This window comes from Solanum dulcamara, chromosome 4, assembly GCF_947179165.1.
Source record: "Solanum dulcamara chromosome 4, daSolDulc1.2, whole genome shotgun sequence".
In the NCBI taxonomy this organism is placed as follows: Eukaryota; Viridiplantae; Streptophyta; class Magnoliopsida; order Solanales; family Solanaceae; genus Solanum; species Solanum dulcamara.
The window spans coordinates 17,705,761-17,777,849 of NC_077240.1; the positions used below are offsets into that span (position 1 = coordinate 17,705,761).

At 33.7% G+C, this 72,089-nt stretch overlaps 2 protein-coding genes and 1 pseudogene across 3 annotated transcripts; 1 reads left to right on the plus strand and 2 right to left on the minus strand.

Annotated features, from left to right (window-relative positions):
* Nucleotides 1-8,335: 8,335 nt before the first annotated feature.
* Nucleotides 8,336-15,156, plus strand: LOC129884056 (RGS1-HXK1-interacting protein 1-like; annotated as a pseudogene).
* A 2,352-nt stretch (nt 15,157-17,508) lies between these two features.
* On the minus strand, nt 17,509-18,854 carry LOC129884783 (GATA transcription factor 4-like). Its single transcript, XM_055959067.1, has 2 exons — nt 18,441-18,854; nt 17,509-18,286 (listed from the first exon to the last, which is right to left on the minus strand). The coding sequence occupies exons 1-2, from the start codon at nt 18,657-18,659 to the stop codon at nt 17,726-17,728; spliced, it is 780 nt and encodes a 259-aa protein (XP_055815042.1). The 5' UTR covers nt 18,660-18,854; the 3' UTR covers nt 17,509-17,725.
* A 9,978-nt stretch (nt 18,855-28,832) lies between these two features.
* Nucleotides 28,833-38,974, minus strand: LOC129886721 (T-complex protein 1 subunit alpha). 2 transcript variants are annotated; one of them, XM_055961535.1, is made up of 18 exons: nt 38,700-38,974; nt 38,533-38,597; nt 37,144-37,233; nt 36,964-37,050; nt 36,800-36,859; nt 36,635-36,685; nt 35,789-35,884; nt 34,521-34,586; nt 34,029-34,246; nt 33,448-33,544; nt 32,687-32,773; nt 31,210-31,344; nt 30,869-30,973; nt 30,076-30,204; nt 29,883-29,986; nt 29,342-29,432; nt 29,154-29,265; nt 28,833-29,117 (listed from the first exon to the last, which is right to left on the minus strand). In XM_055961535.1, exons 1-17 carry the CDS (start codon nt 38,770-38,772, stop codon nt 29,182-29,184), a joined length of 1,638 nt encoding a protein of 545 aa, XP_055817510.1. In that variant the 5' UTR covers nt 38,773-38,974; the 3' UTR covers nt 28,833-29,117; nt 29,154-29,181. The 2 variants fall into 2 exon arrangements, with proteins under 2 accessions (XP_055817510.1, XP_055817509.1); XM_055961534.1 differs by having other exon boundaries at nt 28,833-29,265; nt 38,700-38,972.
* Nucleotides 38,975-72,089: the final 33,115 nt, after the last annotated feature.

Sequence of the window (72,089 nt, forward strand, 5' to 3'; positions counted from 1 at the left end):
CGAGTAACCTTCACTCGCAACTGTAAATACGCCACAACAAACATTTAGCTTTTTGAAACAGATAAATACAATGTGGGTGATAACTAGAGAAAGAAGGGCAAGAAAAATTGTAAACGGCGATGATAAATCTAGTGAAAATAGGGTGGTGTGGAGAAGGAGAATGACTGGCGCTCAAAAAAGAAGGGGAATGAACTTTGATAGTGGTGACTCGGACATTTGCAATTCTAGACTGCGATGAGAGTGACGGTTAAGTCAAAAAAGAAGAAGAAATAACTAATTATTATTTTATTTGCTAAATAATGTCTTTCACGCACCTCTCATGCGTGTATCACACTTTTTTTGCCATGTCAAAAAAAATATATTATCATGTACAAATTTTTGCAATGTAAGTGTTGAATAAGTATAAGATTGAATTGGATATCTAAAAAAATATGTAGACAACTTTAAAGGATTGTCGTCAATTTAAGTAACCCGAAACTGCGCTTGACAAAATCACAAAAATAAAGTAGTTGAATTTCTTTTAATATTTTTAATCTAAAAATAGATATAATATGTTGTAAAAAAAATTATATACATTTGGTTTATATATCAAATTTGTCAACTTACTAAAATATTGATATTATTACAAAAATAATTAAATTATAAGAATAGTAAGCAAAAGACAATAAAAGAAGATAAAAGAGAAGAGAAATTTGTTGTCTATGTATTACATTCCACAGAATCAGTGACTATTTGTAGCCAATTTTCAAAGGGTAAATGGTGAATTAGGAAAAAAGTAAAGTGCTAGGGGTAGGGTACAAAGTAAGGTGGAAAAAAAGTAAAGTGGATGAATGGACATCCACATAATTGTTTTACAATACATCCCCTTATATGTCAATGTAAAAGAAAAACAGTTTCTATTGAAATAACAAATATATATAGTTATTCTCAATACGCATTGGTTATTGCCGTGTAGCATGTATTCTACTCCCCCTGATGAAGACCACGATTCAGATGGTTAAGTTTTTGCATTACAATATTGTATCTCGATTTCTCAAAGGTTGAAATTGGCAATGTCTTGTGAACATATTTGCTAAATTATCACTTGAACGAACTTATTGAACATCTATTTCATCTTTCTTTTGAAGATCATGAGTAAAGAATAATTTTGGTGAAATATATTTTGTTCTGTCTCCTTTGATGTATCATCCCTTTAATTGAGTTATACATGTAACATTGTCTTTATACAATATTATTGGAAGGTCTATTTTCAAAGAAAGACCACATGTTTCTTAAATGTGTTGAATTATTGATCTTAACCAAACGCATTCTCGACTTGCTTTATGAATGACTATTATATCTGCATGATTTGAAGAAGTGACAACCATAGTTTGTTTTGTTGAATACTATGATATAGTTGTACCACCACATTTAAATAAGTATCCTGTCTGTGATCGACCTTTATGGAGATCAGACAAATATCCTGCATCTGCATAACCAATTAATTCTGATGTGAATTAATTCTAATGTGAATTCATTTGAGTAAAACAATCTCATACTGATGGTCCCTCGAAGGTATCAGAATATATGCTTGACTCCATTCTAATGTCTTTGTGTTGGAGATGAACTAAATCTTACTAACAAGTTTATAGAGAAAGCTATATCTGATCTAGAATTGTTGGCAAGATACATTAATGCACTAAAATATGGTATTTCAGCACCAACAAACTCTTCATCATTTTTATGAGGTCGAAATGGATCCTTATTAATATCAAGATATCTCACAAGCATTGAAGTACTCAGTGGGTGTGCTTTATCCATGTAAAATCTCTATAAAATATTTATACTATATGTTAATTGATGGACAAATATCTCATTTGCAAAATGTTCAATTTGTAGTCTAAAACAAAATTTTGTATTTCGAGGATCTTCCATTTTAAATTTCTTTTTCAGACATTTTATTGTCTTTAAAAGTTCTTCAGGAGTTCCAATGATATTCAAATCATCAACATATACAACTATTATGACAAATTCAGATTCAGACATTTTAATAAAGACATAAGGGCAAATTGAATTATTTTTAAATGCTTTTTTTATCAAATATTCGCTAAGACGATTGTACCATATTCGCCCTGATTATTTCAGTCCGTATAAAGATTTTTGAAGTTTTATTGAATAAGTTTTCTGGGAATCTTTATATATTTCAAGCATTTTAAATCCTTCAGAAATTTTCATAAAAATATCATTGTCTAGATAGCCATATAAATAGACTGTAACGACATCCATCAGATACATGCCAAGTTTTTCATGAACTGACATATTTATTAGATACCTGAAAGTGATTGCATCCAACACATGATAATATGTTTTCATATAATCAATGCTAGATTTTTGCGAAAATTCTTGTGCCACAAGTCGTATTTTATATCTTACAACTTTATTTTTTTCATTTCGTTTTCGCACAAATACCCATTTATACCCTACTAAATTTATACCTTCAAGTGTTCGGACTATCGGTCCGAAAACTTTGCGTTTTTCAAGCGAAACTAATTCAACTTGAATTGTAACTTTCCATTTTGGCCAATCATTCCTCTGTTTACAATCCTCGATAGATTTTAGTTCAAGATCCTCATTTTATTGCATTATTTCAATAGCAACATTATAAGAAAAACTATTGTCGACAATTACATTATTTCGGTTCCATATTTTTCTTGATGAGACATAATTTATTGAAATTTCTTCATTATTTTCAGGCGCCCCAGCCTCTTTCAAGGTTTTATCAATTGTTATGTCTCCTCGCTCTTCTTGAGCAGGTTCTTTCATATCATGATAATCTTGATTGTTTTCTTCTTTTTTTTTTAAGGATTTTTATTTTTGGAACCGATAGACCTACCACGTTTTAAGCGTAGTTTAGACTCATTTACGTTAATTAATTATCTTATTGGGACATCAACTCGAATTGAAGCATTAACAGTTGAAATATGAGATTTCGTAACTCTGGATAGGTCAGTAAATGCATATGACAGTTGATTTGCAATATTTTGCAAACAAATTATCTTTTGAACTTTCAATTCACATTTATTTGTACGAAGATCTAAATGAGATGGTGATAATATATTCAAATTTATTTTATTTTTTCAACTGCTTATTTTATTTCCCTAATGTTGATATACTGATTCATCAAAATGACAATTAACAAATCTTGCAGTAAATAAATCTTCAGTCATAGGTTTCAAATATTTTATGATAGAAGGAGATTCATACCAAACATATATCTCAGCCTTCTTTGAGAACCTATCTTTGTACATTGTGGTGGAGCAATTGAAACATATACTGCACATTCAAATATTTTAAAATGGGAAATATTTAGCTCCTGATCAAAAACCAATTGTAATGAGAATATTTTATGATAACTTGTGGGTCTGATCCGCACAAAACTTGCTCCATGCAAAATAACATGACCTATAATGAAATGAGAAGATTTGTTCTCATAAGAATTGGTTTAATAATTAATTAGAGTCGTTTAATCAATGATTTTGCTAGACCATTTTGAGTATGAACATGAACAATCGGATGCTCAACTGTTATTTCAGTGGACAAACAATAATCATTAAATGCCTGAGATGTGAACTCACCAACATTATCAAGACGAATTGTCTTTATTGTATAATCTGAAAATTGTGCTTTTAACTTAATTATTTGAGCAAGTAATCTCGCAAATGTCATATTATGAGTTAATAGTAAACACATATGTGATCATCTTGTAGATGTATCTATTAAAATCATATAATATTTAAATGGTCCACATGATGGGTGAATGGGCCCACATATATCACCTTGCATACGTTTCAGAAATGTTGGAGATTCAATTCTCACTTTGATTACTGATGGTCTAGTAATCAATTTGTCTTGAAGAATCTTTTGGTTCTTTAAAGAGTGTCCATGTGAACTCTGAATTATTTTGCGCATCATATTAAAACTGGATGACTCAACCGATCATGGCAGATAATAAAATCATTTGAGTAAGTAAATCTTTGATTTACTATGTCATGTGTTTCAACCATACTAATACTTGTGAAGTATAATTCGGATGAAAAAACGGGTAACTTTTCAGGTATAAACTTCTTGCCCGACATCATTGTAGTAATATAAAGATATTCATTCATTTTCATCATTTGTAGTCTCAATATGATAGCCACTTTGACGAATGTCTTTGAAACTTAATAAGTTTCTTTGAGACCTACTACAATATAATGTTTCATTAATTGTCAAATTTGTTCCTCCAATAAGTACAACTTTAGCCTTTTGGATTCTTTAATTAATCTTGTACTACCAGATATTGTATTAACACTAGATTCTTTCATAATCAAATAAGAAAAATATTTCTTATCCCTTAAAATAGTGTGTGTTGTGGCACTATCGATAAGACACATAGCATCATAATTGATTTTGAATCAAACTGATGACTAAGAAATTTCCATATTTTTCTTAAACAAAAAGATACATTATAAGAACATTAAAAACTAACAACATAAGAAATTGCACTGCCTTAAGAAACACATTTACGAAGGACAACATAGTAGCAAACATAATAGAAAATCAATAACTATTTTTATAAGTTTTATCCCCAGTTAGATGATCAGTTCTCCATTCAATATTATGAAACCTAAAATCTCACTCCCTCGCTGTTCAAGGTAGGACCCTTTGACCTATCAATCACGACTCATAGAATCTATTCCTACTTAGAGGTTAACGGGTGAGGAGAGAAGATCTTGATCGAAATCTCCTTAAGAGCTTGAAAATGGGCCTGTAAAAGGGAGTGTCTTGCAGATTTCTACTCTTATGGCTCGCGCTAGGCAGGACAAAACTATCTTATCGTGGACTCGCTGCGCTTGCCATAGGAAGAGAGCTCTCATTCATGATTTTCTTGTGTTATAAGATCTCGAAGACTGAATTTTTTCGTCTTCTTGATGGCTGGAAGTTTTTCAAAAGTATGTGATCTTTCTCCAATAGCCTGCCCAAATGCCTTATCCGTCCCCAATTGGTCATGAACATCATAAAAAATTGCTTTTCAAAAATTCCAGCACCACCCTTTCTTCTAGGTGACTGATAAATGTTCCCTCATTCGAGGGTATCTTTCTTTCCAGCCGTTATACGGTTCGCCTTAAAAATAAGCTCACGAGCTTTGTCTTACAATCTTGGTTCCTCTCAAGGAAAAAATGGGATACTTAGCTAAAAGAGTGACCAAGGCCGAGAGCCTTCAAAGGCATAGTAAGTAAAAAGGCTATTAGTTGTTGCTACACACCTTACCTTGGGTAGGTTAGGCCAAGGGGTGCAATCCCCCGAGTAGTTCTTCATACTATGGGGGCCTGCTGGAAACCCTCGCCTTTGGCCTTCAAATAAGGATTGAGGTGCGAAACCATAGCCATTCAACGGGATTCAAAATGCCAAGGTGGGAAATGACGTTTGTCCGTGCACTTTCCGTTTTATGATATTAAGTATTTTTCCAATCATTAGAGAGACTCGTGCTCACGTGCTGCAAGATCTTAGCTAGTTGGCAGCTCCGTATCGTGAACTGCATCGAAAGGAGAATAAGGGAAGGTGCCAAGTAGCTGATTGCACATTACTAAGGCAAGAAATAAGATGTCGGAGCGGGACTTTTTTGGGAAAAAGAACTTGAATAAGTTTGTTTTCTGAAGGAGTAGTCTTTTTCTATCAGGAACGCTATGTCATATTCTCATAAAAGTCTTGAGCTTCCAAATAAGTAATATTTGGGAGACCTTCAAAATCATCATTTTATAAGCAAGATTTGCCTCAATATCTTCACATTTATTTGAAGGAGTTGTTTCATTATCATCATTCCAAAAATCCAAGTGTGCTTCCACATTATTATCTCTTCTTTTGAGAGAGGCTTGATAAAGTTTCACAAAATGATCAGGCGTACGACATTCACATGCCCAATGACCCTTCACACCACACCGGTGACAAATATTGAATTTTATCCTTAGAAGGATTATTTTGAGAAACTTTATTATTCTCATGTTTATTTTCATCATGATGAGGATAATTGTTTTGTCCTTTACCACGTCTACGACCACGGCTACGGCCGCGACTACAATAATTATTTTGTCTTGATTCAGGTTAATTATGTGCTGCTTCAACATTCGCTTCACGGAATGGAACAGACTAGTGGGACGGGCTTCATGATTGTTATCAACAAAGTATTATTTTTCTCAGCCACAAGTAAGTATGTAATTAATTCAGAATATTTTCTTAAACCCCTTTCACGATATTGTTGTTGTGACAACATATTTGAAGCGTGAAAAGTGAAAAAAAAATCTCAAGTAAGTCATCATCAGTGGTAGTATCTTCACATAATTTTAATATGGAACTTACTTTGTGAATAACAAAATTATACTCTGTCACAGTTTAAAAATCTTGAAATCGAAGGTGCATCCACTCGTATCAATCTTTCGGTAACACCGTAAGTTTTAGGTGATCATATCGATCCTTCAAATTAGTTCATAATTCAAGAGGGTCTTTCACAGTTAAATATTCAGTTTTTAATCTTTCATGAATATGATGACAGAGGAAAATCACGGCCTTTGCTTTATCTTAACTTGATGCTTTATTTTCTTGTTTAATAGTATCACAAGACCTTTAGCGTCAAGGTGAATTTCAGCATAAAGAATCCATGACAAATAATTTTTTCGGTAATGTCAAATGCTACAAACTCAGGTTTTGATAAATTTGACATAATGAAAACTGAGATAGAAATTAATTTAGAAATAACAAAGACAACTAAAATTAAATTTCTTCAATACCTGAAATAGAAGTTAACTTATCCGAAGAAAATTAGAGTATCGTGCTGATAACGTATTATAAAAGTAATTAAATTATAAGAAGAGTAAGCAAAAAACAGAAATGAACACAAAAGAGAAGAAAAATTTTGTTTCTATGTATTACATCCCACAGAATCAGTGGCTATTTATAGCCAATTTTCAAGGGGTAAATGATGAGTTAGGAAAAAAGTAAAATGGTAGGCATAGAGAACAAAGTAAGGTGGGGGTGGGGGGAATAAAGTGAATGAGTGAACATCCACATAATTGTTTTATTATAGATATAATTTTTTTGTGTATCATCATGCATTAACCACATAACAATATGTAATATTAGGACAGAATAAGTTAGCTTTAAAAGTTAGTGTGTTTTTTACGATTACATAAAGGAAATCAATATAAAGGCTTAAGAATATCTAAAAATTTGTATGCCCTTATACAATAAAAGAAGTAGAGCATCAAAAACAAGAAGAAAGATCACAAGTGAAGAAAAGAAAAAATAGTATAATACAATAACATTCAGCGTCAAGTGAAGACAATTATATATGTAGATGACGTAGAACTTTTAGCTAACAAGATAAAAAAATAGTTGTGCTAATTATTTCTCCCATGTTGTTACCCAGTCTTGTTAGTTATAATTATTCATTTGCATACCCACTAACTAATGAGCAAGAGGAAAATCTTCCACTTAGACAATGAAATATTCAAATGAAGTTATCGACAAATGCCATCACATTCATATATTTTCTACCTTGCAAGTTATATGCACATCATAGAGTATCAAAACATTTGAAAAGTAATTTCAAATTGTTTATTTATCGTTATTTTTAATCTAATTTAATATAGTTTAGATTACCTCAGCCGACTTTTTAAATGACAAATAATTATATTTATTTTAAACATCAAAATGAGTTTAGTTCTATACGACAATTCAGCGACTATATTACCACATGAATTTCTGAAATGAGTACCATTAGATACTTACAAAGTATGTATATTAATTGAAGATCGATAAATTAAAGAGAATAGTTATACACACAATTTTTTATCCCGATAATTGACATAAACATAATATATTAGTACATTTCTATATATCTTAAATACGAAAAAAAATCTTTTGAATTTGTTTGAATATAAAAGAATAATAGACGAAAATCTCATTTTTTAATGTCTTTTTCGAATAAGAATTATGGAACATCAAATATATTGAAATTGACCCAATTTAATTTAAATTAATTTTTATTAGCGTTTTATTCACTGGTTAACATGTCACATATACAAACAATACAACACTAAATTTCATTCTTGATTTTTTTTTTTTTGCTAATATATGACCAATAAAACTAAACATGAAAAAGTTCATTTTGTTTGGGAGGTTCTATTCTCAACTCTACTATATGTATAATCTCCTCCGTTATGTATATTTTTTTATAAAAAATATTACGGAAACGAGGACAAATTGCAACCAAAGTGAGATTTGGGGACCAATCTTGCAATTTACGTTCCTGCTCCAATAACCTCAAGCTGGATCCTCGCAACAAATTCGGGTCCGATACACAGTCCGATGGAACATCGTCCTTTACCTTCACGCCAAGTCCCATTTCACAACACGCGATCACTTGACAGTGGCGGCAATCGCCGATTCATCGGGAGCAAATGCAAACTCGCCGTCGCCTTCATTACCACTAGAAAGAGTTAAGCATGATGACAAGTCAAATACCTTGGGAGAGATTGTTCCATGGATCGACAACGCAGTGCAACAGGCGCAGCTTGTCCGGAAGACCGTAGAAAACACCTTCCAGAATGCAATTGTGGTGGCCAAATCTCATCTCGATCGTATTTTAACCACCTTCTCTGCGCACTTCAATCAAACACTAGTAAGCTCCATTATTATCGCTTTAGATGTAGGCTTTATGCCTCCTTCGTGTCACGTTAGAAAATTATGACTTTCTAATGCAAGTGTTTATGTATGTCGTTGCTTCCAAATTAACAGTTTGATCCCGTAGCTCCATATCAACTTAATTACAAGCACAATCGTTTCATTGCTATAACTTTCAGTTTGAATGCTTTATGTTACCTAGGGAGATTCATTTTCCATGGTTTGTTCGATATAAAAGTTGATGACATATGATAATTGTACAAGGTAGGATAATATTTAGTATTCATAACAATCTTTATGTTTTGATTGAAGTAAGCGATATGGTAAAGATGTATGATATTTGTAAGTGAGGGTAGTTATTTGCTTATCAGAAGTGAACATTTGCTCCTCTTTGGTGGCAATATTTCCCTTGGAGAAAATAACTTCATCAATCAAAGTAACAAAAAACTGGAAATTTGTTCTACAAGTTACCAAAACACAATTATCTCAGTCCAACTTCATGAATATTGACAACTGCATCTATTTTTAATGAATTAAGACCTGAGAACTGGATGCACTGTTGCTGAGGTTATTGAAGTTTGTCGTATTTATAAATTATAAGAATTAAAGTATTAAACCACCACATCTTAGTTTGCCAATTTCCAACACCGCGATGCCCCCTTTGGCACACATCTAATGAAAGAGACAGAAGATTGTTTCAAAACAGTGAGAGATGTAGAAATCATTAAAAGATTCCTTTCATTTCACTTTCATTTTAGGCGTAAAGAGAAAATAATGTGCTGTCTGGATTGTTGGCAGATTGAGATGATTGTGGATGGCTAGGGTTGAATCATATAGACAGCTTATACAATACTTTGAGCACTGACTTGGTTAAAAATTTTGATTTACGGAAAAATAATGAGGTTTTCGAGGAAGTCAAAACTGCAATTATATATTTTCGTTATTCAACAATTACTGAGTTTGTTAAGTTGTTTTGACTTCTATGATGCTCTCTACGGTATTATGGATTTTGAAAGGAATTAAGCCTCATCTGCTTTGGATGTCGGATGACACTGATTTTGAATGAGAAGATTATACTATCCCTATCATCTTTGCTGTTGTTTCCTCTCTATCAGATCTCTTCCCACCATGGTGGAGTATTTTGCTTGTATTGCATTGCATAAATTCGAGTAAATGGCGCATGATGCAACGCTATTGTTTGTTTCCGAGACCTATTCCTCTTAGAAAAACCCTACTTGTGCTACCTTAAATAAGATGGTTTTTTTTAAGTAATGATTACGTGTTATTCTTTTGGTCATTGCATAAATTACTTAAATTTGGGCATGCTGGTTGCAGGATACCTCACAAGATTTGAAGTGTGAATATACTGTATATGAGGACTTGGTTTTTGGGAAGGTCAGAGGTTAGTTCTTACCATTCATCCAATTGTTACATTGTATTTTAATTTCTTGCCGTAGCCTTAGATTTGATCAATGGAGAATATGCTGCAGAGGGTCTTCTCCTTGCTCCTTCACACCCCCTAGCAACTACTGGACCTGTCCTTGGTGTTGGAGCCCTGGGTCTGAAACGTAAGTCTATTCAAGTCTTAGGCACTGAGTCATATTTCAGGAATGGACACATGTGGTTTGAGATAGTCAAAGTGTTATCTACTTACTTCCTATTTCCTTTGGGTCCCACACGATAAAGGACAAAGGGTGTTTGATTTGCAATTGGTTCATTTTTAGCAAGCTTTAGTAGTCTATTATCAGCTTGCTTAGATTGCACTTTTCTTACTTGAGTATTATAGGTATGTATACAAAATATCATTACATAATTTAAGTAACCTCTCTTGTACTTTGTAAAAATTAGAGAGACCTCTTATTTGATTTACGATGACATGCTGTATGGGCTTCAAATAGTTGGTACAAAAGTCTGCCCTTTTGTCATAAGCTTTGTTCTTTGATGTGCCAAAGTTGTCGATGTATCAAGGCTTCTATTGACAGTTGATGTTTATTTTAACAATTTCATTTGGAACAACGTGTCAAAGAATAAGGAGAACTTTGAAAAAAAAATTATGTTGTCTTGATATTTTTATTTAGTTGTCTCATTTTCTAGCATGGGTAAATCAGCAAGATATGTTAAGCTAATAGTCTTATTAATACTTGGCCTTTTTTGTGGAAGCTGAGGCAAGGTAAATGTAATTATTGGAAAAACTGAGCTTAGATCTATGTTATTATGCAGACTAAAAGAGAGGTTAAAGATCTAAGCTATTATGAAATAACTAGTAGTCTAGTAAGGAGGTCAATGTAATGTAGCCTTCAAAATTTTGTACGTAGACTCATATGTGTGTGCAACTGTTTGGTCCTTTGTCTTCCTGTTTTCCTGAGTGATCTTTACTCGTGTAGGGCCAAGACCTTTTTTGTACTACAGTGCTATGCAGTTATTTGTGCGTGAAGAGGTGACTACCAGTGCTTCTATGTTGTTCTCCATGTGACAGGAGTATATCTGAAATTCATTTAGGATCTTAGATTCATTATATGCTTAGGAACCAGTGGTAAAAGTGGACAAATTGCTTATTCTATTTATATCAAGTGTGAGATGTTTGATGTGGCTTGTGCAACCCTGGAAATCACTGTTCATTGGTATACTGTGTGGTTATAGCAGCTTGTGTTCTTTTGACAACTTACCAGTTGCAGGGTATTTTGTTACAAATTGTAGGACATTAGATTCATTACTTGCTTAGGAACCAGTGATAATAGAGAGGACAAGTTTAAATCTTTTAAAGTTGTTTAAATCTTTTTATATAGTGTGAGATTTTTGATGTGGCTTGTGTAACACTTGAAATCATTGTTCATGGGTATACTGCCTGGTTAGAGTAGCTTGAGTTCTTTTGACAATTTCCAGTAGCAGGCAATTTTGTCACAAATTTAGGACTTGAATGATGAATTTATAATTTTTAATCATGGGAGCAGGTCTTGCTTTCTAGGGCAGATGCAAAAGTCAAAGAATTACAGAAATCAATTGACCTTCTGAAGACTGAGAGTGCTAAATTGGAGGTACGACATTTTCTTTTCCCTGATTTAAGGTTATGATTCGTTAACTTATTTTTTTTGTTTGGATGGATCCATTTTAACTGGTGCTCGGGGAGCAAATGTTTGTCAAGCTGAAAAAGTTAGTGATGATTGCCTATTTGATTAGTTTAATTAAACTATATTACTTTGTAGACAGATCTGTTCAAGAAGTGAAGTTAATCTTATTCTTAGTTTATCATTGCAGAATCAAGCGGTACAAGCTGAAGGAGAGATGATATGAGGAAGGACAAAACTCAGGTTTGCATTTCCGTCTGCCTTGTTGTGTATTCTTCATGACTAGCATATCTGAACAAGCTGGATTTTCTGTTCTATCTTAATGCTTTATACAGGCAAGTAGGCAAACAAATCCGTCGTGTCATACAGTCAGCATATCTAAGATGGAAAGGCAAGCTGCAGGTTTGCAATCAGCTCTCTCTGGTTATCCATGTTCAAGGAAGTCCATAATCCACAGTTGTCATATGGACGAGACATAGCTTAGCAAGGTCGAATATTTCTATTAGTGATTTATTAGGTAGGAATTTTCCTAATTAATACTATATGTTTTCCCAGGCCTCCAATATGTTCTTAAGGAGTTTCCCCGAATAGAAGTTTCATGCTTTCGGTCACAAGTAAGTTTCCTACACTGCTCCTTTCTAATATAACAAATAGGCTCATCTACTATTTCCATGATACCTTAAAGTTGATATGAAAAGATAAGAGAAGAAAACATATTTGCACGTGTTGAAGTTGTTAACTATGAATTTGAGATTTAGCCCTACAAGAAAATTAAAATGGGAGAACATGACTGATTGAGCTAGTTAGTTGACTGTTTCCTCATATGACTTTGCATTGAAAATCCTACTTAATTCCATGCAATGTAAATTTTGGAGGAGACACGGGTTAAGAAAATTAAACTGGGTTTTTCATTTTTTATTCTCAAAAGCCAACTCTACTTCAGTCTTTTTCCTTATTTTGATGGTATAATCACCATCTGCCCATTCCTCTTATATATACATGCTTATTGGTTATTAAACCATGTTGCAATATATAGTATTTTTAAGAATTGAAATCAAACATAATATAATGCCTGTACTATCTTAGTTTGACTTATTTGGCTGCTTCGTTTATTTAATACATATAAATTACCTTTTTTTTGTAACTAAGAACTTCTCCATTACCAAAGTGAGAATCACAATACAGAAAAACAACCTTACCCGCCGTACATAGAGCTCAAGTGATTGAGGTTACAACTAAAAACTTCTAGACATTAAACTTATTTGTCAACTATGATAAACGTTCAAAGTTTTCTAATTTCCTAGCTAGCCTGGCTTTCAAGTTCCCTCGAAAGTAAACTTCCTGAACTATCATCTTCACAATCATTTCAACTGGCCGTGACTTGCGTTGAAATATACGGTTGTTCCTCTTTTGACACATGCAATAGACACCAGCAGCCAAGCACATTCTATATGTTTCAGATTGAGAGTAAAGAGAAATTCAAGAATGCACACTTTGGTACGTTTTGAGATGTGGCATGACTAACTAGTACTCCTTCAGTTTCAATTTCGTTGTTTTAGTTGCTATTTGGATGGTCAAATGATATTTTCTTTGACCATTAATTTTTCAAATACTTCCCAAATATTTTGAATTGTTAACTATATGACTTGTCTTACTTTTTATGTAGTTTCTAAATTTGTAAATTTTATTCCAAAAAAATTGAAGATTCTACGTCCGAATTCACACGGAACATTAGTTTGACTCTCGTACTCTGAATAAAACCAAAAATTTGAAACAGCGGGAGTAGTATTGTTATGACTTTTTTAGAGATTTAGTGTAGTTCTCAAACAACAAACGCTCTTCATTACTTTGATTTTAAAGAAGTGAAACCACACCAACAGATGTGAGGAGAAGATTACGAATAAGCAATATATTTCACAAGCATTTTAACTAAGTCCAGTATCACCATAGGAGACGTATGGATGTGTGAACCTTTGAAAAACTTGGAAAAGGTTTGATTAAAGTTTCCTCAAGAAAGTTTCCAGGATACTTTTGGATGAAGAAGCAAATAATTTCAACTTCATCTCACAGAACTCTGTAGCACTTCAAAAATATTACTTTACAATTATTTGAACACACATTCCTGTATGAACTTCTTTCTCCCAAAATAATATTAGAAAAACTTACGAAAATTACTGAAATGGCTCCTGACTAGTGATGATAATACTTTGACCATGTGGCATCAGGTATGACCTTTGGTGTATTTCACTTATCTGATATGTGGTGAGGTTATAAATTGTAATGATGTTCAACTGATTAAGATTCAAGTGATGTATTTTTAAGTGTTGCTTTTAGAATTCAAAACGAGGGCTTCAATTTGGATATTTGCTCCTTCAGTTAAATGATCCAAAGCATTAACATGATATGGGAAGGTTGTGATGTTAAGGTGTATGTGACCTTAGTCAGATTGTACCATCTTTTGCTTTTTTTCTTTTTTGAATAAATAAGTGGAAATTATTCCTATCTTCTCTTGATGACATTGATTTTTGGTATCTGGTTTCCAACCTTGCTTCAGAGGTGAAAAAGGAATGTTCTCACCAAGGAAGTTACAAAGATAAGCAATTATGGCACATCCATCTGACTGAACTGCACTCTTGTTTTATATGATCCAACACATGGTGGACATCAGGTGCCAAATACAGTTTCTCTCTGTCTCCCTTCACCTCGCTCCCTTTTCCTTTTCATTTAAGAAAGAGCATTCGGGGAGCTCTGGTTTTGGTCATTTTATAGTTCAGTTATCAACTCTGACTTCGCTGCACAGCCTTGAAAGTCATGGATTCTGCTTGTTTTTTCAATTCTGAATAAGTGATGGTTTGAGTGTACAAGTTTTGGGGCATGGGCTTTCTACTGACTAGAGATCACTGTTGCTGGAATCTAACCCTTGCTCTGTACTTCAGACCCTAATTTACAAGCCAAAAAAGAAAAAAACCTTTTTGTCATGACCATCATATTCCTGCCTTGTACCATTAATTCTAGCAGTTGGTCATTTTGAACTACTAGTTGATACTGTCTTTACTAAGCAAACTGGTGAATCATAGTTGGCCAATTCAAAGTTAATAAGAGAAGTAACATTTGTAGCGTTTATTGATGGTTCATTTGAGAGTTCTAGAGTAAGGAGAAGTTAAATAGGATATGTGCACTCCTTGTCTAACCCCACAAGAAGAATGAAATTGAAGTTAAGATTAGATGGGATATTGCCGTGAAAATAACGATTAAGATATCTAGCAAGTCTGAGGACACAATATTCCATTAGTTGGAGAATAAATAATAATTGTAAAGGGTAAAACATGAAAAATGTATATTTTTCTCAGTATATGTTAAAAATGACCAATAAAAGTGAAAATATATTTTTGGTATAGCGGACATGTAAAAGTGAACGAAGGGAGTATATAGTAATACACATATCTCTCTCTCAAGTGAATTGGTTTCAAGAACATTATATTAACTCTGTCACGACTTTTACTTTTAACTCGATTCATTACTAATATGTCATTTCGACTCTTTCATCAAGATATGATAGTTGAATAAAGTACCAAAATAGAGCTATTTTCATGGCCAAGCAGGCCCTCAACATTTTTACAGAACAGAACTATATAGTACTAGTTTAAACTTTTTGCACATTAGAGGAGAACAATTGTCCATACAATATTTGTTCGTCTCACAACCATTCGATAAGACATATCTTTCATCTTGCATTATTTTACCGTATTTGGGAGTGAACTTGTGAATGAATATAATGAAAAGCTTAGAAACAGAGCAGCAAAGTAATGCAAAATGAAGCTACAATAATTAGACTACCCCTTCAATCATGGCAACTTAGAGCCTGTTTGGATAAACATTTTTTAAACTGTATTTTTTAAGTTGAAAATTTCAGTTTTTCACTTTCAACTTTTTTTAAGCTGTTTTATCTTAAAATAAGTGTTCAAAAGCACTTTCTTCATTTACCCAAACACCATAAAAAAGCTTAAAAGCTATTTTAACTTAAAAAGTACTTAAAATAAGCCTATTCAAACAAGCTCTTAATGCTGCAATTCATCGAGTAACTTACACTAGACAACAACCACCAATTCTGGAAAATATGAATATGAAGGCACCAAAACTACTTCTAGCAACATTATTCATCAAGCTACATACCCCATCCATTTGATCCTCACTTCCCAGTTCCCCTCCGGCCTCCCTAAAGTTTCCCACAAACTTTCGAAGCATTTGTCGGATGATGGACAATATTAAGCGGGCGGGTCAGTGACAGAGCCAGGATTTTTATTAAAGGGTTAACAACAAGGATAGAGCACACAATCTCAAGCAATTTTTGCAACTCCTTAACTACTAAACTAGAATTTCATCTTGTGTCAAGAGATGCCAACACTTGTATATATATATTCATTAAATTAAATTTTGACCTATATATATAATGTAATTTTTCCGGCGAATAAGTGTCGCTTGACACCCCTTGGTCGAGGGTGGCTCCGCCCTAAGCTTGATATCACTCCAGTCATGTGGAATAAGCCTACTCACAGAGAATGCAAGCTTAATGTTGACGGATGCTCTAAGGGTAATCCCGTAAGTGTGTGTGGCGGAGGTATTCTAAGGAATCATATGGGTCATATGATCATGGCTTTCACAACATATTTTGATCATTCTTCTAATAACTTGGCCGAGGCACGGGCTATCATGATTGGATTGAGATGGTGTATTGATCACGGTTTCAATGTTCTCACTATAGAATCTAATTCCTTGACTGTGATTAAATGATCAACAAAGCCACAACTACAGCTTGGAGTATTAAGGAGGAAATTAATGACATCCATAATATATGACTTTAGAGGAAACTTTTGATCAGTTCATTCATATATTTAGGGAAGAAAATTTCACTCTTGATTTCTTAGCCAACTTTGCGGAGCTTGATAGAAAAAATGACTTCTTTACTGAAACTATAAACTTATCGGGGAAAATTATAGCCACAATGAAGAATACTGAAGAAGCTCATCCCAACTTCAGAATCAGACTAAGAAAAAACACTTTCATCTTCGATCCTGGTTGAGCTCCTCTCGGATGGTACAAGTTATTTTAACCTAGACATTTTTTTGGAAACCTAACTGTATTAGGAGCAATCCTCCTCTTTTGCTTTTATTTTGGAAGTTAAAATTGTAAGAATGGCTTACCATTTTAGCTTATGAGGTAAGGTTTGGTCTCTCTCTGTAACCTTTTTGCTTATGGAATAGAATGCCTTTTAAAAAAAAATCGTTCCACAAAGTGATTTTTTTATCTCAAGATCTATTTGAAACAATCTTTCTGCATCACGAAAATAAAGATAAAATTTGCATACACCTCACCACTTATCAAATTAAAATGAATATGTTATTATTGTTATATTAATTACAAACTCATACCGAAAAGAATAATTTATTTTTTAAAAAAAGTAATAAAATACTTAACTCTCTAAAAGAATATATATATATATATTTAAAAAAGTAACTAGTTTAACCTCTCAAATAAATTTGTTTTAGTAGAGGGATGCATTGAATCTAGTGACTTGATAATCGTAAGTTTGATTATATTGAGTCGATCGCCATGTGATTACTGTTTAATCCAACGTGACGTAAAATGTAAAATATTTTCAAGCATATTCCAGTCACGTGCAATGCTTAGCCCACCTCCCATCACGCAACCCCAATTGCCTGTTGCGAAATTCAATAAAAATGCGTTCCTCAAATTTCCAAATATTACACCAACACAACAAGTAATAATAAGGATTATTCTCAACTCTATTTTCTCAAGAAAACCCCCCGAAAATAAAAACTAAACAGATAAAAAAAAAAAAAACGTTTCAGATTGTAAATTAGCATGATATTGATAATAATAAAAAAGAAGTCCACGGTTAGCTCGACGGTGAAGACACGTGTCTCTTCTCTGTTTATATGACGTCAGCAGACCCGAAAGTGATGCCCGTACATTCCCTCCTCCGTCGACGGCGGCATTTGTTGTTGTTGTTGTTGCTGCGGTTGATGAATCATTTCCTTCTGTCGACGGAGCTCCATGACTTTCCGGTGAGAATTTGAATGCTGTGTTAACACAAAAGTTGGGCTAGCTGCGGGTCGGTACTCCGGGACTAGCCGGCCCGATTTGTATCTAACTCCACAGGCATTGCAGAGTGTTTTTGGACCTAGAGGCCCAGTTCTCCACTGAGGCGTCTTCTCCGAAGCGCAGTGTGTGCATCTTCGTGGCACATCTTCGTCCACCATTGGAAATGACCTTTCTCTGGTATTTATTGGGCTCTCCTTGTTCTTCATAGAAGTAGCGTTAGTGTTTTGGAGTGAGGATGTCCAGCTTGAAGTAGAACGAGAACGTTTGCTTCTAGACCTGCCGTGAAATGACGTAGTATTGGAGATGAGATTCATCGTTCCGGTAACGGAATTAGCCGGAAAATTAGTAAATGAATCTTCTACAAAGTTCGATAGCCATTCCAACTCCGCTACATCATCACTCTGCAACAAAAATATTGGTAGTAATTAAAAACAGTAATTTCTCAACACATAATTAAAGTATCTTATCTAATACAAGAGAAAAATTCTACTTGAGTTTTAGATGAAATAGCTTTTTTTAAGTGTTGATGAATTAAGGAGTGTGAAAAATTCTTACGGGGACGCAGAGGTTATCAGTGAAGTCTTCGGAGGAATTAGGAAGAAGAGCGTCGTAGTAATTGGCGGCGGAAGAGTTGTGAGAGTGAGGTTGATGGTGAGAGTCGGAGCCGGTGTTGGAGGAGTTGTTATTAATGGAGAAAATTTCGTCGTTAGAGAAATCGAGAAGATCATCGATACGAAACAAGTCAGGTGCAGACTGCACACCGTAGACATCCATTATTGTATATTACAGAAGATGAAATATAATAGTGGTGACTCTCTCTCTAATACTTCTGAAGATGGTGGTTTAGAGAGAGTGTGTGAGAGTAAGGGGGAAGAAGCTAAGTGTGATAGTTAATAGATATAAAGGAGTAGAGTGCAAGCGAAGGTAGGCAAGAGGGGAGACAAACCAACGTGAAGAGAAAATCACCACTTTTCCTCGTCTTATTGGGTCACAACTTTACTTCATTTCATTTTTAAATTAGTAATTACTTTCCAAGTGTTAACAAATTCGACATTGTCTATCTACCTTCTCAAATTCCTTGCTCAATGGTATCATTTGTTACATTTTTAGTTATCATTTCAAAATGAACACTTTGTCCATATGAAATAGACCAACTGTCTTTTGCCATCCTAACTGTTGTCTACTTTCATGCAAAATAAAATATAAATATTTTAAGAGGTTCATTCATAAATAGGCGAATTATAATTTTTCGTATTTTCTAAGCTTACTGCAAATGGAAATGGTGAATGCGATTATTTCCATGTTTACTGCAAAACAAGGAACAACTTCAAAATTTGAAGTGAATATCTGGATCAAAATTTTGAAAATAATCCCTTCCACCATTTTTCTAAAATAACAAAACAAGAAAACAAGTGAATATTCATATATTTTTGGTGAAAACAACTTAGAATATTTTTTACCGTTAAACGCGCACAACTCTAAAATTTATAATCGGAATTCCTCGGAGTCCTTAATGTTTTCATTTTACAATACTCTGTTCATTTGAATACAAAAATCTTCCGAATTATTGAGACATGACTATCAATTTTTCACGATCAAAAAATTATATTAGTAAAAAATGATAAAAGATGAATAAAAAAATATGAAATGACTGTGACAATACACTTACCATGTAGAACAAAGATTCCTTCATGTGAAAAGTTTTAAAAAATAATATTGGAATTCTCCCATTTATGGGCAAACCCCTTAAAATATTTGTATTTTGTTTTGCAGGAAGTAGATGGACATTACAATGGTAAGGGATAGTTCACCCATTTGTAGGCAAAGTGTCCGTTTTGGTCTGTGTATTTAGATTTTTTTTTAATATGTTGTGTTTAAAAAGTGTCCATTTTGAAGTCGGACTCATCGCACTAGTAATAAACATTGTTTACCTTCAATCTTAAAGTTACTAATTCAAATAAATAAGTGAAAACTCTTCCAAAGAAGTAAAGAAAAAAAAGTTTATTTATACATTTGTATTGACTTCATCATTAATTAAGGAAGCTCTAACAAAAAAGATGGGTGAACTTCATGTATCCAAATTCTTTGGGGTTTCTAATGTTACTTCTCAGGTTTTGATTATGATTAAAAATTACACTTAGTGGCAAGTTCATGCATGAAATATATAAAAATTATATTCATAGTCGAATTTATTTTAGTTAGTACTATATAATTTGAAGAGCATTATATATATTAATTAATCACAAATTGAGATGAGTCAGATTAATATTTAATTTTTCTTTCTTTGATTACGAGTCATTAAAATGAAGTTAAGAGAATCTTATTGTAAATTAGTGATTTGACTTTTCCCTTATACTAAACATGTTTTGGTCAAGAGATTTTTGATTTCAGGAGTCGTCATAGTTTCCATCAAATAATAGAGCCGTTAATTATGATGTAACTTTGAACTAAATTATCTTATATTCCTCCGTTTTAAAATTAGTGATGTTTTTTATTTGGATATACCCCTTATAAACTATACATTCTTAGAAATTAAGATGTGTTTTTACTAATATATCCTTAATAAAAAAACAAATTAATGATTCTTGATTATGTAAATAAAAAATAATTATTTTGGAAGTATATAATCAAATCCTTCTTAAAACCTTAAAACATTACTTATTCTAAAAAAAGAAAAAAGAGTGATGGAGAAATTTCCTTCTAACGTAAAATCATGGGACAATTTTATAACAGCTTTTAACCCGAAATATTTAGAGAGTTAGTTTGTTTTACTTAAAAAGTCTCTTTTTTATACTTTAAAATTACTTGATTATTGATGTTTTATTCCTAAAGTCACCCGATCAATTAAGTGTCTGTGATGGTCTACCATGCGATAGCACGTCTGATATTTACGTATTTTATTTGATTCTAACCAACTCTTTCAGAAATACAAAAAGAAGTTTCTTTTCGTAAATTCATTTGAATCTTAGTTTTTTCAGAAAATAAAAAAAAAGATGTGTACGAATGAGATATTCAACAATAAAAAGAAATGGATTAAATAAATTTTACTTTGAATCAAATTTATAAGAAAAAAAAGGCTATCCATCCCTAGTTGACCTGATCCCTTAAAATTATATGAGAAAAATATATATTATTTTATTTACTTTTTTCGAATTTAGAAATAGAGGAATTTCGATCAGTCCCGACGGCCGACACTAAAGAGTTGAAAAAAGAAGAAGCTAGATGTCTTAGTGGGTGTTTGACCTTAAATCTGAGAAAAAAAAAGAAGATGTAATTTTTGTTTGCAAAGGAAAATATGATATTTAAAAAATGGAGTTGTTTTTGATTTTTTGTGAGTAATTTAGATTTAAAAAAAACTTTTTTTCCAAATTCTTGAAAATTACAGAATTAAACCAAGTTGAATTCCAGAATTTTCTGGCTACAAATATTTTTCAGAATTCAATTCCAAAAAAAAAATTCATAATCAAACACTTCCTTAGGCTTCTGAATTTGAGAGGCCCTAATTTATTTAGCAATAATAGGTTTAAGAAACAAGTGAGTACCATTTGTTAAAAATAAAATTAAACTTTTCATATAAAAAAAATTAAAATAAATTTGACACATCAGAAGTATTATATGTAAAGAAAATTAAGCGAATTGATTATATTATCAATTAAATAGAATTATTAAAAAAAAATCAATTATAATAAAGTTAATAATCATTTTGTTTCTCCAAAGAGCTAAAAAAACATACTTTATATAAGATATCTATTCTTTTAATAATTTAAGATATTTATTAAAATTTAACTTTAAATCACTAATATATTTTCAATAGTCTCAAGTGACTCGTTCGGTGAGAAGGTTGAATCCCAAAAGAAATACTATATACGTAGTGCATGGTTGCTTTCATGTACAATTTGGATGAAATTGTGGTCCTTCCGTGCTGCTGATTAGTGACCACTGCACTTTCCTTAGATATCGACATATTACCTTTTTCTTCTCTCTTATTTTCACTATTAATTAATTATTTTCTTAATTCTTATCCACAACCTTTTTCCTTGACTTACTATGAATATTAAGCTTCTTTTTTTTATAACAAAAATTCGAAATCGAGATATTTGATTAAAGAAGTGACTATTCCATTCTTTGGTGGTAAAAACATGTATTCATTCTTCATTCACATCAATAACTTTTAAGCACTTGTTAGTGTTTATTTTAGAAGCTTAATCAGCAGTATCTTTTTTTCCCCAGCATATTTCTGGTTCTTTCTATGGGGATTCCTTTGGAGTGTAGTGAATATATGAGCAAAGGAATCATCAATTATTTTCCTTTTTCTTTATAGTACTAATTTTGTATTCCTTTCACTTTGGTGAATAGTAATAATTTAATGAAAAGAAGATCTGAGAAATAAATAATTAAATTTAAAAAAGAAAAGAAAAAAAAGAGTGACATAGTTGCAGAAGGCACACTAGTTTTGCCTCCTTTGTCATGTGACCATTTAATCAAATAACATGACCAATCAATTGTACTGTACATCTAATCTACTACTAATGAATAATTATAAATAATCAATCCAGAGAAAAACTAAATATTTCTTCTTGTTACTTGCCCTTGTCGGTGCTCACTCTTCTTCTTCTCATGGAATGTATTGAATATTGATTATATAATTTATTTTGATTTTATTCATTTAAATTATAAATTCGCCTTAAGTACTCCTTTGGTCATGGATGATTTTTACATTATATTTCTCCAGATTCTGATTTAGACAGAGAATTTTAGAATTCGAAAAACTCCAAACTCTACATTACTCATAATTTTTTTTTTATCACAACTTCAATATATATTCATGTCCAAACATAAGATTGATTTTTATATACTCGTACTATATTTTATTTTTCAAATTCACAATTCTTATATTGAAACGTCCACCAAATATATATGATTTTCCCCTCTCTTTTTTTACTTCTGTTTTGCATTTGCAAGTTCCCTTATCGCAAATCATACTACAGATAAAATATATACTTACCACTGTATCAAATCGTGATTCAGGGTAGTGTGAAAAAGTTCAAGTTATAGGATAAATTGTTCTAGTAAAATTTTTAGAATAGTCTAGTCTAGTATCTAGGATAATCATGTCAAATAAATATTTATATATTTAGAAGATAAAGTTTATTAGAATTAACTTTATAGATATATCTAGAGGAATTATTAAAACCATCCATGAACAAGTATAAATATGGCGGTCTTGTAGATTTGTAATCAACCCAAAATAAAGATAATTCAAAGCAATTCAAGAAGTCTGCCAAAATCTTCCATCTCCTTTACAGTTTCCTCTTCTTTAATTGAATCTTTCAATTTTAGTTAACGATTTTGGACTAGCAGAAGATTTCCTCAATTATACTTTTATTTTGCTATTCTTCATAGGTATGCATACATTATACACGGCAATACGCTAAAGAGAACTAATTTTTTTCTTTTCTTTTTTTAGACTAAGGGATCATTTAATTCGAAGATAAGTTATGATGTGATTAATTATCGTGATATTATTTTTCAGTGAATGTTTAGTTTGTTGTATTAAAAATAACATGGATTGCATAATTTCTAAAACTAAATTGTTTGTTTACAAATATATGAAAAGTGATATATATAAAATGGAAAAGGGTAAAATATACCCCTCGTTATACTTTCGGGATAAATATATCTCTCCTGTTATACTGTCGGTTCAAATATACCCTCTCATTATATTTTGCTACAAAATTCGCCCTTAATTTTCACGAAATAACACTTGAAAAACTCAAAATTAAATAATTCATTTCCAATTTTAAATATCTGATTTTTTTAAGAATAAATAAAATTTCAAAATACTAATTTGAGTTTTTTAATTTTAAAAAATGACAATACAAAATGCATTGCATAATTTTAAGTACTAATACATAAAATTTCTAAATACTAATTTGAATATTTTTTCTTACAAAATGATAAGACAGAAAATGTTGTATTTTACAAACAACGGTATACTTTATATCTTGAGATGTTATCAAAAATACCCGTCAACTAGTAAATGGAAAAGAGGAATTGAAACACATACTCTATATCTTTTACAAACAATAGTATACTAGTTGAAACACATTGTGGTTTGAAAACACATTTACTTTTATCATTTTGTAAGAAAAAAAAGACTCAAATTAGTATTTAAAAATTTCATATATTAGTATTTAAAATTATGCAATGCATTTTGTATTATTATTTCTAAGAAAAAAAATCAAATTAGTATTTAGAAATTTTATTTATTCCTAAAAAAATCAGATATTTAAAATTAGGAATGAATTATTTAATTTTGAGTTTTTCGAATGTTATTCCGTTAAAATTAAGGGTGAATTTGTACCAAAATATAATTAGAGTGTATATTTTAACCAAAAGTATAACAGAAGGGTTATATATTTAGCCCGAAAGTATAACAAAGGGTATATTTAAACTATTTCTAATAGTACATATGTATATTTGATCCTTTTCCGTATATAAAAAGGGTTTGAGGGATATTTTATCATATTAACTACTTTGTCTTCTGATAAGTTGTCCCAATACTATTATTCCATTCTTATTCAAGTACTAACTATTAATCATGGATAAGTTATCCCAATTTGTAATCAAACAAGAGATTAAGAGGTATTAAAAATTTGGACATAATACAAAAACGAACTCTTTAACTTGGATTTACCTGATATTTGTGTCCTCCAACTTTGGGTGTGCACAAGTAGACACTTAAATTTGTATAAATTTAAACAAATAAACACATTTGTCTTACGTGGTGTCCTACACAACAATTTTGTATCCTACACACATTATGTCACGTAGAATACGTGTGTCCACTTATTCAATTTTATACAAATTTAAATATCTATTTGTGCATACCCAAAATTAAAAGTACATAAATGTCCACAAAAATCATATTAAAAAACATATTTATATATCATACCAAAAATTTATTTCAGAATTATTCCATTTTATTCATCACATCAAATGTGTCCTCAGAAACAATAGTTTAAACATGGCTAGTGGTGCGAGGTATCTGCTAATAAGTGGAATGACCTGAAAAACTCTAGTATTTGGCTTTATTTGTCACTTGAACTCTTCTACTCACGATTATTATTATTATTATTATTATTATTATTATTATTATTATTATTATTATTATTATTATTATTATTATTATTATCATTATTATTATTATTATTATTATTATTATTATTATTATTATTATTATAATAATAATAATAAGTGGAATGACCTGAAAGACTCTAGTATTTGGCTTCATTTGTCACTTGAACCCTTCTACTCACGATTATTATTATTATTATTATTATTATTATTATTATTATTATTATTATTATTATTATTATTATTATTATTATTATTATTATTATTATTATTATTATTATTATTATTATTATTATTATTATTATTATTATTATAATAATAATAACTGGAATGACCTGAAAGACTCTAGTATTTGGCTTCATTTGTCACTTGAACCCTTCTACTCACGATTTTGCCAAGTGAACACTGAAAGTTATTAAAACGCGTTCTTTTAAACCCCTCTTAAATTTTTACATCTACTTTTGTTTCAGTCTTGCTTAATGTCCCCAAATGTTCTATGAATTTTGTGGTTTTAACTACTTTATGTAAGATAAAGATGTAAAGAGTTATTCCGTTAATCTTTATTTACGTGATATATTTTTTTTAATCTGTAATAAAAAGAATACTACATGTCTAGTGGCGGAGTTAAAATTTTGATTGAGAAGGTTGAAAATTTGAAGAAGTAGACATTCGAACTAGCCGAATGGGGTTCGACATCTAATATATATACATAAAAAAATATTTTAACTATGTGTAAACAATATCATTTTCTGGCAAAGGGAGTTCCTCCGAACACAAGATGGCTCCGCCCTTATACATTTCTATAATTAGAAATTTATTAACTTTAAAATTTTTATTTTTACCTTAGTGAAATGATCACATAATTGATAGTTAGACCAAAAAATTCAAAAGTTTTTCTCTTTCTTTTTAAAATTTTGTGCTAAATCAACAACATCACATAATTTAAAATAAAAAAAATACTAAATATAAAAAGATATTCTTTTTTTAAAAAATAAATAAGATAAGTAAATTAAAACAGATGAAATATTAATGCTGACAATTGGCTCCAGCTAGGTGACACTATGATCCAAACAGTGAGATAATGCAATTAAGGATGATTTTTGGAGAATATAACTTGTTAAATCTTAACAAATTAGAAGTGAAACAATGAAAGTGTAGGTGGTACTGAAATTGAGGATGAAATAAAAATGTACGTACGGTCCGTACCTGCTAGGCAACTTATAATTTTTTGTTACTCCACTTTACTATACTTGCTACACAAAGTAACAAAAGTTAAAAACAAAAAAAAGGGGAAAACAAGAAACAAGAGATGATGCATCCAACTTGTGATTATTTTGCCATTCATGGCAAAGCTTTCCTTCATTTTTTTATTTCTTTTTTTATAATCATGGTGTTTGAGTCCGTTCTTATCTAATTTCACGGAATATATTTCACTTTCCACTAGTAACATGTACTAAGTAATTAATCCGCCAAGGCTAAAACATATGAGAATTAAATCATCTAGTATTTTTATCTCTGATGAGATTTGAATATGAGAATTCATGATACTTAACTCACTTCATTAATCACTAGGTCACATCCTAAAGCTTCTCTCAAGCCATTAATTTGAATTACACCTTACCCTTTCACACTCTATCCTTAGAGTTATCTTTCTATTACGAGTTCTTAAAGATAATAATAATATTATAATTAATGCAATTTTATAAGCGAAATCTTAATATTACCAATTTTTTAAAGAGAGAGAGAGATGACGAGAGAAATGGACGAGACAGTACTGAAGCACGTGACGTGCACGGAAGAAAGAATACATCAAAGTCTTATTTTTTTAAAAAAAATATATATATAAATAAATAATCTTTTGGGAAAAAGGAGTGGGGGGATGTGCTGATCCCTAAGCAAAATGCTCGGCACGTGCATCCCCCATGTGCACCATTTGTTAAAAAAACAATTAAATATATCCATTTTAAAAACAAATTTTGTGACTTTGGATATTGTATAATATTCCGTCCTTGAGGGGCGGATTCGTGCATTCTACATTAATATTAAATTTGTTTGTCTTATTTAATTTTTTAAATTCGTTCAAAATATAATTTTTTCCTCTTTTTGGCTATTTATAACTCAAAAATTTTCACATGATATTTTAATATATTTGAGACGAATGGAGTACTATGATTTATTTTGCTATACATTTTTTTTTTTATTCAATCACGATGGATATTTAGTCAAATGCGATTACAATTTGTCCTGAATCTGTAACTCCAATCTATTTTACATATCATGTTTGTCTTTTTACACGTCTTTGAAATAAAATATGTCCAAGGGAGTACCCAAGTACCCTACTGATAAGTTCAATACTACTCTCTCCTTACTAATTCAAGAGTTGAAATTTTATCATATTTTAATTACAAATACATACATACACAAGAAAATATATACCTACACAAGAAAAATTCGTAGCTAGCATCTATCTTCAACAATTGAGAGCTCATATTTATGTACACGAGTTGCTAAGCTTTGACGAAATTGAAACAAAATATTCTATTACTTTTATTTTTCTAAAATATATTAGTATGGATTAATAATTTGGAAAAAAGGAGAACTGCCATGTTATAATATGTTAAACTACCGTGACAATATATAAAATACATAAGTAAAATCTATTCGTAAAATTCTTTTCTCTGACCAAATGTTTTCGTAACAAGTAGCATGACATCTTTTAGACATCAGAGTTTTATTCTTCTTGATATACTATAATGTTGGCAATATTTTGATGCCATTATACTTAAAAGAACAACTGAATCAGTGCTCAAAAATTGGTTACTAATTCTACATAAAATTGTCATTTGTGCTCAAGTATGAACGAGAACACACACACCCAAAAAAAAAAAAAAAAAAAAGGGTCATGTGACAGACCATATATTAACAAGGCTGGCAAATTCACGTGTGCCCATATGGAGAAGCCCCTACTTTCTGCATTTCAAGTTGACCTTCCATTATTTAAAAATTACACAAAACAATGGCCTCTGCACAATCCCCCACCCCTTCGTGGGAAAAGAAAAAAAAAACTAAGTGTTGTCTATTTATATTTATTTTTTTGGGCTTATGCAGATAGAAATTGCAAGCAACACAAAGGTCAAACGAACTCTTTAGTTTCTCTCAACTTGGCAACAAAGATTTACAAACGAAAGAGTGCGTCTTGCAGTAGTTACTTGAGGATCCCTCCAAATCCAAGTATGTTCTAATTGCATAGAAAAGAGAATTAGGAAAACAATAACAGCAATAATAGTTTCTCCGGACAAAAAATCCAAAGTATTACAAAAACTAAATGTTTTTCCTGACAGCTTAAGAGACTACATGTTAGACGTGTTAGTGTTTAATAAGTTATCCACTAGTTTGTATTACTTTCTTGACTATTCAAATTAAGAAAGATCCTTCTTATTAAATGCTCATAGACTATTAAAATCAGTTTATTCAGTCCATAATTGAAAAACCAAGCTAGGTATATCCACAATGTAACTGTTGAAGCTACATAGGCTTCAACTGTACTTAAAACTACAAAAATGGCAACAGAGAAAAAGTTCAACTGCAATAGGAAAAAACGCCGAACCTTCCCTAGCTTGCGATACACCATTCCACAAAGAGTTTATGTTCCTTGGTGATAGTGCTGGAATTTTGTAGCGATTTATCTCAATATCAAAGTGCAGAGAGTTGCTACAATAATCAGTATCATATCTGTAACAATAGATTAGAAGATCTATGTAGTATCTATCTTTGCCATCAGTGTCACTGTCACACTAGGTGCGATTGACATTCTTTAAAGGGAAAATACCAACGTAGTACTTTCAGAATAAGGAACCAGTCCCAACATTTTAAACACAAGGATAAACCAGCTAAAAACAAAACTTCAAATTTACCTATTCAGTATTCTAAGAAGATTTTACTTTAAATTTTCCTAGTGTTGACAAATCTCTTCAATATTAAACTCACAACAAATCACAAGATTAAGGAATAATTTCATGGGAAAAACAAAAACCCATTCTGGATCAACAAGAGCTGGTGGGATCAATTCTAAAAAGGGCAATGAAACATGCATTGCAAGTCCATCAAACACTCGCATTGGCTCCAATAGAACAAGTCCAGGTCTATCTTCTGCCTAACCCTACTCGTCATTCTGGCTCTCATCTTTGACAAGCCTTATCATGTCATCAATTCTCAGAATGGTAATAGCTGCTTCTGTAGCAAACTGGTAAGAAATTACACCATATTAGAAGGGACAAATACCTAAACTTCAGCAGATCAGCATTTTCGTGTAGATTTACCTGTATAATTTTTACTTTGCTCATTGCAGGCTCAATCACCCCAGCTTCCAAGTTATTTCGCACAGTGCCCTTTGCTAGGTCCAGTCCCATGCTGTATAACACAACAAAACCTGATTATGATAGATCATAGGAAGGATGGTAGATGTATTGAATAATACCATTCATTCGGTTTAGCAGTGCTTCATCATCCATCAAAAAGAAATGCAAGATGTGTAGACCCCAAACAACATTAAAAGCAAAAGGCATAAGGCCACACATTTTCATTCTGGTCAGGTGACAGCATGACACGAGTAAATGCCTCAAGGGCGAGCAGATCATTTTTCAGATCCCTTTTATTTAATGCCATTTTAAACATTTGGGGCTTCAGAATGTTGAAAACTGTAACCCACAAGGATTTCCAAACGAACCCAAAAACCAGATTCTTACGAAACTAAAATTTGAAATCCTAGTAACATATAAAGTATAAATTTGAAAAGTAGTGCATCAGCTTTGACTAGAAGCCTTGACCAAACAACACAGAGATACGGATTTCAAAGAATACCTAGACAAATGCTTCTTATCAGCTTTGGTTTGAGCAAGGTAGTGGCATGAACGTAGTTTAGATACTAAGTCGCTAGAATCTTTTGCAGCATTATTTGCAAGAACCTGCACCAGAAGAATTTCACCAAAATTAATCATAGAACAAAGGGGTACAACAGTACAATTCATTTTTGTTTTATACAACTAGCAAGGACCTTTGGTATGACAAGTAAGGATTCAGCAAATTGTGCAATAGCCAGCTGCTCCCTTGACCCAAGAGTAGTAGCTAGGTACTCCAAGTAGACACATAAAGCAGCCTCAACAGCTCCACCACCAGCAACGACCTGTTTTACCACGGTAACAAACTGATCAGGCATTTATACTTCTACAAAATTTCGCTGCTTCTTCCTATAGCCAAGAGGAAATGGAGATTATGGTAATAAATTTCCTCCATGGATAAATCAAATATCGTGATGGAAGATATCCACAAGCAACTAGCAGTAAAATCAGGATGCACAGTTCTCCTTGTCTAAGTACAAGGTCATTGAAGTACCAGAGACTGTTATACTATTAATATATGTTACAACCTTTGGTATTTTTATCATAGCATTTTTACTCTTGTATTTTTTCTATCCTGTTTCGAAAACACTTTTCTTGAGCCAGGGGTCTACCGGAAACAGCCTCTCTACCTTACACAAGGTAGGGAGGATAAAATTTCCATACCCCCCCCCTATAGACCACTTGTGAGATCACATTGAGTATGTTGTTGGAGTTACACCCCTTAATCATGCCAATGTAATGACACTAGTACATTGGTTCATCAAACAAGTTTAAACTAATAACCTACACCTATTATAGATCTAAACATAGTCTAGCAAGTATAAGAGAATAAGCTTCTTACAGCGTGCATATAAATTTTGATGCCCACAACATAACCTTTATGTGTGTAATTTCATCAAAGTAAACGACAACTGCATTTAGTAGTAATTTGTTGATACAGGGACTTACAGTTGTTGACTCTAGTGTTCTCTTCACAATGCATAAAGCATCATGGAGGGCCCTCTCCATTTCATCAAGCATATAGTCATTTGCACCTCTAAGTATTAATGAAACCTGATAAAAGCAGCAGGATCAGTCCATATTCATAACCTTTGAGTTTCAACACAATTTTCAATTTGGAAAAAGAGACCACAAGAGCCACAACATTTTCTATCAAAGACAACAAATAAGAGTCGCGGGGGGGGGGGGGGGGGAGGGGGGGATGCAAGAATAGGCTCAAACAATTTTGCAATTTTAAACAAGTAATCAGCACAGCTAGAATAAGCTTCAAATTCGACGCAACTACATACCGAACTTGAGGTTTTGGTTCCTTTAACCATAATCACGTCATCATCAGCAATCCGCTCTTCCACCACCTCATCAGCATGTCCAAGAAATGATGGTTCAAAAGTTTCTTCTCCTTCCATATCTGCAAATGTTGAGACCTGTATAGCACAATACATGAGCACATGCCATTTCTCAGAAAAAAATTATGCTCGTAATTACAAGAAATCAAAAATCAGTATAGTTATATGCCAAAATTATCTCCACTATCCTACTCATATATTGTTTTCTTTGGTCCTGCAACCACCTGCTGGTGGGACAGCCAGCATCTGTCTAAAGAGGAGACAATATTCTGCTTTCACAAGGTAAGAGACTTCATGGAGAGATTTCATGGATATAGCATAATATACAGTTACCAATTATTTTTTTAAAAAAAAAGGTAAGAGACGTCATGTCCTAAAAATTGGACTCCAGTTACTCCAACATTTGATAAACCAAGTACAAACTCGCTGAAAGTTGGTTCTATACATTCTTCTTGATCCTAACTCCTTTCAAGTAAAAATCTCTAACCTTTTTGTCCTTCATATGACACTCATTGTTCATCTTAAAAGTCTATTGTGGATTACATGATAGAACTCTACACAAAAATTGTATCTTTTTCGACATTCATGGTCATGAAAGAATGCACGCTAAAGCAAGGTTCACCAAGCCTTTTCCTCTCTGATTAGTACAACCTTAACCTCGTAGAAAGATTAAAAAGAACTTTGAAACAGTAAGACAAGATGATGTTGCTCCAGTTGGAAGAGCACTCTATGTCAAATCGAGAAATTGAGAGTCTGAGACAGAGAGCAAAAGAAGGAATGAGACAATTTTGATCCTCGATAGGGGGTAGGAATTGCCAACAACAACATATCCAGTGAAATCCCACAAGTGAGGTCTGGGGAGGGTAGAATGTACGCAGACCTTACCAGTTAACTACCTCATGGAGGTAGAAAGGCTGTTTTCAAAGGACTCTCGGCTCAAGTGCAACAAATCTCGGCATAAAGGAGACAATGGAAGAAATATAGCAAATAACAAGGAACAGTGCGAAAGTAGCCAAACAATAATTAAATAAATGTGATAATCAAAGCACCATAAACAAAAATGATACAGCTACAATAATACAACTAGTACCATCACAGACCCCAGCCACCCTAAGCAAGACAACACTATACAGCTACAATAAACAGCAATGATACAGCTACAATAATACAACTAGTACCAGCACAGACCCCAGCCACCCTAAGGAAGACAACACTATACTACCTACTATCCTTCTACCCTAATGTGAGTCCTACACACCTTTCTATCTAGGGTCATGTCCTCGGAATCCTGAAGTTGCGTCATATCTTGTCATATCACCTCTCTCCAATACTTCTTCGGCCTACCTCTATCTCTCCTCGGGGTATGAACCAAAAAATAAAAATACAGAAGAAAATTCGCAGACCAGACTAGTAAACATACCACAGTTGCGCCGGTTGCCTTGGCAACATGGCGCAAATCTTCTTTGCGTACACGTCTAACCGCAATGGCACCAGCTTCCACAAAGTACTGAAACAGGAATATGAAATTAGATCGTAACTGGACCAGCTTATGCAATCACCCTTTAGCTAGAAGCACAAGAAACAAACAGAAGTAACCAAGATGGAATTTGTCTAGAAGAAACAAGTTATGGCAGATATCAGTGTTGCTAGCTTCACAACCTTTCAAAACAAACACTACCATGACCGCCACATTTAAATCCACAATAAGAGCTGATATTTTTAACCTTTTTAGTTTTATTGTAAGGTAAATAATTTATTAAAGGGCTAAATTTTATATCAGCACCAGGTACCTGCTACCTCCCATCGGCACTCAGGTACCAAGTAGCTATGACCATCAAGCCGCTATGACCATCAAGCCTTCGATAAATGGAAAGAAATCACCTAGTGTTTTTTGCTTCTGCTGAGATTTAAACTTAAAGATCCCAACAATTCACTGACCACACCCTTGTGTGCATGCATCGAAGTTGATTGTAACATGGCACAATAAGCGTACCAGTTATCAAGAACATGCCAGGAAGGATAAAGAGAACCACTAGAATGTACAAAATAAAGCACGGTATTAAACAAAGCATTTGTTGCTTTTTCAATAGTATGAGCTTAGGAACTCATTCTCAACTGAGTATAGTGCATTTGAAGGAAACACCAAACTATGAAAAGTAACAACTAAAGTTAGCAGCTTGCCTTCAGTGCCATGTCATCAATTCCTTTTGAAGTCAAGACGACATTGGCTCCCGCACTCAAAAGTTTCTGAATCCGTTCTTTTGTCATATCAGCTTCTCTGTACACAAAAATTAACATTAGGGCTGAATTAGAACATGCTGTTGTGGTTTAACCAATATGTTGTAAATCATAGCTACAGAATGTCATTTGTTATCCCAAGTGATATAAGCAAAACAGCCTTGCGAAATCATTAGAGATAACAGGATTATGTCAAAAACAACAGCCTCAGCCTCATCTCTCATTCAGTACCAGCAATAAGATATCCAATGTAATCTGTGGTAAGCAGTCAAATACTCAACGTATTTAAACTGTCACATAAATGTAGGAAATCCACATCAATCATGAAGCAAATATTTAATACTCAAGGTCCCCCAATAACATTTCTGAACAAAAAATTCCAGCACCGATCATGGACATATATGGCAAATATTAGTTGCTATTTCTTTGGTTTCAGTTATGAGAAGTTGACAAGAAGAACGATGTTTTGATGCTAAGACATTGATAGCAACAGAATAGACTGAATGGTTCAGTAAAAAAATCACCTTTGGCGAATCCTCTCAAGCTCTCGAGGATCAGTTACCAACACTTGAACACCCATCTGCATTTTTGTCTTTTGAAGATTGAAGTCAAGACAAGCAATCCGTGCAGGCGCAACTCTCAGAGGCATTCCTTGAGCAGCACGGCCAGTATCCAGTGCATAACCCTTCAATAGATAGCTATCTTTCGCACTTTTCCCATGTGCTTTAAGTAAATTAATACCCTGGATAGAAATAAATTTTGATTTATACTAGTACTTGATATAGATGTCCAACAATATGTGGAATCTACAAAATCGAACTGCACAAAACTAGTTTCTTTTTAAACTGGTACTATTGTATTCCTCAACATTAAGGGTATGCTGGCAGCCTCCTAAAATCAACAGAAAGTATAAATAAACAAATATAGGCCAAAATTGTATGTGCTTCCAGATTAACAAAACTATAGAGACGACCTTCCAAATTATCAGAAAAAGTTTTCTTGAACGAACAACGCACCTTTATAGGATATTTGATTTCACCCCTAACATTAGTCATCTTGACTGCCTGTACTGCTTCAACAACCTACAAATACACCAATTGCTAAAGCATTATGGTACCTGGAAATTGTGTTTCGCCAAAAGATGAGAACACAAAAGACCCTTTGAAAGCAAAAGGCATCTGGTTGGATAATTTAGCTGCACGTGCATGATAAAAGTTGATGTTGGAGAAGAAATAGCAACGAAAAAGATCTTCGAATGTTGACCTTACATAAGCATGAAAAATTATGCAAGGAGCAAACATTACAATTGTTGAAAAAGCATAGTTGGGGCCCTATTAGCCCCCACCCCATGCATGATAAAAGTTGACGTTGGAGAAGAAATAGCAACGAAAAAGATCTTCAAATGTTGACCTTACATAAGCATGTAAAATTATGCAAGGAGCAAACAGACAATTGTTGAACAAGCATAGTTGGGGCCCTATTAGCCCCCACCACCACCACCACCCAAAAAAATCACAATATTAGGGATTTAATAGAAGTTGACTAAAAAAAGGTCAATATTGCTAACCAAATAATTTTAGTAACTTAAGTGATTAGATGTACATCTTGGGAAAATGTATGTGAAAAGGAAAGGGAAAAAAGAAGCAACTTTTTTCCAATAATCATGTTCTTAATCATGCTAGCTCAATGGGACAAGAAATGAAATTAGGCAGCTATGACATTCAAAACACTATACACAAAAATGTGGGAAGTTTGTAGTGTTAGGCCCACTCTTTCCCCCTTACAAAGCATCACAAACAATAGGAAATATGAACTTCCCCCTGATGTTCCATTCTTTTCCCATCAATACCACACTAATTGTATGTAAGCAAAGTATAAGAATGTTACTAACCAGAAAGCATACATATGACGAGTTCAGGAATTAATTGCCTAAAGGCAGCAATATCAAAGAGAGACTAAGCTGTGGTTCAAACTAAAGGAGGTAATAAAACCAAACCATTACACAACACATCCATGTTTTTAATGTTCTGCATATGGAGATTGCACAAAATGATCGCTCAGATTAAACAGGTCCAGCAAAGCCAGTGGTTTTTCTTGGATAGCAGTGCACGATTAGATTTTTGTTAGGTTGTTTGGACTTTGATGTACTCTTCTGTTGTATTGGGACAACGTTCAGAGCACTATTAATAAACTTGATTTGAATAATCAAAAAACTTATCATTTGGTTTTTTCCAAGAATGGGCAAAGTTTATTCAAGATAATCCAATTTCAACAATCACCATACCATATTAGCAAAGAAGTCACTATCATCTGCTATCAACTTTGATGACATGCTTGTCTTGGCACAGTTAATAAGAGAATCTTTTCCAAGCTTATCGACCTGAAAAAACAGTGGACAAACTGGTAAGATCATGAACTGCATAAACATAGTTGTCAAAAGTAAAAAGCGTTGAAATGCACCAAGGTCTGCTAGGGTTTCATCTTGCATGAAGTAATTCATCGAAATTCATGAAGTAAAAACAAATAAATCAAGATAAAAACTATTTATTTCTGATTAGATGTAAAGATATAGTTACAAGTGTCCAGGAACTAGTTTTCTGATGCTAAAACCTAATCGCTAAAAGATTCATTCATGCCATTTCCTCAACAACTAATATATCACTCTGCCAATGATATTTATTGTCCAGTGTTATGCTCTTAATGGTAGAGCCCATGAGGGATGAGAGACATGTGTTAACCTTGCCGCTGCACTAAAGCATCACATAAGGAGGCAAAATGTTCAGTCTATGGTTCACAAGGCAGTAGATTAATGAAAACCTTCTGCATGCTTTCAATCTGATCAGATAAAGGATTAAACTGGTTCTTACACCTTAGCAATGACATAAATTACAACACATTCGAAATCTCAAGTGCAACCTGTATTTAAAGTTTCCCTAGGAATGACACTCTAACTTAATATTCATAGATTTAAGACAATGTCCTTTTCTTATAAGGTCAGCAAGGTATATTCTATAGTTCAAAGATAATGCAAACTAGATTAGTATTTGAACAAACTACTTCACATGTGGTAGACACATCAGCATAATACACAGTATTACACACGTGAAGGCCAAATACCAGGAATCAATACCTTAACAGCTAATTTTTCTTCGACATATTTGCATGCTTCCCTCATTGCTAGCTGCCAGAAACAAGTGCAGTATAATATTAGAAAGGCTTTATGTTTTTGGAATCACCAAAAAGGGGATTGTCATTATTCTTTTAAGTTGCATGTGAAATGAATGCAGATAGTTACCCTATATCCACTGATAATCGAGGTTGGGTGAATTTTGTGCCTCACCAACTCATTTGCTCCCTGCAAATATTAACACAAAATTTCAACCAAAACTGTGAGCACTAACTGCTTGAATTGAAAATACTTGGAGAAGTGTGTGCATTGCAATAGATCAGCAAGACTACCTTAAGCAATTCCGCAGCTATAATAACAACTGAGGTTGTTCCATCACCAACTTCTCGATCTTGGAGTTCAGCCAACTCAACAAGAACCTGTGAGATAGTGCATTACAAATGGTCCACCATTTTTTTCAAAAAGTTTATACATTATGCTTGAGTGAGAAATTAGAAGGTTCATGTGGTTACCTTGGCAGCTGGATGCTCAACTTCTAACATCCTCAGAATTGTAGCACCATCATTAGTAATTGTTACATCGCCAATATCATCAACAAGCATCTGAGATTCATAGCTATGCCAGTGAGTCAACACTCAATTGATCATTCAAACACCAAATGTGAGTGGGGGGTGTCACGTGTGCGTGGGGGGACTTAAAATGATGAACTCAAAACCATTTTATTCCTTTTCATTAATATATGCCAAATCCAATTGTTATCTCCAAAATATGTTGCATCAAATAGTTTTTGAAAGAAACAGAAGCGAATTTTGAGGTGGTGACTGACTCCATCTCCTGGAAAACAGGAAAATAGAAGTACTATGGGAATTAAGATAATTAATTTAATGAATTTAAGTAATACGTATAACCCATGCCGTACTATAAGATATTAAAAAAAGGTGAAGCGCAGATGCATCATGCTCAATGTCAAATATAATGAATTGGGTTGGTAAATGATTATCCAGCCTTGGTACTTTGAATTAAAATCCATCTTCAGATTACAAAACTAAGCTTACTCCTGATGTCCACAGTCAAGATGAGTACAGCGCAGATTATTCTGTTAAGTATTTATGCCACTTCACCTGTCTGGTACACAATAGTTCTTGGTAATAAATATTTAAGGGTGTCATTCTAGATATATTATGACTGTACCAAATCAGGACATTAGGCTTCAAGCTTTGCTTCTGAACTAATTGTAAGCCCACCATCTCACTTGTTAACCAAGTGTTGATGCTTATAAACTGAAATGAGCTTGAACAGAAGACATAGTCATACCATATTGCACCTGTCTTACGGATTATTGATAATTACAGGCAAAAATGCTCTCAGTATGAGCAAGCTTGGCAAATATGCCCACTTACCTTTTTGTTATTCTCGTCCTTAAATCATTCATGTAAAGACGAACAAATATGATACAAAATAACAGCAACCCAGGAGGCTCTCCAGAGAGCTCAAGCTATCACAAAAACGTCTCTAAATTGCTCTGCAGATTTATCTGTATCTGCGAATATGCTAGTTAGCTCACTTTAGCATCTAAAGGTTCTACAGATTCCGCCATCACTAATATTCCATTCCACTAGATTTGAGCCTGTTTCATTCCAATACTCAATAAGTTATCTTTTAAATTAGAAATTTCACATGATAAACATCTCAAAACCCTATGTATGAACATCCTCCTAAAACTAGGTATGAACATCCTCCTAAAACTGACAACTAGATATATGACCACAAGTGAAAAGTTAGTAACTTTGTCAAGTAACACAACCCGGATGCATACACTTCTTCAGCAACAATTACTAGTAGTGTAGAATACACTAAAAGTACACAAACAGATACAAAAAGTAGGAAAAAAAGAAACGAACCTTATCAAGGCCGACCGGTCCAAGCGAAGATTTGACAATGTTGGCTACTGCTTGACATGCAGTCACTGAAATCTCAAAATACAATACACAATCACTACTTCACTAGGTAGAAATAGTAAAGTAATACATGTAAAGGGGGGGAAAAGTAGAGAGAGATTGGACGGTACCATTTTGAGTGCGAACATCCTGACCGGACTGGCGGTCGCCGGAAATATCTAGAGTTTGTGCTGAATACGCCATTTCCGACTGTATATCTGGCCAGAAAAGTGATGAGAATGTTAGGAGTGCGAGGAGATCGGCAACGATAAAAAACCCTAGATCGGGTTATGGAGTGAAGACGAGCGCAGATTCTCGAAGAATACGAAAGCCTTTTTTAGTGTGTAATGTTGAGTACAAAAATGAGGAGAAGCGAAGTGGGATATACTGCTCGTTCGCGAGGGTTTTAGGTTTGTACCCTTCAGAATAATATTTGCCCCTAAAAGTTTTTTTTATTTTCTTATTTTCTAAAAAAATCACAAACAATAATGTAAAAGAAAATTACAAAATAAATGAAAAATACTTTTGTTTGAACTATCGAAAATAGAATACCTTTAGAGAAAATTAAACAAAATATTTATTGAGTCAAAATTTCTTATAAAAAATAACTCAATTATTACAAGAAATGGCCACTCGGCCTTTGTTATTGTAGGCAAAGTGCACATTGCTTTCTTTTCATCTTTTCTTCGTTATGGTTTACTTTGAGGAACAGGGGGTTTGAAATCTTAACGTCTAAAAATCGTTGGATGTTACTATTTCAGAGTTGTCTATATAATTGAATTGGAGCGAGGGATTGGAAAACATGAAGAACACAGCTTGTACACACCAAAATATTTTAGATCAGATTAGAAAAGTTCAAAATAGATTTGAATTTTTTGCTTAATTTTGATGTTACGGACACCATCTACGGTCCGTAGAAGTTTTTATGGACCGTAGATGGGCTTGTAGAATCAAACTCCTACAAATTGATTTTTGATCCGATTTACATGGACCATTCTACGAACCGTAAAAGCATTTACGGACCGTAGATAGGCCAGTGGAGTGAAGTCCCAAAATCACCCCACGATATATTTCTACGACCACCCCTTACGAACCGTAAAAGAGTATACGGATCATAGAAGGTTCCGTAGACCTAACTTCAAAGGACCCAGTCTCAATATGCCACACCCCAAAAAAATCCTAACACAGATCAAGTCAGGAAAAAAGTCCAGAAAAATTCTAAGTTTTGTAGAAAGGGATTTGTACGGACTGTGAAAGAAACCACGGGCGGTAAAGGAATTCACCTAAGCCTTGCTTGGAAAATTTTGGAGGAGAGTTTTATGGACGGATTTATGGACCGTGGAAGCTTTCACAGGCCGTAGAGCCATCCATGAAACAAGACCTTAGGACTTCAGAAAATCTAGACTTTTACAGGTACTTGTAAGGCCCTTAAAGCTTTACACAACTCGTACGTCTCTCGTAGAAGTCCATTCTCAATAGTCAGAAAGTCGGCCATTTCACGGTCACCGTAACGGTCCGTGGAAGGTTATACAGACCGTATAGGGATTTGTGAAAGTGATTTTCGGCAATTTTAACTTAGGGTTAGTTTGGCCTTTTCACAGCCTTTTCCAGTCCAAGTCTCGACGTTTTTGGACTTAATTAGGTCCCTTAAGCGTATTCTTCGAGTTTTTTGAGAATCTAATTATTTCATGTATATAAGGCTACTCAGAGTGTTGGACTAAGTTCATCCTCACGCCCCACATATAAATTCAGTCAATAGAAGATTAACCTAGGGTTCTAACTCAAGTTTCTTTAAATTCTTGAATTGAAATTACATTTGCTCTATTGAATTTTGAGTATTATCATTGAGAATACATTTTTTCATTTAAATTTTGGTTTCCTTGAATTATAGTTCATGGATATTTCTCACATGAACCCTGTGGAGTTGAGAAGTTAAAGTTGTTGCATTGTTATTCATTATGCGTGTTTTTTAGAATTTGAGTAAGTAAAGTATTTTTCATTTACTAATCCATAATGCATGATTTTTAAAACTTAAGTAAAGTTAGTACTTTGCATGTTTATCATGAAAGAGTTTTAAGGGAACTGAAGGGTTTGTATTGCATTGTTAGTATTGAGATTTTGTTATAAAATAAACTAACTTAGCAAATTAAGAAGGGGAGAGTAGGAGAAATAGAGAGAGGGGAGATTGAATATTGTTTCATATTGATTTTATAGTGCAGAGAATGACTTTTATAGCCAAAAAATAAGTACAACTTGCCTACAAGTTGTCTACAAATTGCCAAGTGGATCCTACTTAAATGGACATTCAATGTCTACAAATTGCCAAGTGGGTCCTACTTAAATGGACATCCAATTGCTCTTAAACACTCCCCCTTAGATGTCCTCGTGAAATGTGTTTTATTAAAAACTTTACAAGAAATAATAAACATAGTTATCGTAAACATCCATAAATATTGTGCCTCGTTAAAACCTTACTAGGAAAAACCCAGTGGGAAAAAGACTAGTGAAGGAAAAAGAGTACACACATCTGGTAATACGTCTTGAGTGCTGCCTCATTAAAAAACTTACCAGAAAAATTCAGTGGGATAAAACCTTGGTTAAGGAAAAAGAGTGCAGCACGTATTTTACTCCCGTTGATGAAAACTTCATTTGATATCTCGAAGACGTCGCATTCCAATTTTGTATCTCATTTTCTCAAAGGTTGAAGTCGGCAATGCCTTGATAAACATATCTACTAAATTGTCACTTGAACGAACTTGTTGGACATTTATTTCATCCTTCTTTTGAAGATCATGAGTAAAAAAGAGAATTTTGGTGAAATATGTTTTGTTCCATCTCTTTTGATGTATCCTCCCTTCAGTTAAGCTATACATGCAACATTGCCTTCACATAATATTGTTGGAACGTCTCTTTTCAAAGAAACACCATATGTTTCTTGAATGTGTTGAGTTATTGATCTTAACCAAACATATTCTTGATTTGCTTCATAGATGACTATTATCCCTGCATGATTTGAGGAAGTGGCAACCATAGTTTGCTTTGTTGAACGCCATGATATAGCTGTACCATCACATGTAAATAAATAGTCTGTATGCGATCGACCTTTGTGAGGATCAGATAAATATCTTGCATCTGCATAATCAATCAATTGTGGCATGAATTCATTTGAGTAAAACAATATATATATATATATAATTTCATTCTAGTGTCTTCGTGTTAGAGAAGAACTAAATCTTGATAACAAGCTTACAGAGAAAGCAATATCTGGTCTAGAATTGTTGGCAAGATACATTAATGTGTCAATTGCACTAAGATATGGTATTTCAGCACCAATAAGCTCTTCATCATTTTCATGAGGTCGAAATGGATTTGTATTAATATCAAGAGATCTCACAACCATTGGGGTACTCAATGAATGTGCTTTATCCACATAAAACCTCTTTAAAATATTTTTAGTATATGTTGACTGATGTATAAATATCTCATTTGTAAAATGTTCAATTTGTAGACTAAGACAAAATTTTGTATTTCCGATGTCTTTTATTTCAAACTCCCTTTTCAGATATTTTTCTGCCTTTGAAAGTTTTTTCAGAGTTTCAATAATATTTAAATCATCAACATATATTTTTATTATGACAAATTCAGATCCAGACCTTTTCATAAAGACACAAGGGCAAATTGAATCATTTTTATATCATTCTTTTTGCAAATATTCTCTAAGACAATTGTATCACATGCGTCCTGATTGTTTCAACCTGTATAAGGATTTCTGAAGCTTTATTGAGCAAGTTTTTCGAGAATCCTTGTATGCTTTAGGCACTTTGAATCCTTTGGGAATTTTTATAAAAATATCATGGTCCAATGAGCCATATAAATAGGCAGTGACCACGTCCATTAGGTGTATTTCAAGCTTTTCATTAATTGTCAAATTCATTAGATACCTAAAGATAATTGCATCCACCACGGGGGAATATGTTTCCATATAGTCAATGCCAGGCCTTGCGAAAAATCTTGGGCTACAACTCGTGCTTTATATCTTACGACTTCACCTTTTTTATTTCGTTTACGCACAAAAACTCATTTGTACCCTACTGGCTTGACACTTTCAGGTGTTTGGATTATTTATTCAAAAACTTCACGTTTTTTAAGTGAAGTTAGCTATGCTTGAATTGTATCCTTCCATTTTGGCCAATCATTTCTCTGTCTACATTCATCGACAGATTTTGGTTTAAGATCCTTATCTTGTTGCATTATTTCAATGACAACATTATAAGCAAAAATATTATCGACCACAATATTATTTTGGTTCCATCGTTTTCCTGTCGATACATAACTTATTGAAATTTCTTCATTCTCATTATTTTCAAACGCCAAATGTGACTCTATCTAAGGATTAAAAGAAGAGGCACTACCTCTATTTACCTTTCTTTTGAATGAATTTTGATAATTCCTTACAAAATGCTCATGTATTCGACATTCATTTTCCAGTGGTCTGTCATGCCACAACGATGACAGTTACTTCTTGAAGGACCACTTTGAGAACTCATATTGTTCTCCATTTTATGTTGACCACCACCACGACGATTATTATATCATTTTCTGTCATTGCCACGTCTACACACATTATTGTGACCTTAATTTTTATTTTATCTTCTTTCAGACTGGCCATGTGCTTCTACCATATTTACTTTCGGTAACGGAGCAGTTCTAGTGGGACAGACTTTATGATTTTTCATTAAAAGAGCATTATGTTGCCCAGTCACCAGAAGGCATGGAATCACTTCAGAGTATTTTTAAAAACTCTTTTCACGGTATTGCTGCTATAACATTACATTAGAGACATGGAAAGTAGTTAGTGTCTTTTCCAATATATCCTCATCATTTATAGTTTTTTCCACATAATTTTAACTGGGAGGTTATTCTAAATACAACAGAATTATACGCAATTACTGTTTTAAAATCTTGAAACCGTAAGTTTATCCACTCATAACGACCTCTTGACAATACTGTTGCCCTGAAGTGGTTATACCTCCCTTTTAAATCTATCCACAATTCAAGTGGATTTTTCACTGTTATGTATTCAACCTTCACGCTTTCATCTAGATGATGACGAATAAAAATCATAGCATTTGCTTTATTATGACTTGATTTTTTATTTCCTTTGATTATAGCATCACAAAGATCTTTAGCGGTAAGGTGGATTTCAACATCAAGTATCCATGACAAATAATTTTTGCCAGAAATATTAAGTGTCACAAACTCCAATTTTGACAATTTAAACATGATGAAAATTAATTTAAAAATAACAAAGACAACTTAAAATTAAATTTCTTCTGTAGATATATCTGATATACAGGTTAATTTTCTAGAAAAAAATTAGAGTTTCGTGCTGATAACGTGTTATAAAATAAACTAACTTAACAAATTAAGAAGGAGAGAGTATGAGAAATAGAGAGAGGAGAGATTGAATATTGTTCGGTATCAATTTTGTATTGCAGAGAATGAATTTTATAGCCAAAAAAATGAGTACAACTTACCTACAAGTTGTCTACAAATTGCCAAGTGAGTCCTACTTAAATGGACATTCAATGTCTACAAATTGCCAAGTGGGTCATACTTGACACCACTTGCTCTTTAAAAGGCTTTTCATTTTAAGAAAAGCATAAATAGTTTTAGAAGGAACTTTTGTAAGACAAAAGAAGAGTTCAATATATAGCTTCAAGAAGCATCTTTTAGCATTGACTGAATACTGACAATATTAATATTACTGATAGAGTGCATGTTTTGAGAGTAGTATTGAGCATCAATTTGGGTACAAGTTGAGATAACTCTAACTCCATAACCTGCGTCGTCAGCGTAGATAAGATCGTACCGTTAATTCGAGCGATTCCTCACCCAATCTCAAAAGCGGTCATTTTAGATGAATACATAAGTAAGGTATAGGATGACTCTGGCAACATGGACTAGACATTGTACCATTACGAGACTCATCATGATGATTGTCGGTTAGAGAAACTCTCCAAAAAATAAAATATTTATTTCCATATGCTATATATAATTTCTTGTTTATCTAATATCAAAATATATTCATTTTTCATGGGATAATAATTTCTACATTTATAACTTTCTCTAAGGTTTATTTCATTTCTTTAATTTTATTTTAAACTCACTTACACCAGGCCTAATCTCCAGAGAATTTCGATGAATAGGTGAGTATTTTTGGTCACAAAATTTATTTTAGCAGCTAACATGTTTTGAAATTTTATTTTTTCGATGTTTATATAAAATGAACGATACAATATGAGAGATAAAAATCTCGCTTGAGAGTTTTTTAGACATGCTGAGATGCACTAGAATGCTAAAGGGTTAGTGATTTTATTTCACTTGTACAACTTATATGAACAATCATTATATTTGAGGCATATGTGTCCACTTTACTAACGACAATGATAATTTTAATGCCAGGATAAAATAATGGGTAAAATTGATCTATAATTCAAGGTATTTTTGACCCATTTTATTATATAACAAGCAATTAGCGAATTTTTATTTTCAGGCTCACCTAATCTAAGAAAATTATTTTAATTTCTAGTATCATAAGCTAAATTCAAAGATTCAACATATCATTTTGGGATGATGCATAAGTACCTCTAAACTATGATCAAAATTTCAGCGACACAACTTAACTTAACTAGGGTCCTATTATCCGCTCGAACTTATTTTTTCTATACTTTCGTGCGCCCTTTGTGCTGACGTGACACTTTCAACTAGGTAAATTTATTAAGTTTGTACAAGCGTGCGCCATATATTTTTATGAAACTTTTAAAAAATGAGTTTTGGAAGTTTGTTGAACAATAGTTTTTGAAATTTAAAGTTGTTAAACCTTTCTATTTCATTTTATTTCAAATATAAATAAAAAATGGTTTGAAATTAGCTACCGTATTGCAATGAATTCAGATTTAAAGCAAGACACTCGAAGCAGTAGAACATGTATTTCATTTTGGTTCAAGATGATATATGAGAGGTATACCATTATTTCCTTTATTAACATTTATCTTACTCTAAATTCAAATTTTAATCCTATAAAAAAATTGAAAATTGAATTCGAGATGTTAATGAATTTTGATTTTCTTCACTCTCACATGTTCAAGAGAAAATATGTCCACCCTTTCCGCTATATCAACCTTTAAAGGGTGAAATGAAAGCAACTGGATAACGAAGTATAAAACATAATTAAAATAAATTAGGTACACATTGAATCAATAATTATTCAGGGTGGTTTGAATATCACGCCATATTTTTCCATGAAATGTCAAAATTATTTATTTAAAGTGTCACATTTTTAAAAATTACTTTGGATCAAATTAAATATTAATAATAATAATCTTCCATTTCAAAAAAATAAAGAGAGTGGAAGTCTTCGAGCAACTTCAACGAAATTGTTTAAAAGTAACAAGTTATGGCAATAATAATTCAATTCAAATTGGACTAAGGAATCTACTAGGTTCAAACTCATGAACAACTACTAGACAATTTAAACTTGATATACGTTAAAAAAGATCGATAAAAAATCTTTATGTTTTATGTTTTGTTAAATTAAGACATTTAAATTGTGATAGAGGGGAGGATCATTTTTGTTAATATAACCATCTATTGTGATATTGATAAATAAAAGACAAAAGATCTCATCATACATGTTTAGTAAAATAAAAATGAGCTTCTTAGGTAAATGAATCATCAACAATAATTCTCTACAACTAAAATGGTTGTATGTATATGTAATGTATACCTAATGTATCAATATTATATACACAGAGCATTATCGTGTATCTATAATATATAACTATGTATTAGAAATGTATAAACAATTCATCTTCCTCACATTTTTTTTCCAATTCCGATCAAGTCAAATATCTTCTAACTAGTCCAAAATATTAAATATGAGTTTCTCTCAATGTTTTTGATATATTATCTGCTTGAAATAATTCTCAAGTCGAATTTTAAAATTTGTGCTTCGGAGTTCTTCAATACGAACTGGACTAGTTTGGGTTAGAATATTGACCGGTGATAATTATATTTAACTATCCCAATAAAGTCCCATTAACCTTTAATGATCCCAATTTTCCACCATAGAGAATTTCAAAGTTTAGAACAATTTTCTTTCCTTGTTGAACTGCAAAAATGGCAAATTACTGATAAACACGATAATATGTTGAATATTCTAGCGATCAATAAAGTGATTGAAAATAGTGACAGAGTTAAATTTTTTATAATCCTTTTGCTTGCTAGGTTTTGGATAGATTATTAAACATATTAGATAATTCTTAAAGCATAAATACACGATTTGAAGCAAAACTAAGAAAGATTAGTATAAGACTTATTAATATTTGACTCGACTCTCTTCCTGTCAACTTTTCTTCGATATGTGAGGTTCTGGTATGGCGTACCTAATGACATGTCTTTTTTATCTTTATAGAAGCTCATAATGATGAAACTATGAGCAGAAAACTGTTATACGAAAGTGGTTAAAAATAAAAAAGTGTTTAACTAGAGTGCTTTACAATCAGCTTGACAGAAAATTCCTAATTCTTTAGTTTGTTGATATACATTAATATATTTTTCATTAATTCAGAAAGTTTGTGTACGAAACTTTTTGAAGGTTCTACTGCAGCATGAGTTTGTGGTTGTAGTCCAAGTTCTACCTATCCCTATACTAATGTCTCTTATGCATCTACTACTATAAGATACATCCGATGGAGTTGAAAATCTATTAACGACAAAAATTATTGAGTTTTTAATAATTTATTTCGATCTTCAATTTTGACTGAAAGAAAAGATTTGGGATCAAAGGAAAAATCTCTTCGTGATGAGAAGATAAGTACTGCTTTAGAGTTATTGTTTAAAAAAATAGTGCACCTATCTTTGAAGAATGAAAGAAAAATATAGATGACCTTGGATGGGCAGAACCATTATACAATACAATTGTCAGTATATTTAGTGAAAGTGACTACTACAAAAAAGGATGGATGACACTAGAGGTTCACAAGTTGGAGAAATGGATTAAGGTCATCGAAAAAAATAAGAATTTTTACATTTTTCTAATATTTAGAATATATTTTAGGCATTAATAATGTGAAACCTACTTTATTATTTGATTAGCTGATACTTTTTTTAATAAAAAGATGTTTATGTTGAATCCTTAACAAAAATCATGTTATAATAATTTTTATACTGATATATAATTTTTATTTGCATATCATATAATTTAATTTTTTAAATCAAATATAAATATTCAATTTTTTTTAATCAAAATTAATATTTTTTGTTGAAATAAATTTTTCATAATATTTTATTGATATAATATTTAATTTCATATGCACATTCTGATATTGAAAACAAAGAGTGTTAATCATTTAGTGTTCAGATTTAGAGATCACATCTTAATATTCAGATATGTATTCAAATACAGACTTCTAAATTTTAATGCACATTTTAATATTCAGATACTCATTTAGAATCAGACGTTTTAATCTTAATGAAAAATAAATGAGGCCTTTATTCATTTTCCCTTTTTCTAATTCATAGTTTGAAAATCACACCTCGAGAGATTACTTGCAAGTTTTTATCTCACTTCCTTCCTATTAACTTTGTCTCCAAACCCCTACTTAAGTAAGCTGATCAACAATACGCATGGATTAAGAACTTTTATGCATTAACTAGTCAATTGTAACCAGACAACTTGATAGATCGATAACTAATTTTTGTTTCTCACATTAACTGTCTTAGTTGATGGTTTGAAAATGCAAAAATGAATTTTCTTTGTCATCAGGGTGTGATTAGTACTATTTACACAACATGTATGCCGATGTCTCAATGGTGAGACTAGCAAAACCATGCTTTAGGCTACAAAAATTTTAATAATAGAATTTTATGATTTTAATTTCACTTATGTAAAAGAAAATTGAATATTATTAAAAAAATATAAAATTTAAATTAAAAAAGACAAAAAGAATATTTTAGAACTTTGAATTAAACAACTCAATTTTTCATAGTAGTCAATAATATTTTTACAGTAACATCCAAGTTGATGTATTGCAAACAAATAGCTAACATTCTACAACTACAATTAATCCCTATTTTTATAAAAATAGTAATATTACTATGTGAAGCTAAACGCATAATGTCTTTTAACAAGTCTTGACCTATTAAGATTTTGACCTACCCTACTCTTTCCTGTTTAATATTATTTTAAAATTTGCCCTTCCATTACCCTACTAAAACCCGTCTCGCCTCATTTTTCTTATTTGTCATTTCTTCTTTTTATTTATTTTACTTTGAAACATAATTTTTTTTAAAACTTGTTTCGATATATTCCTTAACACTAGCACTAGAATTGTTTTTCTTCAATACCAATGTATGATGAGATAATTCTTTTCATCCAATAAATTAATTAGTTACACATAATTACAGTAACAAAAATTTCAAAATTCAAAACAAATAAAGCAGTTTCACAAAAAATGACCCTTTGAAAAGTGTTTTGATCTGTCATTCCCAATATTTGTTTAGGGTTGTGTCATTAAGAATACTTGTCTAGGGTGGATGACTATTACAACCAGTCTTATAACCACTACAACTATGTTAACCAACTTTGGGAAGTATGTTTTCCTGTCAACCAATTCAGTGGAAAATGTATGAGCTAAATATAAGGAATTGTCTCAATACTGTCGTTTAGACTCTATTTTTTATATCTCTCTCATACTCAAATGTTCTGACAATTGTGCACAACAATATGTTTGGTGTCATATTTGGTGGTGACACTTCTAAAGACTGTTTCTTATTAGTAGAACTAAAATTAATCTTTGGTTAGACTTATAAGGATTAAATCATGTAAGACTGTGAATTTTGGTATTTTAAAATATTAATAGATACTGTAATTCTTGAAAAAAAAAACACCATTATAAAAAGAAAAGGAGAAGTAAGACTTGCAAAAAGTAGGTATTTGTCACAATCCATCCCATCAGGCCATGTAGAGCACCTACTTTAACACCTAGATAGGAGAATCTTTACAAAATATAATTATAAGTCCTAAAAGAGTCAGGAATACACCAAAAATTGAATTTTTAAAACTCCAAGGTTTATTACAAAAAATACTTAACACCCCAAGATACTGGTCTAAACAGGTATAAGAGCTTCTAAAGATACATAGTATAAATAAAAGCAATAAACAGCTCCCACCATAAGAAATGAGAGTAGAAGCTGTTAGAGACTCTTCTTCGTCTTCATATATGAAACATCACTGACCTTGCAACCAGGCTATGCCAAGTAGCATAGCAAAAATAGTATCAATACAAACAACACGTACTAGTAGGCATCATCGATCAACCTGATACCTACCACATAATATAAAAGAGTCAACAAGAAAAAAAAATGCTTTTAAGAGATTCACCGCCAAACCTTTCGCAAAACTATAATCATTCTCATTAACCTCATTAGAGTCGTTCAAGCCTAACTTTCATCCTTTCTAGTTGTTCCGCTGCCAATTTTAATACAGATAAAGGCCAAAACCTCCTATCATATAGAGAAGTTTTCAAACTACGGGCCAGTACTAACTCTGTCTAATTCGTCTACTATATTTAGTTTTAAACCATCACATGGCCTTAGGATAATTAACATCTCACTTTGAAGAGGAAATCAATAGGGAGACTAAAGCTGACCTCCTAGCCGCTACTGTCCCGCCATGGCGGGATCTATTCTACTCCGGTGGCCTTACAACAATGGAATTCCTCCTGTCAGGGCGGCCTGCTCGGAGATAGAATCTCTGGAAAATTTTCAATCCTCTTTTTAATGCATGTGCCTACAAGATATCAATAATAACTGACTTTAAGTCATTAATCTCCCTTAACAACACACTGACTGCTTTTCACTAATTTACCCACAATCCCATACCTACTATGCGGATGCATCTAGCATCCATAACATAATCCAATCAGGCATATACATGAACACATTATCAATTTACCATTTCAAGAGAAATGTGTAGTTTCACAAGGTAAATCTCAATTACAACAATCAACATGATAATACTAGGACCTTCGGTCTTTTCATATCAGTTATTACATAGGATGGGCATGCTCAATTATAATCTGATCAGTTTCTCTATCATCACACATATAGTCAAGATCAATTCACATATGATAGTCACACATTGGTTCTCTCATGAAACCCATACCCAAACCATATATATGTCGAAATGTGATACCTGATTCTATATATGTGTCGAAACGTGACACTCGATCCAATATATGTGTTGGAATATGACACCCGATCCTGTATATATATGTGTTGAAATATGACACCCGATCCAATATCACAATCACAACCGCAATCACAGTCCACAATGAATAGTTCACATATTTTCACAATCAAGTAACAGGTTCATTGCATGTAAGTGTTCACAATAGTCGTTATATTCTATCTTTCCCTTCATTAAAAATATTTCATCAAACCTTCTTTATTTAAGGCATCACTTTTGGTAGAGCAAGTTCAAGATTATGGATTTCACAGTCCTGGAATTGTAGACCCATTATAACAACATATCAACCATTCAACCACAACAATTAAATACATAGAAGATGTCATAACCTTACTCAATCACTATTGAGAGTCTCTCTATGATATAGACCAACCATAACATATAACCATAGATAATTAATCGGTTCATTCAAGAGATTTATCAATACTAGATCAATTACCTCCCTCCCCCTTACTTCATGATTCACATTACTCAGATAATTCACATAGTACCATCAATCGTATCAACAAGCAATATTACAGTTATCAATCAAGAACTAGACTATCATCACTAGTCATAGGGTAATCATACCCACATGGTACTATCATGACCCAAAATGAGCCATGATGGCACCCACACTTAACCTCCTAGAACTAAGAATACAAACCCCAACTTATAAAATATGACAATAATACAGAAGCTCGATTTATGAGAATAAGAGATAATAAAATGTCACGTCCCGAGAGAGTACCCTACGCGTGACCGGCACTCGAAAGCCATTTCTGACCTTCAAGCGAACCACCTGGTCCAGTCATACTTTCATTCAATCACATTCTCTCTGCGGAAGACTCAATCACAGGAATACTATACATAATTTAGGGCCGAAGGCCAAACAACTATCAAATCAACAAATAGCTTTAATAGAACTACTCAAAAGAATAATCCAAAATTCCCACACTCTAGTCCATAAAGCCTTTATCAATAATTTGGGAGGTGCCAATGATAAGTCCATGACTACTAACAATCAAAATAATGGAAATAAAACAAAGTTGTAAGAAAGGTCTCGGCATCCTCCGAAAACTAGGAGGACTCACCAACTAGCTGGGAGTGGGTAGATCTTCAATGGTGCGCCGGTTGATGATCTCTAGTACCTGTCTCTGCATCATGAAATGATGCAGGCCAAATAGCGTCAGTACATGGAATGTACGAGTATGTAAAATGGCAGAATAAAACAAACATTAAGGAAGAATCAAATCAACTCGAAATCTCAACTCAAGAGAAATAACAATTCAATCCAGTATCCTAAGTCTAAACAAGAATATGGTTTAAATGGGACCAATCACATACCATTCAACTCAATCCGACTCAAAGTACTATCAAGACCTATATGGGAGTTTCTCTTATCCGACAATCATCACTTATGAGCCAGTGATAGTACAACAAACCGACATTGTTGCTGCGTCCGTTCATACTTTGCCAGGATATGAACGAATCAACCAATCATGGATCCAATCCAACCAAGTCCTATAATATCAGGACAATAAATTTAGGGAAGCATACGACTTTAACGGTTCAATCCCCTCCTATGTTTGGCGACGTAGTTATTGGGTTCGAGTATGGACTATACTCTTACCCAATTCGGTGCTCGATACTCCTCTTAAGACTCAATGCTCATAAAACTCCATCCAATCAACTCAATCAAATCATATCGACAAGTCTCATTTACAACCTTGTCAACTCGTCAACTCTATCACAATCAAACATTTCCCAATCATACAATCCGATCAATCCCAATCATATCTTTCAAGAGTAGATTAAATAAGCATTTATACCAACATACAAACCTATCCAATCGTTCATCTATTCATTTAACAAATCTTTTGGGACTCATCACAACTCCAAGGTTCTAAATCAATAATTCAAAGTGAGAAATCACACATAAGGAAATTAACATATTTAGCATAGTCAACGTAGTTAAGAAAAATCAAAGAAATATATATATTCAACCTCTAATCTCAATCAACTTATACCAACATCACTTTCTTGACTCCACAACATCAACACAAAGAAAAATTAGGGTAATAGATGAAAAGAACCTAGTTGGACATAAATCTATCATTAAACTCCATTCTTATGAACAAAAAATCTCAAGAAAGATATAGGGCACATAGATGGACTCAACCCATGTTTTGGGTAGCCTTACATACCTTATTGAAGACTTTAAAGAAGACCTTGATGTTGGGTCTCCAATGGAAGGCTTGAATTCTTGAAGCTCTTGGAGGTACTCTTTGTTAGAGAAGGATTTGGAGAAGAAGAAGAAGAAGAGAGGGAAATGTTAGGGCTTTTAGAGAGAGAGAGAGAGAGAGAGAGAGGGGGACTGAAAATGGTCCCAAAAACGTTCTAAGGCTGTGTATATATAATTTAGGGAAATACCCAAATTGCCCTTTCTCCAAAATCTGGAAAATAGGCCAAAAACACTCTTGGAGCGATAGTGGCACGTCGCGCGTCTGCAGCGCCAAGTCGAATAGGCTTAAAAATCCTGCAACCAAATGTGGCGCGTCGCGTTAGGGACCAAACTACTGAGGCTATTTTGTGGCGCGATAGTGGCGCGTCGTGTCCTTACAACGCCAAGCCCATATTTTATGGGTTCTAGAAAATAGGCTTAAAACCCTGCACATCTCCTAGTGGTGCGCCGCGCCAGGGAACAAACTACTGAGGCTTGTTCCTGGCGCGATAGTGGCGCGTCGTGCCACTGCGGCGCCAAGCTCAGGTTTCCAACAGTTGTCACCCAGGCCTGAAATTCCTGCAGTACCCGTCCGTCTTAGGACCATCATATCTTCTAACTCTGAACTCCAAAAATTACATTCTTGGTGGCGTTGGAAAGAAGACTCGACGTCCTTTAATTTAATAGGTCGTGGCCACCCAAATCGTCATATTTTAAATGATATAGCCGTTAGAAGTCAACCCTTATACAAACTCCCTCAACAACTTACCCAAGACGAATCCTTTTGGACTTAGCTTGGCTCTAAGGATCCCTTATGACCCCATATCACCTCTAACACTCTTTAATTACTTAGGAACTCATCCTAACTCATGCATATGCTTTACAATAATCGAGTTTGACCCTACACGTATACAAGAAAGGTCTGAATCTTAGGGAAAATTTTGGGGAGTGTTACATAAAACCACTAAGGTCTATTAGATACGTCTTCCCAAAATCTGAAAGTCATTACTTCAAGGACATTTAATTCTAAAATACTAGGTCTGAAAATATCAATCACTAGAATAAATAAATAACTTAATGTGTCCAAAAACTAAGGACATCATGCCATGTCTGAGAGAACCCAACACAAGCTAGAATGAATAGCTTACCCTGGAACCTGATGTGCTGAACACTGACTAGAGCTGAGGTCGAGTCGAAGTCAATGGAACACTCGCTGCACTCCACAAAATAAAATAAAGAAAAATACAAGTAGGGATCAATACAGGACAACATGTACTGAGTAGGTATCATTGGTCGACTCAAAATAAAAATTAATATGCATAAAGTAATAACGGAAAATCAACCATAACACTTAAGATGTGGCAACCAACAAGCTCAAGATCAAGTAACAACACAATGAACCACTACACAATCAGTCAACAATATCAAAAGTATACATGAGGACTCAAGCCTCCACACCACAATCTTTTGAGAAATGAGTAATTTGAGATTGGATAGTACTAAATCGTTTTAATATGTTTTTCTTTAATATTACTGTGTCGGAATGTGACACCCAATCCAATATATCATGACGGAACGTGACACCCGATCTAAATATACCATGTCAAAATATAACACCCAATTCAAATGTAATTAATTTATCATTCTTTGTTATCACATTTCACTTTATTAATAATATTTCATCAAGCCTTCTTTATTAAAGATACCATTTTTGATAAGACAAGATCAATATTATGGATTCCACGGTCTTGAGATTTCAGACCAATCACAACAACATATCAACCATCCAAACCATAATAATTAAATACATAGTAAACTTTACACATTACTCAATGACTATCAACCACTATTAAGTGTCTATCCATGATATAGAATAAACTATAACCTACCTCAATCGAAGAATGGAAGTCGAGCAAGCTAATCCACCAATGTCTTTCTTTTCTTTGATACACCAAAATGTTTCCAATCTATCAAATATATAATATTTATAAGTATATGAGAATGTAGACACCCATATTACTACAATCAATTTTCCAAATCTCAAGCCTATAGTTAAGTCTCAATTTTCTCAAATATCATCTACCTAATGGATATTAATATAATATAATACACCTAATATTTAATTACCCATCTTAATACGTCAAAAATTGATTTATAATATAATAACAAGGAACGTAAATTCCAAATTATACAATATAGTACATAACCTAACTTTGCAGAACCTTAAACCTAATGCTAAAATATATCATCTACACCTAGTCATTAGTTAATGATAGAAACTAAAAGTTGGTCCCCTCAGAACACCCAAAACAAATAGAACGTTACAGTAACCAAGGGAAGTTTGCACTTCCAATTTCTCATCCACTTCAATTATTAATATAATAGTAATATGACCATTTATCCATATATAAAATCATAGGGATTAGGAATTTGTTATATATATATATATATTCCTTTACCTGAAGCCTTCAATTGTTCCTTTTCAGTGCTCGCCACCGCACAAGGAGTTCTTCTCCTTTTTCTTTTCTATTCTAATTTTTATGTATTACAATTCATAAACCCTATCCTTTTATTTTAATAATTGCTATAGAGTATTAAATAAATTATCAACTAAGTCCACTAATTAAATCAGTTATTTAAATTTACCCCTCAACTAAATAACCATAGTTATCAAATAGTTCTAAATACCCATTAAAAATTTATGGGATGAGTTTTTTATGAAATAAAAAACCCTATTACTCAAAACAACCTAATGGGTCGTTACACATTCATATTCTAAACAACAATAACAAAACATTCAGCCATTCAAACTCCATGCCCGAAGGCCTAGGCATGAAATCTCCTTTCAATTACAATATAGAATGCGTGAGAACAGATTTACAACTAATCAATTAGGGAAACCTAACCTATCTGGGCGCCAAGTAATTGTAAAAGTATTATAGCACGATCCTTAACTTTTGGAAAGAGAATACATGGAGACAGGCCTGAATCCATGGGTTGTAGCCTTCATTGCGCTAGAAATCACTTCTCCCCTTCTCTCCAAGCCTAGAATAACTTCTTGGGGGTTTCTAGGATAACTCTCATCTATTTTGACACTTAGGAAAAGAAGAAGATAATAAAAATACATCATTTTTAAGTTATGTCCCATCAGATTCCGCTACGCGGTCTCAATCCCGCTCTGGTGGCCTGATCCGGATAGTGTCCAGTAAAATGGGCATAACTTTTTACTCTGAACTTCAAATGAAGTAAATTTGGTAGCGTTGGAAAAAAAACTCAAAGCCCTTTAATTTGATAGCTGATGGGACACTAATATATTATAGGCTGAGATATATGGTCGTTTGAAGTTGATCGTAGTTTAAATTCAAGTTCAAAACTAAATCGAAAAGACAATTTCAACTCAACTTTGAGATAGGAGTATAGCACGACCTTAATTAACAACGAATGCATTCACATATCAAGGTATTGATCCTAACCTTATGATGAATGAGATTCATATACCTTTACCGTAGATATTTTTAGTAACGATGAGCTAGATCATTACAGTATTAACATGTGGTTTCTCAAATACTCCCTCTATTTCATATTAACTAAATTTTTAAGGTAATACACACATATTAAGAAAAGTATTGAAAGATAAAATTTGAACCATATTTTACTCTATTACGTTTTTATTTAATCAACCTCATAAAAATAATTAAATGTAAAATAATAAATACAAGTAGTCCTTTATTAGAGTATAACTTTGTAAGTAGTATAGTTTAACTTCTAAAAAATTACAAACTTCATTAATGGAAAAGATAAACATGTAAAAAAGTTTTAAATATTTCTATTGTACTTTGAACAGTTCAATTATTTTGGATGATGAAAAAAACCTAAAAATTCAATTAATATAGGGAAAGAGAGTATTTTGGAGTATCTTGTGCATGCGAGTTTCTTGCATACGTTTCTCGATTGGAAGTGTTATGTTGCTTGGCTATCTTTATTTGTAGTCATCTGGCATGTTCATTATTATATTATTATTTTTTATTTCATTTATCATTTATCATTTATTATTTCTTATTTCATAAAATAAAATTCTTTCTAAAAAACATTCACTATATATAATTTTCATATTATTTCAAATTATAGTCGTTTAATATAAAATTATTTTATATCATAATTTTTAAAATTATATAAATTGCTAATAAATATTACATATTATACATAATAATGGATAAGACAAATAAAAGTAAAATCATTAATAAAATATAATTAAATAAATATTACACAATTGAAAAATTTTATTTTAAGTTTTACATGAATATTAAACTTTCAAAATCACTACAGTGCATCCCATAAATTTATTTTTAAAATATTCAAGTAAAGGAAAATAATTTATAAGAAATGAAATTTTTAATCTAAAATTAATATTACAAATATGTTACGTAAAAATAATAAAATATTTTAATTAAAACATACAATTTATATAATATTCAGTTAAAAGTATTATATAATAAAATAATAATAAAATATTTTAAAAGTACATTTGATGTGATGTGTAACATCAAATTTGGTGTAAAATTTGGAGTGAATTGGAATAACTTTGCACCAAATTTTACACCAAATATAGCATTTGGTATAAAATTTGGAGTGGATCGGAGATGGCCTTATGCTTTAATATTCAATATTTACTTGTCAATCTAGATAAAGGCTTTTTGACAGGAAAACGCGTTAAAAAAATTGACGCGTTTTCATCCTCCTATAAATAGAGGGGCTCTTGCCCTCATTTAAATCATTCAGAAAAAGTGAGAGTAAAAATACAAAGAGAAATATACACCAAGATAAATATTGTAGTCTTGAGTGTCCTCTTTAGTAGTTGTTCCTTTTACAAGAGAGAAGTGTTAATTGTTGTTTTCTCCTTGTATTTGAGAGCAGTGTACTCCATATTTGAATAGTGAGATCCTTCTACTCGTGGTTTTTCCTTTCTATCTGTTAGAAGGGTTTCCACATAAAATTTTCGTGTCCAATTTATTTTCATATTAATTATCATATCAAACTTTAATTGTGGTGCTTCCTCCTCATAACAGTGGTATCAGAGCCCTCGATTATTCTGTCTATTTTATGCGAATGTACTATCTATGAATTGTAACTTTTTGTGAATAGTAAAATTCGATGAAAAGTATTATTTATGTGAATAGCAAAATTTTGGTGACGATACAAATATTCAGAAATGATCTAAAAGGGTGTGAATCAAATAACAATATTGAGTATAACAAAGTTTGACGTTGAAAAATTCAATAAGACTAATTTCTCATTGTAGAAAATGAAAATAAAAGCGATACTAAGAAAAGACAATTGCTTAGCTGTAATTGAAGGCAAGCCCACAGATTTTGTTGATGACAGCAAGTGGAATGACATAGACGGCAACGTAGTTGTTGATCTACACTTGGCACTAGCTGATCAAGTCTTCTAGTATGGATGAAAAGCGGATGACGAAAGAAATATGGAATACTCTTACGGGATTGTATGAGGCCAAGTCTTTGCACAATAAAATCTTCTTAAAAAGACGATTGTATACTCTTTGAATGGCAGAGTCCATGTTGGTTACTGAATACATCAATACTTTGAATACTTTGTTTTCGCAACTTACAACAATGAGTTGCAAAATAGAGGAAACTGAACGTGCGGAGCTTCTACTTCAAAGTTTGCCTGACTCGTATGATCAACTCATCATCAACCTAACGAACAATACAGACAGTCTAGTTTTTGATGAAATTGCAACCGCTGTCTTAGAAGAAGAAAATTGGAGCAAAAATAAGAAAGACAGACAAGCAAGTTTGCAGCAAGTTGAAGCTTTGATGATGGTGAGAGGAAGACCAACGGAACGTGGTCCGAGTGAGAGTCACAATCAAAAAGTAAAAAGAATATCAAGTGCTATAACTGTGGCAAGAAAAGGCACTTCAAGAAATATTGTCGGTTAAAAAAGAAGAGTGAACAACCTGAGCCATCAAATGCTCAAGAGAATGTTGTATGTACCTCGGATAATGGCAATATTTTATGTAGTGAAGTAATATCAAATAATGAAGGCAGAAAATGTTTCACTAATATCTGGATCATGGATACAGGAGCAATATGGCATATGACTTTCCGGAGAGAATGGTTCCATCAATATAATCCTATCTTAGGAGGATCTGTGTTCATGAGAGATGATCATGCTTTGGATGTTATTGGTATTGGGTCCATCAAAATAAAAATGTATAATGACACAATATGCACCATCTAGGAGATACGATATGTAAAAAAATTGAGGAAGAATCTATCCAAAGGAGCACTTGTAGTGATGAAAGCGGAAAAACTTGCTGCAAATCTATATGTGCTTAAAGGTGAAACACACCAAGAAGGAGAAGCATCAACTGCATCAGCAAGTTCATTTGAAGAATCAACGATGATATGGCATCGTAAACTTGTCCATATGTCGGAATGATGTTTGAAGATTCTTATTGAGCAAAAGCTTCTTCCAGGGCTCAAAAAGGTTCCACTACCCTTTTGTGAGCATTGTGTTACCAGTAAGCAAAATAGACTGAAGTTTAGCAGTTTCTTTGCTAAAAGTAAGGAAATATTACATCTGATCCACTCTGATGTCTGGCAAGACCGGTGGAGTCCCTAGGAGGAGCGAAATATTTCGTGTCATTTATCGACAATTACTCCAAGAGAAGTTGGGTGTATCTAATCAAGAGAAAGTCAGATGTTTTTTCAGTTTTCAAACAGTTCAAAGCGCGGGTAGAACTTGAATCTGTGAAAAAGATCAAGTGTTTGAGGATAGATAATGGAGGAGAATACACTGGTGATGAATTTGATAACTTTTGTAAACAAGATGGTATTAAATGGCAGTTTACGGTGGCCTATACTCCACAATAAAATAGAGTAGCAGAGCGGATGAACAGAACCTTATTGGAATGAACAAGAGCTATGTTGGCAACTGCAGGGTTGGAAAAATAATTCTGGGCAGAAGCAGTCAAAACCGTTTGTTATATGATTAATCGTTCACCATCAACCACAATTGATTTGAAAACGCCAATGGAGATGTGGACAGGAAAACCAACTGATTATTCTCGCTTACATATATTCGGAAGTCCTGCTTATGTTATGTACAACACCCAAGAAAAATCAAAGTTGGATCCAAAATTCACGGAATGCATTTTCTTAGGGTATGTTGATGGAGTCAGCAGAGATGTTGTGTTTGTTGAAAATAAGATACAAGCAAAACAATGTAACACTTCAAAAGAAAAATCAGAGACTACTACAGTTGAAGTTGAAGAAATAGAAGTTCCAATTTCTTCTGAAGCAGCACCAGAGCACGAAGACAAGAGCAAGCTGAGATCGAAACTCTAGAAGTTTGACGGTCAACTAGGGAGATAAGAGAACCAGCTTGGCACTCAGATTATTCTATGGAGAGTAATATTGCATACTGTCTACTAACAAAAGATGGAGAGCCTTCAACTTTTCACGAGGCTATGAAAGGTCAAGAATTATCTCTATGGGTGGCAGCAATACAAGAAGAAATTGAAGCTCTTCATAAAAATAAAAATGGGATCTTGTTCAATTACCACAAGGAAGGAAGTCCATTGGAAACAAATGAGTCTACAAGATCAAACACAATTATAATGATTAAGTGGATAAGTATCGTGCAAGATTGATGGTGAAAGGATTCGCTCAGAAAGAAGGTATTACACCCCGTACTTTGGTACCTTGGGACGCATCTTAAGCTTCTTAAATTTCTAGGAAGGCTCTTAAGTTTCTTAGAAGTCGTCATGTAAGTCGGATAATCTACCACGCTATCAAATAACTCTAAGAAAAGGAAAATAAGATACCCCATAATAAGAAAGATTGGAAATAGGGTTATAAGAATCCGGAAGGAGTTGGAGGCCAAGTAATGAGTCGTAAGACCCGATCTACTTGCGTAAGATACCAACTTGGATGTCTTACATACTTAAGCTACTGGAGTACATGTTGAGCTTCTGTAGCGAGAATTTCATAGGCTCTTAAAGTAAAACGCGATTACGAACCCACAGAAGAGACGGAAAGAGGCGTAGCACCTACTCGGAAGCAAGCAGGTAATGCACCTACTTGGACTAAACAGATGATGCACCTACTTGGAATAAGTAGGTGACACACCTACTTAAGGTGGGTCCTACACTGCCATGTGGCAGCAAAGGAGTGGGCGCATGATTGAGGTGACACCCTAGGGGGCTGCCATATGTCACCCCTAGGGGCTGCCATATATCACCCCTAGGGGATGCCATATCTCACCTCCTAAGGAGGTATATATATGTATGTTATGCTGAATAATATCTCATTTTCAACTTCCTTATCTAAAAAAAAGAGAGAAAAACGTGAGAGAGGAAGAGGGCAGCCACGACTTGGAGGAAAACAAGGTACGCCCTCTGATTTCGTTTAATGAATTAATTATTTAAGGTATTCTACGATGATATAGCGGTGTTTAATAATGTTAAGTTTCACTTTGGGGTAGCAAGATAGGGCTGCAAACAGCCACCAAAGCTCAGCCACGTAAAGGAGTTTTCGAAGTTAATTTTCAGTAAGTTTGGGAAGCCGTTTGTTAAGGTATGTCTTGGTTCTCTTCTCCCACATTTTGGTAAGGGTTTGGAAATAATATGAGGGTGTTAATAATTTAAAGTTAAGGTTTTTAGAAGTACCAAGTGGACAACGAACAACCACGATGTTTCAGCCGCGCTAGAAAAACTTCTGAGGCAAGTTTTAGCAAGCTTTGGCAAATTTTGGGTAAGGTAAGGGTTTTCCTTTCAATTTGGAGTTTATGGTATGGTTATGTAGTATATTACACATCTTATATGTGGCTGGAAGTATAAAAATTTCACAAGGATGCTTGACGTTAGAAACAAACTAAACTAAGGTCGTTATAGTTAAATCAAAGTCGAGTAGTGTGTTATGGTTGTTGTGTTGCGCTTGAGGTGGTTTGACTGTGTGTTGCAGGGATGGAAAGTGTTAAAAAAAGGGTGTATATGTTGCTGGTTTCAGCCATACTATCCTTCATTTCGTAGGGTTAAAGATTTTACGAAATAGAGACTAATCACCCTATTTTGGTATCGTAATTTAAACGAGTTGTTTGGAGTTTGTATCTTGTAATGTTGAAGTGAATTACTTGTATATGTGTTGCAGGTTGTTGTTGTTGGTTGGCTATGGTAATTAAGGATGTAATTGGAAGTTCAGATAGGGCATGTTATAGGGGAGGTGCTGCCCAATTTCCGTTAACTCCTTAACTAACTAAGGAACTAGTAATGAACTAGTCTAAGGAAATGGATAAGGGATTGGTTCCTATAGGTAAGTGGTGGTAGAATTACAAGCTGGAAAGTCGAAGGTCTCTAACCTTAGAATTACTTTCATGTTAAATAGGTTCAAGAGACGACAAGGCGAACGCGTTAAGAGTAATCCGTAAGATGTATGTAAAGTTAACGTTTCCTCCTTTTGGCATGTTTTTGGCATAAGTATGTAAAACTTACTCTTTCTCTTGGCATGTTTTGACATAAGTATGAAAAGTTAATCTTTCTTTTGGCATGGTTTTTATGAAATAAATATATGACTTTTTTATGGTCCCAAGGAAGTTCCTATTCCTAGAGCCACTAGGATGGCCAATTTCTTGGTTTCCAAAGGACATTTTATTGTGCTTTGATACGAGTATATAATTTCAGAAGTTCCATTTTGATGTAATCTATAATGACTTTCAAAAGGTACTTAATATGATTCTTGTCTAGATTTTGAACAATAGCTTATTTTAATTATTCCATTGAGCCCCATAATATATCTAGAAATATGGAAATGATTTCAGAAAGACTATTTTGACATAGACTATCGTGACATCTGAAAGACATGCACTATGATTATCGCTCAATTTCTCTTATATGACTTGGCATCAGAGTTACGCTATTGAGTCTCTAGAAATGTTTTGTATTTTATATTGCATATAGTTTCTCACTACTCCACTCGTGGATGCCTTAATGCTTCCTTCACTGAGCTCGGGTCATATTTTGTTATCGTGCGTACTTCTCTGCATTGTTCGCTGTGCCCCGACGTGAGGGGGCAGGTACGACCTATACATGGGTTTTGAGGAGTTATGATGTGCCATGTACACAGATGATATGATATGATCTGAAATGACCATCTGATATGATATGATCTGTTACGGAGATATTTCCTACTCTGGAGTTATGATGTGCTGTGGCGCCAGTGACGGGGCGGCAGATATGTTTACGAAGCCGACCAACAGTAACAAGTTTATATGGTGTCGATCTTCTATTGGCCTAGCAGAAACGTAACATTGCAATAATTGGATAGAAAGGATAGTGTGAAGACTAAATTGATTCTCAATTAAATCTTCAAGTGGGAGAATGCAGAAAAAGAAAAGTCAAAAAAGGGAGGAAAAGGAAGTCAAAAAGGGGAGGAAAAGGGAATAGGAGCCAGCAGCAAAACGCGTACAAAATAATTAACGCGTTTTTGACAGAAATTAAGCAACTTTTCAAAAACAACTTTTGAAAAAGTTGACAGCATAATCGTTACCCTTTTTGACAGGAAAACGCGTATAAAATAATTAACGCGTTTTCATCCTCCTATAAATAGAGAGCCTCTTGTCCTCATTTAAATCATTCAGAAAAAGTGAGAGTAAAAATACAAAGAGAGATATACACCAAGATAAATATTGTAGTCTTGAGTGTCCTCTTTAGTAGTTGTTCCTTTTACAAGAGAGAAGTGTTAATTGTTTTCTCCTTGTATTTGAGAGCAGTGTACTCCATATTTGAATAGTGAGATCCTTCTACCCGTGGTTTTTCCTTTCTATCTGTTAGAAGGATTTTCACGTAAAATTCTCGTGTAACTACAAGAGTATGATATGAAAACTAAATAAAAGATTCAAAGATATATTGACAAGTTCTTCGAAGATTCAAAGATATGTGGTTTAAGATGCACCTATCAATTTACAATATCATGAGACTTGTTCATATCTTGAATATTAGGAAAATTGTGATGAAAAAATTTGCTTATATCTTCAAATTATTGATGATTATTTGTGGAAAAATCTTACTTGGTTCCCTGATTATTTTACCTGCCGTGAATTGCCAACTGTTGGGCCATTTATTAATTAATACAACTTTTTCTTATACTTGGTTGAAGAGAAATTTCCTTGCAAGAAGTTCGTCGTTGTGGATAATGGTCTATATGAAAGAAGAATGTACCATACTGTTTTCATGTGTTGTTCTTTTTTCTACATGTTGGATTCCCTTTGATAAATTCTTGACTGGTTTCTACTTTTGTAGACTGGTAGCTTTATAGTGATAAAATTGATAAATTCTTGACTGGTAGCTTTATATAGTGATAAGAGGACTAGTGTAACTCGACTGGTGGTAATCTACATTGCAGTATAGGCACTGCTTTGAACATTTTCGGTGAAACAGAGATATATAAACATTTATATATGATCTATGTCAACATGTCTCAGCCTTTTAAGTGGATGTACACCTCTTGTTTTACTGTCAACTATTGCTGAGAAGAGAAAATGCACAAAAGTTTTCATAGCAGCTAAAAAGAGTGGTGTAAAGGAATTTCCTTGCCCTGCTAGTGAGAAAGTACTCAAAAAACCGCAACATAACTATCACGTAAATATCTGAGTTTCCAAATCTTTGGCCATCAAGATATATGACATCTGTGATTGATTGGTTACCGCTGAGCTAAACTTTTGGTTTGTGTCAGGGATTCATCATCTAATATTTATATATACACACAGTGTAATTTTCCATTCGGTCCACCTAGATGGATATGCGTCTTCAACTCACAAGTAATTATGCCTATGAATTATTGAGGAAGAATCCAATAACTAAATTACAGGTTTATATCATTGTTTGTATCTTGTGTCTAGCAAAACAGAAAGTCATCTTTGGATAGTTTCTGTTCTGTTAATTGACAATTTTCATCCATTTGTCTTTGGATTTTTCATGTCTGTCACAAACTCTGAAGGCAGTCAGCACCAATCTAATTGCCTTTGTTCCTTTTCTCCACTAATCAAACCTTGTACATGAGTTGTCTCCAATTATGCACAATTGAAGCCATGACTTAACCCCTGCCTAGTCAAGTAATCACGTGCTTTTTAGACTTTGGAGTACCATATCCTCTTTTAAACTCTGAAATTTTTATAACTGGCATAATAATGATCGAATATATGACTTTAATATGAATGTCATAACCCTGATTTTTTTTATCACCAAGTTGAACAACAAAAATTTAAAATTTTTCAACTCGGTTATTCAGATAGAACCTAGAATTGTTTGAATCTGAGATGTATAGTTATGATTGTTGTATCGGGATAGAAATTGCAGTACTCTAGTCAAGGACAGAGTCAGTAGCCCACATATGAATTCAACCGAACCATGAATTTGTTAATGTATAAATATTAAATTTGAAACCCAATAGTTACCATTTAAAGTTGTTATTCTGATTTGGCATACTCATTGCCATAATAATATTATCACTGCTGAAATAGATCCCAAGTTTTTCCGGCAAAGCTCTAGTTTTTCCGGCAAAGTTTTTTTTTTTTTCCAGGTGTACAGATCTGTATTTCCGGTGACGAACAACCGCTGCAACTCAACTAAGTACGCCGACGTGAACAGTACTCCGACGTGAGCAGTATTTTCCGGCAGCAACCAGGTTCATTTCTACCGGAGTTGGTACCTCCGGTTTTTATATCTTTATATTCTATCCTTTGTTCATATACTGGTAGTTACATTTTGCCGATTTTAAACCCCCGAATAATTTATTAGTTCATACGCATTTTCGTGGCTTTGGATAGTGATGGTAGACTAGGGTCATGTTCTCGCTCATGGACGGGGACGAGGGTAAGGAGAGGTAAGTGGGTTAAAGGAGCGTCTAGACTGAGAATAGGTTCTTGGAACATTGGGACGTTAACGGGTAAATCCATAGAACTGGTTAAGATTCTAAAGAGGAGGAAGATTAATATAGCCTGTGTCCAGGAGACAAAATGGGTCAGCTCTAAAGCTAAGGAGGTAGACGGGTATAAGCTTTGGTTTTCTGGTAAATCGAAGTATAGAAATGGGGTAGGCATTCTAATAGACAGTGATTTAAGGGATCAGGTGCTGGAGGTTAGGAGAGTCAATGATAGGATGATGTCGATTAAAATGGTCGTTGAAGGGATCACGTTGAACGTTATTAGTGCTTATGCGCCGCAAGCGGGCTTATGCGAGAAGGATAAGAGGCGCTTTTGGGAGGAGTTGGACGAGTTAGTGGGAGGCATACCACCTACTGAGAAGCTTGTCGTGGGAGGGGATTTCAATGGGCACATCGGATCTATTTTGGGAGGGTATGATGATGTGCATGGGGGCTTTGGCTTCGGGGACAGAAATGGAGGAGGAACCGCACTGTTGGATTTCGCAAGAGCTTTCGGATTGGTGATAGCCAACTCGAGTTTCCCAAAGAAGGAGGACCACTTGGTAACCTTCCGAAGTTCAGTGGCTAAAACTCAGATAGATTTTTTACTCCTCAGGAAGGATGATAAGGGTTTGTGCAAAGACTGTAAGGTCATCCCGATCGACAACCTTACAACCCGACATAAGCTCTTAGTGATGGATTTAGGGATAAAGATGACAAGGACGAGGAGGGTCGGGGAAGAACGACCTAGGATCAGATGGGGGAGTTTGACTACGGTTAGTGCCCTTGAGATGGGAGAGAAATTGAAGGATATGGGGGCCTGGGATAGTAGTGGGGATGCGAACAATATGTGGGATAGGACAACTAGTTATATTAGGGCTGTAGCAAGGGAAGTGCTAGGAGTCTCGATAGGTAGTCGTAGTCGGCATCGAGGGGACTGGTGGTGGAATGGAGAAGTGCAAGGGAAGGTGGAAGCAAAGAAGGTGGCGTATGCTAAGTTGATAGAGAGCACGGATGAGGTGGAGAAGTGGACGAATGGAGAACTGTATAAGATAGCGAGGAAGGAGGCGAAGTCGGCGGTTGCAACGGCAAAAATGGAAGCTTTTGAACGTCTTTATGCTGAACTGGAAGAGAAAGGTGGGGACAGAAAATTATTCAGGCTAGCCAGGGCCCGGGAGAGAAGGGCACGCGATGTGGATCAAGTGAAGTGCATTAAAGACGAAGACGGAAAAGTATTGGTAGAGGAGACCCTTATCAAACAAAGATGACAGTCATACTTCCATAAACTTTTGAATGACAAGGGGGACAGAGAAATTATGTTGGGAGATTTGGAACATATAGGAAAGAGTCACGATTTTGGGGGTTGTAGGAGTATTACGATCGATGAGGTTAAGGATGTTGTTCGTAGGATGCGCCGGAGAAGAGCGACCGGACCTGACGAGATCCCTGGAGAATTTTGGAAAAGTGCGGGCTCGGTAGGTTTGGAATGGCTGACTAGGTTATTTAATGTCATCTTTACGACGACAACGATGCCCGTAGAATGGAGATCGAGCATCATGATCCCGCTTTACAAAAACAAAGGGGATAGCCAGAGCTGTGACAACTATAGAGGTATTAAGCTTCTAAGCCATACTATGAAAGTGTGGGAAAGAGTGGTAGAGATGAGGGTGAGGAGAGGCGTGTCTATTTCAGAGAACCAGTTCGGATTTATGCCGGGACGCTCAACTACAGAAGCCATCCACCTTATGAGGAGACTAATGGAGCAATATAGGGAGAGGAAGAAAGACTTGCATATGGTGTTCATCGACTTGGAAAAGGCTTACGATAAAGTCCCACGAGAGATACTATGGATATGTTTGGAGGCTAAAGGTGTACCTGTAGCGTACATAAGGGTGATCAAGGATATGTACGAGGGTGCCAAAACCAGGGTAAGGACAGTAGGAGGGGACTCAGAACACTTCCCAGTTATAATGGGGTTGCATCAAGGATCAGCTCTTAGCCCGTTCCTATTTGCCTTGGTGATGGATGGATTGACGCGACAAATTCAAGGTGAGGTGCCATGATGTATGCTTTTTGCGGACGACATAGTCCTCATCGATGAGACTCTTAGCGGAGTTAATGCTAAGCTGGAAGATTGGAGACGCACCTTGGAGTCTAAGGGGTTTAAGCTGAGTAGGACCAAGACAGAGTACCTAGAATGCAAGTTCAGTGAGACACCTCAAGAGGTTGGCGCAGAAGTTAGGCTCGGGGACCAAGCCATCCAAAAGAGAAGTAGTTTTAAGTACCTTGGTTCTATCATGCAAGACAGCGGAGAGATCGACGAGGATGTCACACACCGTATTGGGGCAGGATGGATGAAATGGAGGCTCGCCTCCGATGTGTTATGTGACAAGAAGGTGTCACCACAACTTAAGGGCAAGTTCTACAAAGTGGTCGTTAGACCAGCTATGTTATATGGGGCGGAGTGTTGGCCAGCTAAGGTCTCCCATATGCAAAAGATGAAGGTTGCCGAGATGAGAATGTTGAGATGGATGTGTGGGCATACCAGGAGTGACAAGATTAGAAATGAGGCTATTCGAGAAAAGGTAGGAGTGGCCTCGGTGGAAGACAAGATGCGGGAAACGCGACTGAGATGGTTTGGACATGTGAAGAGGAGAGTCCCAGATGCACCAGTGCGGAGATGTGAGAGGTTGGCCATGGATGGTTTCAGAAGAGGTAGGGGTAGGCCGAAGAAATATTGGGGAGAGGTGATCAGACAGGACATGGCGCATTTACGACTTACCGAGGACATGACCCTAGATAGGAGGGTGTGGAGGACACACATTAGGGTAGAAGGCTAGTACATAATGGTTTTATTCTCCCTTACTCGTAGGTGTATTAACGCACTATGATTTCTTGTACTCTGATGTATGTTAGTTATGGTATTTATGTTATTATCCAATAATAATATCTACTGTTTTTTTGTGCTTTGATTATACTATTGTTTGGACCGTTTTCGTCATCTATTTATTTACTCTAATATTCTTGTCTAACCTTTTTCTATGCTTTTATTGAGCCGAGGGTCTTTCGGAAACAGCCGTCCTACATTGGTAGGAGTCAGGTCTGCGTACACTCTACCCTCGTCAGACCCCACGATATGGGATTTTACTGGGTTGTTGTTGTTGTTGTATTCTAAAGTTCTAGCCCGCATGTCTATCTGTCGTGGTTGCAACACTATCATGTACTATTTCCTATGTCATGTACTTGTGCTGGTTGGCCAACTTTACTATAGGTTCTTTTTCTGCAGAAGATAGCCAAAGTTAGGAAAGGTCCATGGCAACAAAAGTGTGAAGCACATGCTTTGCAGGTGATGGTCCCTCATTGATGATGAAATTGCATCAATGGCATAAACTTTAGGTCAAAGTAAATGGAACCCACCTGCAGTTCATCTTTTACATCCAAAAAGGTCCCTACCACTTTTCCCAAAAATATGATGTGTGTTAATTATATAATTTTCCCACAAGGGAGCAAAAGGGTCCGTAAGCTGTACTTGTCATTACATGATATACGGCAAAATCAAAAAGAGAGCTGCCATTTGTGTGGCTCTCATGGCCGGTGATTATAACACGAGATAAAACAGAGGGAGAACAAGAATCTCGTGGGATGATTCATGATTGACATTTTCGTCCTTAATCCAAAATCTCGGATTTGAGTCGTGCATTGGAAAACTATTTGAAGGTAGAGCGTTACATTCTAGTTATAACAAACAATTATACAAGTGGGGGTATGGAGAGAATAGATTATAGGCAAATCTTATTAAAGGTAGACATGTTGTTTTTAAAGGATATTCGCCTCAACTATAGCTAAACAAAGTAATTATAAAAAAGAAAAATGGCAGTCAAAAAAATATGATGAAAACATCTACTTTACTCCTTAGTTATTCTATGTTATATAATACAACTTCAAATTAGTGGAGTGGGTAAATTTTAGAGTTGAGATAATGACTCCCTAAACCGAAAATAATGTAATAATTAAAGAATGGCGTGTGATGTGATTTTTTGGAAATAATAAATTTCTTTTACAGAAAATAACGTGTAACTTAAGTACTAAAATTGCTTTATTTGATCATTGGAGAGAAAAACTGCAGCCTACTACAGCTAATGTAAATGGTATTAAGGTACGTTTCACATCAATATTTCCTTGTCCTTGAGGCTTTGATCCTACACCTCATATTTGTATACATCTTATCTGTTAAGTCATTTCCACTTTGAAATAAAAATTTAATGGTCGTTTTCAAGTTTTAAATAGTTAAAATCATCTTTCACGTCATTAAATTGCTGCCTAATGCTTGCTTAGCATGTTATTCTAATTCAACATGGCGATAATTTTCTCCCTTTTTTTTTCTTCTTCCTAATTTATGAAATTAGTGTCCAGGAACAAAATTGGAGCACTTTCTTGCTTAAATTAAATTTAACGTACGGTGTCACCAAATGATTCACGAATAATCATGAAATTTTAGATTCAAATTCTAGCGGAAGCAAGAACATCTGGTGATCTATTTTGTTTGTCTAAATTTTAATGGACAACGTTGGTTAATACATGTAATAATGAAATTAGTTTAAAATATGCACAACCTAACTCGAGTATGGTGTATATTGTTAGATAACTATTATTATCATTATAATAATGTTTGTCGAATCCTGCGCATAACGAGAGACTTTTTTAATAGTGTTCGTGTCGGAGGGTGTTGCAAATATAAAAGAGAGAAGAAAAGAAGCACGTGGATGAACATGAAAGTTTCGTTTGGGAGTTGTACTGATAGAGAGAAAATCATACGGAAAATCATGGGAGTTTAATGTGGGTTTGTGGGCCCAATGAGGGTTGGGAAGGACGAAACCAAACAAAAGAAGAATTGGGCCTCTACTTCTTTTAGGAAACACTTCACACTATGCTAATGGTTCCTACTTCTTATCAAGATTAAGAAGTACCACAAAAAGATGAAAGAGGATTGTGGGACTCAGTTTGGGGTAGGGGTGGGGTACCTAAAGGGGTATGGGGTATGGGGGTGGGGTGGTCATCAAGTCCCCTCTTCTTTGTTTGTATATAATTCAGGTACACATTTACCATTTAGATCTTGGCACAATTTCTAATAAATCACGTTTAAAGCAAATATCGAATAATAATTGAGAAACAAGTTTTTCGTCTTGTTATGCAAGCTACTTGCATGCTAGAATGAATACATATACTACTACAAGTCTTTAGTCTATATACGGTAAAAGATGTGTCGTTCTGTAAGAAGAAATAGAGTTAGGACGAGAAAACTATATCATGAATCATGTCACCACGATAATACTATGTAAATGAGATGGGAAAATTGATGCAGTACTACGTACTGCAGCTCAGAGGAAACTATGCCATAAATCATTTCTAGAAGATCCAATACAAATACGATCACATTTTTAAAGAGTCTAAACAATATAAAAAATAATTAATCACATGATAAATCAAATATGGTGGTGATGGTACTCCAAACATAGGATTTGTCCGAAGAAGAACAATTGACAATTGGCCGGTGGGGTCAAGTGGCAGAGCCACATGGGTAAAAAAATAATTACACTGTATATTTAAGGTTAACATTATTCATGTTTATTTACATATAATAAATATTGAATCTTCTTAACTTTTGTCGTATCTTTATTTTGAATCTTTTGACGGAAATTTTGGCTCTGCCAATAGTGGGGTGTGTCTTTAAGCAAAATCCTAGCTAGGGTTCGATTGTAATAGAGACTAGCACCAATTAATATGATCATGATGAGTTCCAGCTGTAGCCGATCGAGTACTGAAGGAGATTGATTGGATAGCTAATATAGTTTAGGATTTGAAGTTTGAAGCTTAAGAAGGATTAAGGAATCATCAGCAAATTGGAGAAAAGAATCCAATTTCAAGCCATTCTTTTTTGGTCTTTCTCGATCACAAATCTGAATAAAGTGGTCTTATCTACTGCTCACTACTCTTTTGCCCATAAATCTGCATGATTAGTTAACTAAACCTATATATAATGCTCCTTGTAGGTACTTATAAAGC

Coding starts and splice junctions, on each gene's coding strand:
- LOC129886721 (XM_055961535.1), bottom strand. CDS start 38,772: ATGGCGTATTCAGCACAAACTCTAGATATTTCCGGCGACCGCCAGTCC. Junction 38,598..38,699: donor GGATGTTCGCACTCAAAATG/GTACCGTCCAAT, acceptor TTGAGATTTCAG/TGACTGCATGTCAAGCAGTA. Junction 37,051..37,143: donor TTGAGCATCCAGCTGCCAAG/GTAACCACATGA, acceptor ACTATCTCACAG/GTTCTTGTTGAGTTGGCTGA.
- LOC129884783 (XM_055959067.1), bottom strand. CDS start 18,659: ATGGATGTCTACGGTGTGCAGTCTGCACCTGACTTGTTTCGTATCGAT. Junction 18,287..18,440: donor CTGATAACCTCTGCGTCCCC/GTAAGAATTTTT, acceptor TTTTTGTTGCAG/AGTGATGATGTAGCGGAGTT.